Here is a 72,089-nt window from a genome sequence, read left to right as displayed (position 1 = left end):
ATGGCAATAATGGCCCGATGAGCAACGTGGACGTCTTCTGCACGTCTTCTGCACTGCACAAAAATAAGTTTTTAATAAAGCTGTTTATATAAGACGAGCTTTTGCCCGCGGCTTCGCTCGCGTTAAGAAGTATTATTATATACAAACTTTCATCCCCTTATTTGAACCTTTTGGGGTTGGAATTTATCAAAATTATTTCTTAGCGGATGCCTACGTCATAACATCTACCTGCATACCAAATTTCAGCCCAATCCATCCAGTGGTTTGGGCTGTGCGTTGATAGATCACTATGTCAATCAGTCAGTCACCTTTGAGTTTTATATACAGGGTGTAACAAAAATAAGTGATAATACTTTAGGGTGTGTACGTGTTCCTTGTAGAGAGTTCACTGTGAAAGTAGCAGCGCTGAAAGACCAAAAATTTTTTTCACTTTTGTATGGGCAAGGGCCCGAGCGTCACGAGTTTCCCCATACAAAAATGAAAAAAATGTTTGGTCTTTCAGCGCTGCTACTTTCACAGTGAACTCTCTACAAGGAACACGTACACACCCTAAAGTATTATCACTTATTTTTGTTACACCCTGTATATATATTTTATTAAAGAAAACCCCCAATCAATAAACTTCCAATATAATATTATATTATGTGACAGTGTACCTGTCGGTCTGTCTGTCCGTCTGTCTGTCTGTTTGTCTGGGATCTCGACGCTCAAACCGCTGAACCGATTTTGCTGAAATTTGGTAACTTTTAGTCCCGGGAAAGGACATAGGATACCTTTTATCCTGAAAAAATGTCATTAAGTAACTTTCTATATCAATTATTCCATACAAAAATAAAAATAAAAGTTACTTTCAGCGCTGCTACTTTCACAGTGAACTCTTTATACACACCCTAAAGTATTATCACTTGGTTTTGTTACACCCTGCACAGATAATATTAGTAATATTAGTACTGACATCTGAAATCTCAATACGAATAATTCGTACTATATCGAAAAATATTTTCGATGTACGTTTCCAACATTAGGTCTTGACATTTATTAAAGTAATAAATAGTCTATTTCGACAAAACAACAGCCTCAGGGATAGCTGTTTGGCGCGATATAGGTTTGAGCTCCGACCTACATTCATGAAATCTCTTCGTACGTCCAAACAATACCAAATACAATCAACCGTGTTTTCATTTGTTTTTGACTATAATAGCACGCAATGTTCATGCCGAAATTCGTTTTAATTCTTGATGGATTACACACATACACCCTATTTAAAAAATAGCTTTACTTTCCTTTTCCGGGGCTGTAAGATACGTTGAACCTCATCAGTGTACAGGTAACAGATACAGCGTGACTGGTGAGACACGTTCAATACTCGAGGACGTGATATTTGGCTATCATATTAGATGAAAATAATAATAATAATATCATTTGATCACTGAGTAAATGTAGCTTAAAGTTAAAGTACCTGGATGACCGAGCTTTGCTCGGTATAGCAAACACTCATTGACTTCGTGTTACTTAACAACGCCATCTGCTGGAATAGCTTTAGCTGTAGCTGTGTCGTTAAAGCAATTAGTTGCTCACAAAATGGTATTATTATTCGCCAATAGATGTCAGGAAGAGTCATATTTTTCAGTTTATCGATTATCGATAAAACACGAATAAAAAGACATTTTCTAAAAATGATTCCTAGCTATATCTATATATATATATATATATATATATATATATATATATATATATATATATATATATATATATATATATATATATATATATATATATATATATATATATATATATATATATATATATATATATATATATATAAGATAATTATTTACCCAACGCATGGACACCGCGCGCGGGAAGGGTATTAGCGGCGCGGTGTTTATTTGATAGCGCGTTATTATACGAGACTTAGTGAAAGTCTTTTTAAAAAAAAACACTTTTATTAACTAAATTAAAAAGTACAATTAAAAGGTACAATTAATTATAAGGAAATTGAAAATAGAAATCGGTTAACAAAATAGTGCGACCGACTGATTCAGAGATTGAACTGAGACTGACTTGCGTCCGGCGCTTGAGCAGCGTCTCTATTATTTTCTGCTGACTAAAGAAAAATGGAAAAATGAGTGTTAGCATAATTATTAACATTGTAGGGTTATAACAACCCCCCGCGGAAGACGGAAATTTGGGGTTGTTAAACCGAATTTCAGCGAAAACATTTTAAGTCTGGTTCTTTTGTAAGGTTATCCGAATCCTTTTTAGATTCTATATCAATATCGTCTAGTTTAATCTCGTTGTCGGTTGAGGTTTTCTTTGTTCTAAATTTCTTAAAACTAGGAATACTAAAAACGACATTATAAATTTTAAAGAAAATGATTACAATTACAATAATAATAATGACAATGAAAATACCGTTGAATATGAGATAATGTTTCTCGTATTTAACCAATACAGGTTCCTTGTTGATAATTTTATCAAGTTCTGAAATAATCTTATTACTTCCTTTATCAAATTTTAGTTCGTCGAGGTTACTAATGTTTACTTCTTCGGATGAAGTATAATTCTCTGATTTATTTATCTTACAACAAGGATTATTAATAATACTAAAATCTAACTTAGGAATTAGCACCGTAATGTTCGATATAATGTCTGAGGTTATTAGCTTCGCACTTTTTGTATACACGATACACTTTTCAGGAATATTTAGTATTCCTATTCCGAACACTTTTAGTTCACTGGTTCCTGTAGTACTGCAGTCCAAATGTATTTTGCTGGGAACACTTTGCACGTATAGCCACCGATTGTTCTTGAGTGGTTGCCATATGTTTACGTCACCTTTAATTGTCTTTGTTTTGCATTGTTCAGGAATATCACTAGTTGTTTTAGTTAATAGTTCACTTTCACACGTGGGATTGTTGTTTGTCAACATTATCATTGAAATCTTGCAAAGGAATAACTCAGAATTAACCGTCTTACATAATTCTAGACTATCTAGTATACAATAGTTAATTTTGTCATATGATACAGCGATATACTTGTTTTGAGGTTGAATCATACTGAATACATTAGGCTTGTCTGAGCCATGGGGCGTTGGTAACGCCAAACTATGATACAGGCTGAAATCGTCGTTTAAAACAAGTGGAATTTGTAAAACGAATACAAGCTTATTTCTAAAATAGTAACATGCAACATCAGATATACTTAAGATTAAATGAATTCTATCTATACTCATGACAGTCGGGATTCTCGAATTTTTAGGTAAATATCTATCGTTACTAATTAATTCATTGAAAAGCTGCATTGGCGTAATAACCGTAGGATGTAGAATATTTTGTTTTGTCAGAATGACGGCATCAGTTAAGTCTTCTAATTGGAAGGATAGAGTCATGAGAGCGCTCTCTAGGTAAGTTAATATAGAAAGGACTTTTGAATATAATTTAAGTGATTCAGTGGTGCTGTGAATACGATTCGTTATATTCAGCAAATCTTTAATTTTATCATTTAGGCGCTTTTCGTTTTCATTTAATTTGGCTATCGAATACTTAAATTTCTCTAATGAAGAATTTGTAACTAAAATATTTTCTTTTACTAACTGTGCAATAGTTTTTTCATCGTTTTGTAGTTCATTAATTGCGGAATCGTATTTTATTGCATCATCTTCATCTAGAGCGCCAAAAATATGTTTAAATATTGTTCCTACTGCACCGAACCATGCGGATCTCTTATTACGTTTAGATATGAGATGAGATATAGATTCATATTCTTTAACAAGTTCTTCATATCGAACCACTAAAGGAGACAGTGTTTCTAGACATTGTTGGAGTAATGATTGCTTACAAGTGAAGGTGATTGTATTCATAATTTCTTTTACATTTACAAGGTGAGATTGCATATAGGAGATATCTATATAGTTTACGACATTCAATTGTCCGTTTACAACTTTTAATTTCCCCAGTCCATCAAAGAAGATGCCGGTGGATTGATTGAATGGCTGTACAACATCTGGCCGTACACCGATTGGTATGCTGAAATAAGGTAAGTGAACATCAATTACTATCCTACTTATATTTTAATGTACTTAATCTAACATTATTTACATACTTAATTTTACATTTTCTTTTCAGGTTATTGTGTTTCAGCTGGTTTAAGCTGGTCGAAATGGTGAGTAACATGCCTTCTATTAATCAACAGGGTAGCAGTGTGATTATTATTAACTCTTATGATTTTGTAAGGTCCCTTCCAGATCGGGGATAGTGCTTTCCTGAGTCTCAAATGATTTTTGAGGTAAACGTAATCACCAGTTTTATATTTCGGTGGAGCCTTTGCTCGAGTATCGTAATAAGTTTTAGACGTTTCTTTGGATCTGATAATGTTTTCTAATGCTTTTTCCTTTGTGTACTTAAGTTTATGCTGTAATTTCCTAATATAGTCGGTGTATGTTGTACCGAGGTCGCAATCGTATAGTGAATTTGGAATATAGGGCTTGTTGCCAAAGACTAACTCGTAAGGAGTGAATTTCGTCGTTGTATGTATTGTTGTGTTATACGTTAGTATGCCTGTATAGACGTATTTTGCCCAGTTGTCTTGATTGTCGTTGACAAATGATTTTAGGTATTCCTTAAGGGTAGAGTGACTTCGCTCTAATGCGCCCTGGGTTTGTGGATGATACGGTGAGGACCATATTTGTTTGATTTTTAGGAATTGGCACGTAGTTTTGAAAAGGTCAGAGGTGAAATTGGTGCCTTGATCGGTCAGGATGGATTTAGGAATGCCAAAGAGGGATATGAAATGAATGAGACAATCACTAGTTTCTTCTGCGGTCGTACTTCTTAAAGGATATGCTACTGAGAATTTAGTAAGGTCGTCCTGTAGAGTTAGGATATATTTCAGGTTAGCTGGTCCCGATTCTGGTAAAGGTCCTACTATATCTAACGCTATGCGTTGAAAGGGAGCTGTCGACGTTGTGGTAATTTCCATGGGTGCTCTATTAACTTTTCTTAACGCCTTATTTTCTTGACAGAGTCTACATTTCTTTACAAAGTCTTCTATGTCACTCCTCATTCCTTTCCAGTAATATTGTTCTTGGATTCTGTTATACATTCGTGATGACCCTAAGTGACCGGCAATTGGAATGTCGTGATTTTCGCGCATAATTTTGATTCTTTCGCTTAACGTTGGATAATTTATTTTATTGAAGTAAATGTGTACTGTGATTTTAGAATCACGGAAGATGTAAGTTAACATATTATATATTTTCGTATAAGCGTATTGTTCGAATGGATTTCTAAAGTCGGATATAGCAATGTCTGTTATGTTTAGTTTCGTTATTTCTTCTTTGATATTCTGAAGGCATTTGTATATAGACGGATACGGTGATTCATCAAAGTAATGTACCTTGGTAAACATAAAATATATAGTTTTATTTAGGTAAGTAGCTTTTAAAAATGAATATAGCTCCTTTTCTTCATTGATTATTTCTTCTCTATTTTCAAGGTTTGACAGGATTTCGGAAACGTAAGGGTTAGATTCGTCTAGGTCTATAGATGTAGGAACGATTATTGTATTATATTTTGTTTTTAGTAAAGTTTCATTGTGTTCATTCATTGTGGTATTGAAATTTCTGTCTTTGTTGGAACTTTCTTTTAAGAATTTAGAATAGGAGTTGTCACTAGGTGTAGGATTTACAATCGGTTTTTCGGATATGGGACTAGGCAAAGGTATATTGTCGAAGTCTAAATCGATGTCTGTACTTTTAGGGCTTATGTTAAGGTCGTTTAAATCAATGAGATCGAAGTCAGGAGTTGCAGGGTTCTGGTCCCGGGGTGGTGCGAGATCTTGCCTCCTCTCGGGATTCATTATAATGTTGGGATTTAGAAAATCTTCTGCATCAAAGGAAAATGGTATGTAAGATGGTAGCTCTAACAAGGGATCTTCTAAAGGATTTGTACTATTATCATCATTGAGTATGGGATTTAGTAATGGATTTTGGATGGGGTTTACAGGAAACCGGGACAAGGCGTCGGCATTCGTATTGGTTTTTCCCTTTTTATGGACAATTGTATACTCAAATTCTTCTAATTTGAGTCGCCATCTGACTAGGCGAGAACCAGGGTCTTTACAATTAAAAAGCCATTGCAATGGTTTGTGATCTGTTACAATGGTAAAATGGCGCCCGTATAAATATGGGCGGAAGGCCTTAGTGCCAAAGACAATTGCTAAACATTCTTTTTCTGTTACGCTGTAGTTACATTCTGCCTTATTGAGCGTTCTGGATGAATATGCTATAGGTCGATCTTTCCCTATCTGACCTTGGGAAAGTATTGCAGATACTGCATAATTAGAGGCGTCGCAAGTAAGTATGAAAGGTTTAGAAAAATCTGGGTATGCTAAAACTGGAGCTGTAGTTAATTTATTCTTTAATATTTCGAAAGCGAGCTGTTGTTCATTACACCAGGAAAAGGGCATGTCCTTTTTTAGGAGCGAGGTTAATGGTTTAGCGAGTTTGGAGAAGTCTGGAATGAATCTTCTGTAGTATGAAACGAGACCGAGGAAACTTTTAACGTCTTTAGGTGATCCAGGGATCGGAAATTTGGCAACTGCTTTTACCTTTTCAGGATTGGGTTTGACCCCATCATTGTTTATGAGGTGGCCTAGATATGCTACTTCTTTGCACATGAACTCACACTTGTCTGGTTGGAGTTTTAGATTGAATGATCTGAGTCTATCGAATATTGCAATGAGATTTTGTACATGAGACGCGAGATCGGGTGAGTAGGAGACTATATCATCTAAGTATACAAAGCATCTGGATCCTTGAAGGCCGGAGAGACATGTATTCATTACTTTCTGAAAAGTGACAGGGGCGTTTTTTAGCCCAAATGGCATTCTCTCAAATTCAAAGTGGCCCTGTGGTACCGTAAAAGCTGTTTTGGGGCCGTCTTCTGGTGAAATTTTAATTTGATGGAATCCTGAGGCAAGGTCTAATGTTGTAAAGTATTGGCTCTTGCCTAATTGATCTAGAATTTCTGTAATTTGCGGAATTGGGTAGGTTTCCCCTATGGTGACGTCATTTAATTTTCTGTAGTCTATCACTATCCTCCATTTGCGCTGGCCTGAGGAATCTAGTTTTTTTGGTACTACCCAAATTGGTGAGGACCAAGGTGAATTTGAGGGTTTGATAATTTTCTGATCTAGCATTTTTATGATTTGGTTTTCCACTTCCTTTTTGTGGCATTCTGGGAACCGGTAGGATTTAGTATGTATGGGTATGTCGGTATTTGTCCTAATTCTATGTTCGACGGCTGTAGTAAAAGAAAGGGAGTCGTTTGGGAGATGGAAAATGTCGGAGTAGTCAGCGCAAATATTAAGCAGGGCTTCCTTTTCTTCTTCGTTTAAATGATCTGTTCTGAGTGAGTTTAGTACTTGTTGGGTTCTGTCTGAAACGCTTGTTTGCGAAGGAGAATATTGGACATGATTTTGCTGTTCGAAAGGTTCAACATTAAGATTTAGGTTAGAGTTGATGGTAAAGGGTTTCTCAGTTGTATTGACTACTGTTATATTAATACGACCATTTTCTTTGACTTTGACTATGCTGTTTGCTATTAGTATTTTACCGGAGATGTGTTGGTCTAGTATTATACCTTCGGATATGTCGGGATTTTTGACTGTGCATTCTATTACAGATTCTGTGCGAGGAGGTATAGTGTAGATTGGGGCAGAGAAGATAAGGTTTATTGATTCGTCTCCAATGTGCAAGACGTTTTTGTTGTAATCGATTTGACATTTTAGGTTTTCTAATAGATCGTTACCAATGATTCCGTCATGAGCGAGGCTAATATCCTTTACGACATGGAATTCGTGAACGTAAGGTTCATTGTTTCTCCTGAAAATTGACATATAGAAGCTACCTAGTGTGGGTGTGATTCCTTCACCGGCGTCGATTCCTTTAAGTGATATAACGTTGTTACTCAGAGGTGGAATTTTTGAAATAGATTTAAGTTTAATTAGTGATATTGAAGATCCAGTGTCAATGAGGAGAGATAGTGGTTTTGGAGCAACAGAAGTTTGGATTCTAACATGAGGTAAGTACCTTTCTCTAATATTGTTATTAATTTTATAGATTTTAGTTTCTTCAGACTGTGTCGCGCGAGTACTAGTAGGTATGGCAGGTATAGTAGTGATTACGGGATTAGTAGACTTAGTAGATTTAGTGGGTATGGAGGAAATAGTAGATTTAAAAGACATAGAAAATTCGGTAGATATGGGAGGTGTAGAAGATTTGGGAGATGCAGAAGATGTAGGAGATTTAGGGGGTATAGAAGATTTAGTAGATATAGCAGATGTAATAGATTTAGTAGATATAGGAGATGTAGAAGATGTAGGAGATTTAGGAGATATAGGAGGTATAGAAGATTTAGTACATATAGGAGATGTAGGAGATTTAGTAGATGTAAAAGATATAGGAGATTTAGTAGGAATAGGAGGTATAGGAGGTATAGGAGGTATAGGAGATTTAGTCGGTATAGGAGATGTATGAAATTTAGTAGATGTAGAAGGTATAGGAGATTTAGTAGATACAGGAGGTATAGAAGATTTAGTAGATATAGCAGATGTAGTAGATTTAGTAGATATAGGAGATGTAGAAGATGTAGGAGATTTAGGAGATATAGGAGGTATAGAAGATTTAGTACATATAGGAGATGTAGGAGATTTAGTAGATGTAAAAGATATAGGAGATTTAGTAGGAATAGGAGGTATAAGAGGTATAGGAGATTTAGTCGGTATAGGAGATGTATGAAATTTAGTAGATGTAGAAGGTATAGGAGATTTAGTAGATACAGGAGGTATAGAAGATTTAGTAGATATAGCAGATTTAGTAGATATAGGAGATATAGGAGATTTGGTAGATGTAGAAGATGTAGAAGATTTAGGAGATATAGGATGCGGGTAATCCGTTTTGACTGAGGCATGTGAACCTGGGTTTGGATATAATGAGTAATTTGTTACAGTGGGTCCATTGGACGATACAGTGGAACTAGAAGGTAAACTTGATGCATTATACGATACAGTGGAACTAGTAAATTGATGCGGTCTATTATACGATACAGTGGAACTAGGATCTTGATACGGTTCATTATATGACACAGTGGAACTAGTAAGTTGACGCGGCCCTATATACGATACAGCGGAACTAGGAGCTAGGCGTGATTTTTTATACGATACAATGGAATTAGAATTTAGGCACGGTTCATTATACGATTCAGTGGAACTAGTAAATTGACGCGGCCTAATATACGATACAGTGGAACTAGGAGTTAGGCGCGATTTATTATACGATACAGTGGAATTAGTAGATTGACGCGGCCTGTCATACGATACAGTGGAATTAGCAACCAGGCACGGCATATCAAATAAAACAGTGGAAATAGTAGATCGGCGCGGCCTATTATATGATGCAGTGGAATTAGAAGTTAGGCACGGCTTATTAGGTACATTAAACGAAACAGTGGAAGTAGTATGGCGACGAGGCCTATTATTATAATACGATACAGTGGAATTAGTAGGTGATTCAGTGAATTTAGTATCGTTTCTTAACTTAATTGGGCAATTTCCCGACCGATACTTATCGGGAAATTTTACTCGTTTAAATATTCAGACTCATCGTCTGCTACGGGTTCCTCTCTGTGGACTCTGTTGGCAGTGAAGACTGCTCGAGAGGGTCCCGGGGTTGGTCTCGAATTTGTTTGTGGGTCCCTAGGATTTTGTTTAAATCTATTAGCATTGTTTGAGTTGTTGAACATGTTGTTGTTATATTGGCGCTTCCTACATGCTTCAATAGAGTGCCCGATATTTTTACAGTATCGGCAGATCAACTCGTTTGTATTAACTGGTCTCCTGAACTGGTTAGGTCGAGACCCTTGGGTTGATTGAAATCGAGGGGTTTGTACATTGAACTCGCGACGGGGTTGGACCCTCGGTCTCTCAGTGACCTGTGGAAATCTTTTTGTCATGCTTGACATTATTTTTTCTTCGGCGATGGCAAAATTTAACGCTGAGTTCAGCGATTCAGGGTTACGACACCTAACCATTTGGGAAATTCGTGGGTGCAGTCCCATGATAAACGTATGTGTAGCTATATCTTGTATTGTAGCAATTCGTCCGGACAAGTCAGTTTTCCTCTTTGTAGGATTAGATATATTTATTTCTGTTATTAGTTTAGAAAGAAGTGTCTCTATATTTAAAGCGAACTGGCTGACGGATTCTGATGAGCTTTGTTTACACTCTTGTAATTCGGAGAGAAGGTGTGAATAATGCTTCTTTTCGCCGAATTGATTCTTAATGAATTGTGTAAATTGGTCGAATGATTCGAATTCTCTTATGTCGCACGTGGATTGTGCTTTACCTTCGAGTTGGCTAAGAATGTATCTAAAAATAATCGGTTTTTGTGAAATATCTGCTAAATTATATGCACTTTGGCAATTTGATATGAAAGAGTTTAGTTTTTCGCGACTGCCATCGAAAGGCTTAATAAATTTTAGAAGCACACTTAGCTCGATTCTTTCTGGGATCTTAATTTCGAGAGTCTCTGATTCATCTTTTGTCGATAATCTGGAAGCACTTGAACTTCTCGTTTTGCTAGTCATTTTGATTTATTTACCGTGTTGATTAATATTAGGATATAGAATAATATGCTATTAAGTACAAGTAAGTGTTAAAATAATTAAATGAACACAGTGTACGCCTTGCCTTATTGAACGGCCAAAGAATTCCTTATATAAACAATCTTATCCGGTCACAGCGCGGTCTTATCCTATGCATACAATGTAAACGTAACTAACTAATATAATGAATTATTTTCTACTGACGGTTCTGAGTTATTTAGCAAGATTTAGTAAAATTCACTCACAGGAATATCAGGATCAGGGAAGTCGTTGCTGGAACCATCGTTGAGCTTCTAGGACTCCTGGTAGCGGGATGTAGCTGTTGCCGTTGCGGGTGTTGCCGATGAAGGGCGCTGCTGGTGCGAGTTGCCGATGACTGGTACTGCCGAAGACGGGTGCTGCCGATGGTGGATGCTGCTGGCGACGGGTGCTGCTAATAAGCTCGATAGCACTCGTTATAGTCCCGCGGAATTCACTTGTTTTCACGATAGTTCACACTTTGGGTTATAGTTATTCCGGGGCGTATTCGGGTTTATTAATTCCGGGATTCTCGTATCCCACCGCTGCCACCATTTATTATACGAGACTTAGTGAAAGTCTTTTTAAAAAAAAACACTTTTATTAACTAAATTAAAAAGTACAATTAAAAGGTACAATTAATTATAAGGAAATTGAAAATAGAAATCGGTTAACAAAATAGTGCGACCGACTGATTCAGAGATTGAACTGAGACTGACTTGCGTCCGGCGCTTGAGCAGCGTCTCTATTATTTTCTGCTGACTAAAGAAAAATGGAAAAATGAGTGTTAGCATAATTATTAACATTGTAGGGTTATAACAGCGTAATAAAAGACAAATACAAAAGTGTGTCTGTCTGTCTGTGTGTAGTATATCCCACAACCTGAAGATTTTGTGGTACACCGTATACTTAACGGAAAAACTATTACAACTATTGATTTGTGCTTTAGCATAGTAATTTTTATTTATATGTAGATGTGCTATCATCAGTCAGTCAAGGTGTGACGACGCGAGCTCTCACATTTCACAAAGCTCGGCTTTTAGCTAGTGATATAATATAAGTAAGGAAGGCTAGGTTTCAATATAAAATCAGTAATAAAAGCGCTCAGGAGATTCGGTATCAATAGAAAAACCTTTAGAATATTAGGGTCGGGAAGGGATTTCCTTTTCACTAAGAAATAGCTGATATTTTCCTTATATGCTTACGCAGGCATTTCGTGACGTAAACAGTTAAACACTATTTTCCGGACAATTTGACTTTATCAGAATTTCTGAATTTCAGAAAATTATTTATCAGGGCGAGCGAAGCGAGTCCTAGTATATCCAACAACCTGAACATTTTGTGGTACACTTTACTGAAAAACTATCACGCCTATTGATTTTGTGCTTTAACATAATATTTTTTATTTATATGTACATGTGTTATCATCAGTCAGTCAAGGTGTGACGACACGAGTCCGGCTTTTAGCTAGTGTATTACAGAAAACATTTTCTGTAGTATAAAAGCATAATTTTGAATTGCTATCTTAAAAATAGCCTCGTCGTGCTACTAATTTCAAAATACTATACAAAATATAATTTTATAAAACCTGAAAGTTTTCCTGTAAATTACTCCTGGTAAGAACGACCAGAAACTATAGTGTTTTGGTAGGGGTTGCTTTACGAGGTATCCAGTTCCAAAGGTGTACCTGACCTTCGATAAAGTATAAAGCTTAAGCAAGCTAATGACTTTGAGGTGTTTGGCAGTAAGGAGCAACTCTCAGTATTATCCGGCAGCATAAGTGGGCCCCTAGATGATCAATTTTATTGTGCAATATCATTGAACAATGTTATTGAACAATTTATTTGATAATGAGATTGAAAGGCGGGCGCGTTCAATATCGATCCTAGACGGTCAATAATATTGCTCAATACCATTGCACAGCAAAATTATTGTTCGTCTAGAGACCCGCTAAGTCGAGATTCTCACAGTCATCCCGAAGAAAATTGAGCTTTATTTATCGAAAGTATAGAAATAAGTCTGGCCGTCGCTGGCTCTCGGATTAATAGAACTTTTAGGGGATTTGCAATCCGTAAAATATATAAATAGTACTAGATAATGTCTGCAACTTCATATGCACGTTAATTGGCCTTTAGCGCGTGAACCGTACATTTGTCCGTGATAAAACCTATGTCCTTTCCTGGGACTCAGAGTATCTCTCCACCAAATTTCATCAAAATCGATTCAACAGTTAAAGCGTGAACCCCGCCGTGGTCCAGTGGTTTAAAGCATGGCTCTTGACTCGGAGGTCGTGGGTTCGATTCCCACGTTGGAAACATGTTATTTCCAAGTTTGGTTAGGACAATGCAGGCTGATCACCTGATTGTCTGACAAGTAAGATGATCCATGCGTCGGATGGGCATGTAAAAAGATAATCTCTCGCCAGTCGTGTCGGTCGTCCGTCCCACTGGGTTATGAGTAAAAGGAATAGAGAGTGCTCTTGTGTACTGCGCACACACTTGGGCACTATAAGATTACTCCTGCGTATCGGGCCTGGTTTCAATGAAGCCGGCCACCGTCACCGAAACCGGTGTGGGAGCTATTAAAGCGTCAACATGTAACAAACAGCCACACCCGCTTCTAAGAACGGATTATGACATTGACATTTATACTTTTTAATAAATAACACTGACTTTTATTACACGGATGTTTTGCTTGTGAAGTTAGCCATGAATACTCTCATTAATTCTCGACCTTACTACCTTGTAATAAGTATCAAAAGTTTAACAGTACATAATTAGACAAGTAATGCTTAGTACGTGTGTCACGCTCGCACTTGACCTTCGTCACGTGCGCGTGACGTGATTTGGAGGCGGCTGTCACGCATTTTAATAAATGATGGAACTATTCTTTATCTGGAATTCTTCCTACTCCTATTTTCTTCTGATTAATTTCGTTGCGGGTCCCATGACAGCTTTAGCATGTCCCTCGGGCTCCCTGAGATCATATCAAAGGGTTTTCGTGGTTGGATACCGCTGTCGATCCTGGTGACACAGGAGACACAGTGGTGGGAATGTGTGGTGGGCCAAAGCCCGTTTAAAAAAAAATCCTTTAAGTAATATAATCCTGCTAGATATTTAAATCTTACATCTCGTTACGGTCGCGGTACAAAAACTATATTTTCAGTGTCAAGCAAGACAATCACAGATCAAGATAGATACCGCATGTGTATGTACATCGCGTGCCATATCGCGTTCCCAAACGACGAGCAATGCTCGTCTTTTGAAAGTATGTTCTTTAGCCCCAATTTCACCAACGACTGTTAAAGTTAACGCTCGAATTAGTATCACGTTACCTCTTTCGTTTTTCTTATGAATGAAAGAGAAGACATGACATTTTAACAAGCTGTTAACACTAACAGACGTTGGTGAAATTGGGGCTTAGTCTGCTATCAGAATCGGACGTCAATCGAAATTTTTAAAATGTCTAAATGTCTAAAAGTACGGTATTGACAGAGTAGACAGAATGATATTGAGCTATAGAAATTCAAATAGAAACGTTGGCCAAGATAATGGACACGATTCTTATCATCGGTACGTCACAGTAGGTAGGAAAAAAGTGACACGCTCGTTTTCATACAAATGGATCGACATGCAGTATCTTAAAAGGCCGGCAACGCACCTGCAGCTCTTCTGATGTTGCGAGTGTCCATGGGCGACGGTAGTTGCTTTCCATCATGTGACCCTTTTACTCATTTCCCCCCTTATTTCATAAAAAAAGTAGAATACTTTATCAATATTTCAACTGTAACTATCGACAGGTTAGGGTGAGTACACACTGAATAAATGAGAGACGCAACAATGATTTCACGGCGGGGCGGCATGGCACACTGCAAATTAATGCATTTAAAGATGAGCAAAGCCCTACTATTATATCCCACAATTGAGTAATTTTGTGGTACACTTTACGGAAAAACTATCACGCCTATTGATTTGTGCTTTAACATAGTAATTTAATTATGTACTTAGATGTGTTATCATCGGTCAGTCAAGGTTTAGTTACTATTAAAATATAAAAAAACCGACTTAAAGTATGCATATTTTTGCACTTTGAAAGCATAAAATTAAATGCGATTACGACACTCGTAGAGCATAATTATTATGCTCTACGAGTGACGTAGCACCTCTACGCGTTTCGTAGAGGTGCTACGCGAAAATAAATATTTTGTGTAGAAGGCACGCTATAAATTAATTTATTTTTGGGTTACAATAGTAGGTAATACTGAGTGTAAGTTAACATTGGTTTAAGTTTTCATTTAAATGTGGAACACACAGGCACAGCGGCAAGTTTTGTTAATGTGTATCTTCCTATATAGTAAATAAAGTTCAGTTTTAAATAGCCAATTTAAAAATGCATCGCATCGCTGCGTCACAACTCACATAATGCACTGACCATTATGTATGAAATACCACAATGCTGCACGTTAATATCCACAAAGTAATTTCAAAGTTGATTTTAATATCACTGAAAACCAAATAATCCGTCCGTTTTGTTTGATTCCCGAGCATAATAATTTTAAGGTTTCATTCGAGCTTTTATTAAAAACATAATATGCATAAGCCTTTAAACTGTTTCACAAAGTTTATAATATCGTTTTATATATTATATTTATCATTAACAGTAAGGGTGTTTCACGTCGTATGCACAGATAAGGACAAGGGATGAATTTATCCCTTATTATAGAAATAAATCGGCTTAACAATGCCCTATCTAGAAAATTTTATGAAAACTCTAAAACTCGCAATGTAGGTATTATATTTTACTAGCTATTTGACCGAGCTTTGCTCGGTATTCGATGAAAATGACATTTTCTAAAAATGATTCCTACCTTCCTATATATATCTATATACAAGAATTGCTCGTTTAAATATATAAGATTACATTATTCCGCGGTCCGCCATAGTATGAAATTTCACTGAGGAATAAAATGACTTAAAAAATCTTATATATAACATAAGATATCTTGTAGGCTTTTTTTATGAAATAAGGGTGCAAACTCTCTTGCCTCAGCCCATGGACACTCGCAGCATCAGAAGAGGAGCGGTTCCGGCCTTTTAAGAGGGAATAGGGTAATAGGGGAGAGTAATGAAGGGAATAGGGGAGGGTAGGGAAGGGAAAAGGGTAAGGGATTGGCCCTCCGCTTAACTCAGTCACTCGGCGAAACACAGCGCAAGTGCTGTTTCACGCCGATTTTCTGTGAGCTCGTGGTATTTCTCCGGTCGAGCCAGCCCATTCGTGCCTAAGCATGGCTAACCCACGTCAAGACTGGCGTGGTAGGGGTAGATGGCAGGCCCTTTGGTTTCTGGTCGCAGTCCTTTATACATCAGAATAACACAAAGGCTACAATTTTAACCGACTGTCAAAATGGGGGAGGTGTTATGTTCGTTTTTTTATGTTCAACGATAACTCCACCGTTTGTTAACCGATTTTCAATATTTTTCTTTTGGTATTTAGGGTATCATCCCAATTTGGTATTATATTCACAAAAGTGGTGATCTGATGAAGGATCCATAAGTAATCGAGGGAACTCCTCAAAATTTATAGGGAAACATCTGGTGACTTCGGTTTCGTGAGAAGTATTCTAAGCATATGCTACCAACAAGTAAGATTTTGCACCGAGGTATACCTGATATACCGTGGTTCGGAAGTTGCTGAGAGATCTCCTGATTCTTTCTAGATACAAGTTTGGGAGTTTCAACGTTGTTTTAAGAACGGAAAGCATATGCTACTATGCAAATTACATTCATCATCATCATCATCATCACTACCATATTATACCATGCACCGTCCCATGATTATGAGCCTTTTCATAGTCTTTTAGATCGAGACTCGAGTTTGTCAAGCGATAATTAAAAAAATCTATACTTAATATTATAAACCTGAAGAGTATATTTGCTTGAACGCGCTAATCTCAGGAACTACAGGTCCGATTTAAAAACTTATTTCAGTGTTAGATAGCTCATTTATCGAGTAAGACTATAGACTACGAGCTTTTGCCCGCGGCTTCGCTCGCGTTAAGAAGTATTATCCCCTATTTGAACCCCTTGGGGTTGGAATTTATCAAAATCCTTTCTTAGCGGATGCCTACGTCATAACATCTACCTGCATGCCAAATTTTAGCTCGATCCGTCCAGTGGTTTGGGCTGTGCGTTGATAGATCACTATGTCAACCAGTCAGTCACCTTTGAGTTTTATATATATATATATATATATATATATATATATATATATATATATATATATATATATATATATATATATATATATATATATATATATATATATATATATATATATATATATATATATATATATATATATATATATATATATATATATATATATATATATATATATAGATATTATTTTATCACGCTAAGACTAATACGACCGAAGAAACTCAGGAAAATGTGGGAAAAACGGGGAAAATATTAGAAAGGGTTTATCTCACGAACTACTGGAGCAATTTTTATGGCAATATTTGGCACGTACCATAGTACGTAGAGTAGACCATGTGAAAGGAGTACTTATAGCTATTTTTTATGGGAAAATGTACGGTTTCTGTAAAACTCCTAATTTACGCGGGCGAAGCCGCGCGGGACATCTAGTGGGTATATAAAGCGGGTTTCCCCCTTAATAATAAAACTATTTAAATAAGTTTATAAACTACAGTGTCTGTCTTTGACTGTTACTGAAAAAAGTCCTCGATAAACAAAGACAAATGCTTAAGCATGATAGACAGAAACAAAGTAAGTAGATTATTCGAACCGATAGATATAACACTACAAAATCTTATATCTGAGTGGCAGGATCGGTGGGATAACTCAATCAAAGGTCGGCACTAGTACAATTTCTTTCCTTCGGCACGCAAACGACTCGCTATGCATTGGATAGGAATCGATCACTGCGTTGCACAATGCCTAACCGGTCACGGCAATTTCAAAGCTAAACTTTATGGATTCAAGTTAGTTCCGTCTCCTCTTTGCGAGTGCTCGACTGAAGGTAGCCCGCAAGAACAAACTGCTCATCACATACTCTGGGAGCGCGATCTCTGGCATGAGGAAAGAACCGATTTGTTAAACAGCCTCCAATGTGTTTCTAGAGTCGTATATTACGATGATCTGATTGATTGGAAACAATCCAACACAAGCTTGTCAGTTTAAGCAAAGGTCATTTTTATTAAGTAGGCTTAATACAATTTAATTATTTTTCCGTGGTGCTTCCCTTTGTTCGGACATTAATGTCACGAAAATTTGGCTGTCTCCCGCTTTGCTTGGGGAGGGAAACTGGATTTCTTCTACTCCTCTTACCTTTCTTCTGATTAATTTCGTTGCAGGTCCCAAGACTAATTTAGCTTGTCCCTCGGGCATCCCTGAGATCATATCAAAGGGTTTTCGTGGTTGGTTACCACTGTTGATCCTGGCGACATAGGAGTTGCAGTGGTGGGAATGTGTGGGGGGGCCATTTGCCCGTTTAAAAAAAGCAACAAAACATCGGTACGTAAGCATTGTGTTAATATTTTTTTGGAAAAGGAGAAAGAAGATAAAATAATACAACTTTTAGCTACACACACAAAAACTTTTACAGTTTTGTTATTATGATAAGAAAATTTCTCTAACGATATTTACAAAATGTATTATTCTCATGAATAATGAATTTCAAGTAATGTAAATATAAATTGAATAAGAGCAAAAGGTCATCTTATTGTTTTTTTGGGTCATAATGTTGTGGAACCTCTGATTTTATTATAGTAACTAAGTAACCCGGCAAACATTGTTTTGCCATTTACGTTACTAACGTAATTGTATAAGGTGTAGATAATACTTATTGGGGAGAAAAATTTTAAATTGCATATCATTATTTAATGCTGGATGCTAAAATATTGTTTAAGAAAAATACACGCTGGCCGATTCAAAGACTTATTCGATAAACACGATGCATACGCGATGCATACGTGGGAGAGCCATGCTTCGGCACAAATGGGCCGGCTCGACCGGATAAATACCACGTTCTCACAGAAAACCGGCGTGAAACAGCGCTTGCGCTGTGTTTCGCCGAGTGAGTGAGTTTACCGGAGGCCCAATCCCCTAACCCCTACCCTATTCCCTTCCCTACCCTCAACTATTCCCTTCCCTTCCCTACCCTCCCCTATTACCCTATTCCCTCTTAAAAGGCCGGCAACGCACTTGCAGCTCTTCTGATGCTGCTAGTGTCCATGGGCGACGGAAGTTGCTTTCCATCAGGTGACCCGTTTGCTCGTTTATCCCCTTTATTTCATAAAAAAGAAAAAAAATATACACTAAAATTTCATCATAACCGGTGAAGCCGTTTCCGAGGATATAGGCAACAAATACCATAACAAGACAATTTTATATAGAGGAGCTGATGTTTACCCGAAATCCGAATTTGCGAATGTCCGAATTTGCGAAAATCCGTGTTGCGAATGTCTTTGGGCGGCAATCTATCGCATTCATCAGGTGAATTGTTTGGTCGTTTTTAGGGTTCCATACCTAAAGGGTAAAAACGGGACCTATTACTAAGACTTCGTTGGCTGTCCGTCCGTCCGTCTGTGTATTTTCTAAGCTAGACTTCTGAAATTTTCACACATTATGTATATCTGTTGTCGCTATAACATTATTATTATTATTATTATTATTATATTATTATATCTAACGGGGCTCCCATACAATAAACGTATTTTTTTTTGGCTTTTTTTGTTCGTTATCAATAATGCAAACAGGTAGGCACTTAAAATTTTCAAAAATGCCTTAATTATATGGGAACTTTAATCTTATATATAAAAATGGATTTTCAAATGTGTTAGTCGCGCTAAAACTAGAAAACTGCTGAACGGATTGGGCTGATTTTAGTTTTAAAATATTGGTAGAAGTCCAGGGAAGGTTTTAAAGTGACACGAAGTTCACCGGGACAGCTAGTAATTAATAATAATATTAAAATAAAATAAAAAGTTAAGGGGGGGCTCCCATAAAAAAAACAATTTTGGCCTATTCTTGCTCTATAACGGTGCGCGAGTCCAACTCGCACTTGGCTGATTATTTGTATCATTATTTTCATAGTAATAATGCTTTAATCGTATACGCTCCGAAAATACTGGACAAATTTTGACAAAGATATACAGCAAACACCGGTGTAAAATATGTTACTCTTCATCGCGGGACAAAATACGGTTTCCACGGGAAGTCCTCCTCAAGAATCATCTATAACATCTATATTTAATTAAAATAATGTGGACCTATATCCAGCAGTGGACGACTATAGGCTGATATGATAATGATGAATGTGGATCGAAATCTCATGAACTGATTTCAACCTACTTATAACCTATTTATGATTGACGGTAAACAAACCAAGCGCCAAGTAAAATATAGCGTTTAGGGAACTCGTTAGAGTGTGGCTCGGCGAAGTTTCGCCTTTGTGCTCCGTTTAAACTTTTTAAGCTGCTTGAAGTAAGATGAACTTTCATTAAATGGACGAAGTTACGTATATCTACGTAAGTTATTCTTAATTTTTGCACGATTTTGTGCATAAACAATGATTATTAAGCTTGTTTAATATTACAAAATACAAATTGAGTAACTTTATTTTAAAAAATCAAAAACTCACCGTTTGTCTATGGTCCCGTTCGAAAAAATCAAAATCGCACATCCATCACCAATTTCGAAATTGGAACACAAACTTTTCTTTTCACAAAACTAGCCAGCGGTTTGAATGTTTTCGAACGTCACTAAATACGCGGGAAAAATGGGCGGGAAGGGAAAAGCGACAGGCGCGGGTTAAGTCAGCCGCGCTACTGAGGGCACTGAGGGCTTAGGAGACGACGTTTTCGCAGGCGCGAAATATTTGATGGGAAATTGAATGTCGACATTAAAATTAATTACACTCAACTCAATTACTTTTATAGATGGTCAGTGTGTGGTTGTGAGTATAAAAACTAATGTTTCTAACCGCTTTTTTTAACTTCATGAATTGTGTGATCAGTCATCAATCCGTGGGTTAGTGTCTAAACACACTATGCCGAAGTTCCGCGGCGGTAATTCCGCATGGTTACGTCAGCAATGTCAAACGCATACAATATAACGCGACGGAATTTCGGCATAGTGTACTCGGTAATTTAAAATACATTGCAGGCGGAATCAAGCCGATCTTCCGCCACGGAAATTCGGCATAGTGTGTTTAGACACAGACGATCAGTTTTCCGTCAATCTTTACCAGATTGATGGATTAGATTGACGAGAAACTGATCGTGTAACCTTATAGGCTTCTTTTTATCGCAAAATGTAGAAATTGTAGTGTTCTACCTAGGAATTAACTTTGTTATTTAAGTATAGGTATAGTTAGGTATAGTACGCGCAGAAACGCTATTTGTGGCTTTTTTTTCGAAACCTCTTGAAGTCCCATCTAAATAGTAACAGGACAATTGCTTAGACTTCAGAGGTATTACAGACAAACACATTATTACACACATACATTTCACATTCATTTTATTGTTGAGTATAAATTATACTTGATTAGCTGAACAATTTTTAACCACACCTTAAGGGGGCAATCAACCCAAAAAATGAAACATCGTCCTTCTCTCTTCACACTCACGCCCGTCTTTCATATGCCAGGTGAAAAAGGACGACGCGGAATCATCGCCAAGTTAACGGGCAGTTATAGGTATCCTTTTTTTTAAAGGATATCTATTAAGTTATTAAAAAAATATGTAACATAATCCCTGCCTTATCTATAATGTTTCAAACTATTTTAATGTATTACTCGAATACTAGCAGTTTAACGTGTTAATTATAGGTGATTTTAAGCAACTTCGCAATGTTTTTCTATCGAGAAAATTGTATGCTATCGTGTTTTTGAGTAACATAGTCACTAGTGTTAGTCCTAAAGTTTGCTGCATCTTTATTTAACATTCAGTTTTTCATTAATATTGATATTACAGACGATCATGTAAAGCAATTTGATCTAATATGCTAATTCATTCTCTCTAAAAGGAGCTTTTACTGAGAGGAAGCAATATTTATCGCACAGTGAATTATTCGAAAGTCTACAAGTCGATTTAAAAAGTGGGCCATCAGAAAATGTAAAAGTCTTTCCGGAGAAAATAGCGAAAAACGTCCGTAGGAAATTGTTTCAGCTCTCTCGGTAGAGCCCTGAACTTGCGTGGCAACTAGCCTTATTTTCTTTAATTAAAGTTAAGTTTTTTAAATTTTTATTGCTTTATAGTGTATTACTTACAATACAAAGTAAAATTTAATCAGCTTAAAATCTTCACAAATATAAATGTGTCTGTTAGATGAAATTTGGTATGGAGGTACTTTAAGGCACGAAAAAGGACATAGGATACATCCTATGTCCTTTCTCGTGCGTATTTAATATATTTAATAATCTAAGCAAGATCAAGCAACAATAAGAACTAACTTTCTTATTGTTCCTTGATCTTGCTTAGATGTAACTATTAAGGTTGGGTTTCACCGACTATAACTGTAACATTAACTACAATGCAAAATGTCAAATCTTTGGATAAAGTAAAAAATGGACGCCATCAAGTCGCCATATTTAACCATAACCCTATGGTTATGGCTCTATAGCTCGGCAAGGTTTTAAATGCACGTGGCGAAAAAAGGAACTAACGCTGTCATCATACAAAAACGCCATTTTTGACAGTTCTCCTTTACCAGCAGCGCCCCCGCCCACGTTCATATTTTATAACCTTGTTGGACCAGCTGTCATCTGTCAATTTCTCCGGTCAAAGTTAAGGTTAAAGTTAAAGTTAAATTTAGCCATAACATAACTGTAACCTTAACTTTAACCACGCCTCTGGTGCAACCCAACCTAAATGTACGGTTACCGCGCGACAAACTAATTTTTGCGCAACGGAATTGCGGGCAATATACCTAATAGAAGTACAATAACAGAATCAAATAGCGCCATTTACCCCTGGAATTTGTTTTATTTTACAAAGGAGCAAAAGTCGAGGTAACAGAAGCGGAAGCGGGAGCGACAACGAAAGCGAAAGCGGAAGCAGAGGCGGAAGCGAAGGCGAGAGCGGTAGCGAGAACGTCTCTTAGAATAGCAGCAGATTTCGCGTTTTTTTTAATATGGTTATTCTATTGTATCTCTTGAATGAAAACTGTCGAATGCACTTTGACTTAGTACCAAGGAAATGTATTGCAAAGTGTTCGTACAGGCCATACGAAATAAATAAAGATCGCCTGATCGTTACATCCTAACAAGGTTCTAGATAATCTGCGATTGTTGTCAGTTTAGGAACGTAAGTAATTATTTAATACAGTAGGTAATTCTAATGCGCACGCGTTTGAAAGATAATGTTTACATGTGACTTCGCTAGCATCTCAATTCCTAGCTCAAATTAATATTTTAATGTGCGCAAGTATGTGCGCAATACACAAGGACTAGGCGATCAGGTAATTCTAATGCGCACGCGTTTGAAAGATAATGTTTACATGTGACTTCGCTAGCATCTCAATTCCTAGCTCAAATTAATATTTTAATGTGCGCAAGTATGTGCGCAATACACAAGGACTAGGCGATCAGCTTATCTCAACTCTCACCCTAACATGGAAAAAATTTTTTTTACAACGCGGTAATCGAACCCACGATTTCCGACACGAGCCGCAAAGAGTCCTAACTCCTACTGTTTGATTTTCACATCTGACGCGCTCCCGGAGTGCAACCCGTTGTTTTTTTTTTTGCATACATCTATACTTATCTTATCTTTAAACGAGCAATTCTTGTATATAATATATAATTGGAATCTCGGAATCGGCTCCAACGATTTTCATGAAATCTATATCTATATATCTATATATATTATATATTATTATATAAAACTCAAAGGTGACTGAATGATTGACATAGTGATCTATCAACGCACAGCCCAAACCACTGGACGGATCGGGCTGAAATTTGGCATGCAGGTAGATATTATGACGTAGGCATCCGCTAAGGAAGGATTTTGATAAATTCCAACCCCAAGGGGTTCAAATAGGGGATGAAAGTTTGTATATATAATAATACTTCTTAACTCGAGCGAAGCCGCGGACAAAAGCTCGTTTAATATATAGGGGGTTTCGGGGGCGATAAATCGATCTAGCTAGGAATCATTTTTATAAAATGTCATTTTATTCGTGTTTTATCGAATACCGAGCAAAGCTCGGTCTAATAGCTTGTATGTACCTATTAGAGATGCGAAAGTCTGTCTGTCTGTTACCTCTTCACGCCCAAACCGCTGAAGCGATTTTGCTAAAATTTGGTATGTAGATACTTTGAATCCCGGGAAAGGACAAAGGATATCTTTTATAACTGAAAAATATATGGTTCCCACGTGATAAGACAAATGGTCAATGGCGCAACGGGGCTGCGGGCGTCATCTAATTTTTCTAAAACAAAATGAAACGAGACAGAGTATACATAGATTTCAAACACATTGTTTCTTAAGTTATCATATATCTTTAAACGAGCAATTCTTGTATAATATGTATATAATTGGAATCTCGGAATCGGCTCCAACGATTTTCATGAAATTAAGTGTATAGGGGGTTTCGGTGGCGATAAATCGATCTAGCTAGGAATCATTTTTAGAAAATGTCATTTTATTCGTGTTTTATCGAATACCGAGCAAAGCTCGGTAGCTAGTTACTTATATATTATATTTGCATTGTCGACGAGTACGTAGCGCAACACAACAAATATGCGATTTGTTAGCACCGTACGCGCCCAAAGCACCACATTATACGAGTAGTTCACGAAATGCGGCGCGTACAGTGTGGAGTTGTGGACGAATGTGCGAGGCTTCACAAGCTTTCATGCAACGAATTCTAAATGCGGCGCGTTTAGCGCGTGCGTGCTGATCCATGTGCGATCACCTTTAATCACAGATCAGATATTATGCGGGGTCCACACTCGCGGGCTTTCGCGCCGCGAGTATGGACCCCGCATAATATCTGATAAGGCCGCGAGCCGCGAGTGTGGAGGGTTTCGCGGCATCGAGTTCGCGCTTCGCGGATTTCCCCGTCCGGTGTTGGTTTTTTGCCCGCGACATTTTCATAAGCACACTATGTCAGAGCAGCAGCAACAATGACTTCAACGTTCATTTTACTCAAATGCGCGAATGTAAATGCGGAGATTGCGAGTGTAGAGGGCCGTATTTATCCGCGTCGTGTTCATGGCGCGTAGCGCCCGTGAATAGCGGCCGCAATTCGTGCCGCGAGTGTGGAGCCCGCTTTAGCCTTTAATCGTTGATTGAGGAAGTAATTTGGCACAATTGACCGACTAGCCGAGTGGCACTGGCACAATGCGTCGTTTACAGAAAACTATCAAACGTCGCTTCGTTTGCCAACGACAATTGATGGCTTTCATGTTGTTTAATTACCGTGCAGTTTATTGATATTAGCTGCTAGTATATCGTTTAAATCCGTCTGTTACCTCTTCACCCTTTGATCGCTTAGTCAGTCAAGAAAGAGTAGACGCACTACAAAGTTTTCTGAACGTAATCACGCTCAAAGGGTGGTTTTTCTCTTTATATTTCCACAGAAAACGCTTAGATATAATTTATATACTTACTTTAATCTGCGCTTTAAATACTATCACCTTGCACATTTTGATCTCGATTTATTAAGGTTTTCATAATTATGTTTTTATGTGTGTACAGCGTAGAAGACTACTCTTTTTTGACAAGCTACAACTTAAGTCTATTAAGCAGTATTTAGGTATGCTGTAAGTACCCATGATATACCGTGGATTGATAACTTTTCTCTATCGGTAATTATCATACTTTCCAAAGAAAATCTAAGGTTTTCACGCGATAAACGAATTAATTTTATCCTTTCACGTGAAGCTACACGTGAAGATACCAAAATATTATGCAATATAAGTAGTTAAATGAAATTTATATGTAATTCAAACTTCAAATTTCGAATTCCTTTTCCAGTAGGAGATTCGAAATTTAAATTTTCTATTTTTTTTAACCAATAATTTATGCAGCTATAGAATCTCAAGTTCTCAACACGATTTTGTAGTAAACGATAATGGATTTGTAATGCAACAAGAAAATTCCATCGCACAAAGTGCTTCTGGACGTGATCAACATTTTGTATAATTTTCTATTAATAATTATTCCCGTGACAGATTTATTAAATATGAATTGAAATTGCCGTTCGTATAAATTCGTATAAAATATGCTTTTATACTTATTAACATCCTAGTAACGAATAATTTGCCGTTTCATTATTTTTACACTATCATACCATTAATATTATTATAAAGGCGAAGTTTATGAGTTTGTGTATTTTTTACTTGTTTACGTCTAAACGGCTGGAGCTCTTTTAATAAAATTTATTATGAAGTTAGTTGGGAGGTTGGTACCCTGGATTAATACAGGCTACATTTTACTGCAGGAAAATATCACAATAATATAATATTTTCCTAATAAACCGCGGGTAACACCGTGGGGCACAGCTAGTACTAAATAATACTAAATGTACTGTTCTGATTGTTAGAATTTTGGTACTTATAACCATATTATTATCGTACTATGATAAGAAGGCTTCCACGGCAATTTGACATAAATTTCATTGCTTAAAAAATTTGCTCATTAAAAAAAAAGAATGTCAAAGTTTGACAGTCTTGACAGTTGACAGATCCTCGGAAAAGTGACATTTCACAAAAAATAAACAACACGAGCGCATTGATCGGTAGCGGTTCTTTGTGTTTTTTATAATTAAAAGCCGATAACGCCTACAAAAATGCCCAACAAGAGAAATAAACACGAAGAAGACAGTGAGGAGGAAATAGAATCCGGCAGCGAAAGGGATTCGGATGTGGATTCCGATGGAAACTTTGTCGGCGAAGAGGTAATTATAACCTAAAGACACATGGCGTTTTTGTAACAACGGATTTACTTGTAGAACGACTTCATAATAGTGATATTCTCGGTTTGTTTTAAAACGTATTCGTACGTTCTATAATTCGATTGCTCCGCTTGATACCGTCAATTTTATCAGTAGGAACTAGTAAGTTGTTCATATTTCACAATACAATGAAACTATATAATGTAAGCAAGCTATCTGGTTTCTTGTATATAAAACTGATTTGTTACGTTTCATTTCTATTGTTCTTTCTGTATGGTTTGCTTACTATATTTATAATTCCAAGAAGATAAGTCTAAGTGTCTAAAGACACTAGGCCGAAAATACGCGGCCGAAGTTCGGCATGATTACGTCAGCAATGCGCTACACATACAAATTACAATATTATAATACATTGCAGGCGAAATCAATGTAATATGTTTTTCTCTATGGGCGTAATCTTGCCGAACTTCGGTCGCGTATCTTCAGCATGGTTTGTTAAGACACTTATTGTTGATCCTACTGAACTAGATAGAAATGTTTAATTTTTTCTTGTTATTTTTAGCAAGTCCAGGCCGATTTCGAAGGACGCAATCCTGAAGAATGTGACTTCCATGGCATCAAGCAGTTGCTGAGACAGCTGTTTTTAAAATCCAACGTCGACCTGAGCGCTCTGGCTCAAATTATCATCTGTAGGTATTTCATGTAAACTTAACCTACCAAGCCCCATAAGATCACCGGTGATCGCGACAACAATAGATTTCCAATAATCCACGATCGAAGGATTAATACTTGACCAAGAAGTAGCTTTTATACTCACCATAAAATAATTACTTTTTTTAGCCCAGAACTATGTTGGCAGCGTGGTGAAGCAGTGTCTTGATGAGGTGGAGGAAGATGATGATGAAGAGGATGGCAGTGATGGAGTTTTTGGAATCACGACAGTCATTAACTTAACTAAGAGAAAAGTGAGTGTAGTCTTTTTAACACACTTATAAGCTTGGGCTGTATGTATATAACGGAATCTTTGAACATGATTTTTACTTATCTCCAGTAGTTAATTTGTAAATTTTTTTTTGAAAAAATAGTAATTTGAATGACTAATAAAAGATGAAAATAATTATATAAAGTGTGTTGTTTTAAACTATTAATATATAAATTTGATTTTTAATTCGGGAAGACGGCACTTATTTCTTTATTGTCGCTTGTTATTTGCTCACTTTGATTTATCTTCAAATTTTTTAAGATTAAGTAATTTAAATATTTAAAAAAAATTGCAAATTTTTTCTAATTTTGAATTGTTTCAGGATGAGAAATGTATTCAAGAAATTAGACAACTGCTAACCACACTTGCCAATGAAAATGCAGATGAAAAGACAAAATCCCTAGTAAATAAAATATTAGCGGAAAGTTCAAACCACGTCGGATTAGTTATTAATGAAAGGTAATGGAGTTTATCTATATCTTAATATATATATTTCTTGTGTGCGTGTGTATGTGACTGAACTCCTCCTAAACGACTGGACCAATTTTGATGAAATTTTTTGTGTGTGTTTGTGGAGATTCGAGAATGGTTTAGATTTACAGTTTGGTCTACTGGAAAATGTTTTTTCAATTAATTTCTTATTTATAAGGAGTTGTTGATTTTGGAATGTTTTACATTAGATCCGGCGGACGGCGCTATCATCGCATTCAATATTATTCTATTTCAATTTTAGTTTGTCCTGACAGATGGTGCTACGATTAATTTGAAAAAAAAATTGTTATTCAATTCATGTGCTGATTAAAATATTAAATAAATAACACATAGGCTACAATTTTAACCGACTTTCAAAATGGGGGAGATGTTATGTTCGTTTTCATATATTCAACGATTACTCCGCCGTTTGTTAACCGATTTTCAAAATTTTTCTTTTGGTATATAGGCTATCATCCCAATTTGGTATTATATTCAGAAAAGTGGTGATCTGATGAAGGATCCATAAGTAATCGAGGGAACTCCTCAAAACTTATAGGGAAACATATGGTGGTATGGTTTCGTGAGAAGTATTCTAAGCATATGCTACCAACAAGTAAGATTTTGCACCGAGATATACCTGGTATACCGTGGTTCGGAAGGTGCTGAGAGAATTCCTGATTCTTTATAGATACAAGTTTGGGAGTTTCGGCGTTGTTTTAAGAACAGAAAGCATATGCTACTATGCAAATTACATTCTTCATCATCATCATCACTACCATATTATACCATTTCATAGTCTTTTAGATCGAGACTCGAGTTTGTCATGCGATAATTTAAAAAAATCTATACTTATCTACCTAATATTATAAACCTGAAGAGTATGTTTGCTTGAACGCGTCAATCTCAGAAACTACAGGTCCGATTTAAAAACTTATCTCAGTGTTAGATAGATCATTTATCGAGTAAGACTCATCATTTATCGAGAAGGTTATATTATATTATTACTCTAAGACTAATACGACAGAAGAAACTCAGGAAAATGTGGGAAAAACGGGGGAAATATTTTTTATGGGAAAATGTAGCTACGGATTCTGTAAAATTTCTAATTTACGCGGGCGAAGCCGCGCGGGACATCTAGTACATATATAAAAATGGATTTCCAATTGTGTTAGTAACGCTAAAACTCGAATACGGCTGAACGGATTGGGCTAATTTTAGTCTTAAAATATTCATAGAAGTCCAGGGAAGGTTTTAAAGTGACACGAAGTTCACCGGGACACACAGCTAGTTATTAATATAAATGTTGGCTGCTTCAAAACTTATATTTTGTATCAAGAAGGCTTCACAAAGGTTTCAATTGAATTTTGTCAAAGTGTTGTTGGTTATTGTGCTGATGACTCAGTTTAAACTTAACATTACACTTTTTAACAATTAACAACCACAATTATTAGCGTCACATTCCTGAATCGCACTATCGAAGGTTTATATAAGACAGCTGAAATCAATCAAGTGAGCTTTGACCTGACCGAGCATAAAACTTCGCTTGGTCGGAAGATCTTCCTTTGCGGCCTTCTTACATATTCCCACAACACTAGTATTTCATATTATGTGAATTGTATTCAATAAATTTTCTTTTTTTGTTTTCAGAATTCTAAACATTCCAGCTGCTATAAGTGTTCCATTGTTTTCGTCTTTACAAAACGAGTTACAGAAGGCAATACAGAAGAATATGCCATACACTTTCCAATACCTCGTGTGGATATGCAAGACATACAAAATTGCAGGTATTTAATAATTAAAATTATTAATAATGATAAGATGGTCAAAATTCCCTCATAATCATATTTTATACAAAGTGTAACAAAACTAAGTGATAATACTTTAGGGTGTGTAATGTGTATGTGCCCCTTATATGTACAGTGTGTTTGTGTAAACACCATTATCCTTGAAACCATCAAATGAGCCCGTCAAAATGAACAACTTTTTCTATGAGAACAATGCTGGGAACTCAAAATTTGTAATTTTTTTGAGTTCCCAGCATTGTCCTCTTAGAAAAAGTTCTTCATTTTGACTCATTTGATTTTGGCTCACTTGATGGTGTCAAGGATAACGGCGTTTACACTAACACACACACTGTATAGAGTTCACTCTGAAAATAGCAGCGCTGAAAGTGTTGTACATGCCCATACAAATCACAAAAATATTTTTGTGATTTGTATGGGCAAGCACCCCAGCGTCATGAATTTTCCCGTACAAAAGTAAAGAATAGTTACTCTTTCAAAGATACTATTTTCAGTGAGAACTCTATACATACAGGGGACCCATATACACCCTAAAGTATTATCACTTAGTTTTGTTACTGTATAATTTATATTTTGAAATTATGTTGTTTTGGTTCTTATGAATTCCGTCATTTTACACTACCCACATAAGTTGATTTATAAGTTTTTTATTCTTTGAGTGGCAAATATGTAATAAGGACTTTTGTGTTTCACAGATGACGACTCAGAAGTGTTGTTTGCTAACCAAGAAGAGAAGCCACTTACGGAGGAAGCGCTGGCCAGCTTTGATGTTGATGTGACGGAGCAAGCAGATCTCTCCCAGTGGGATTACGACGGAGGTGCCATGACGCCGTGTAGAAAAGTAAGTTATATATTATGAATAAAATATGTCAGTAATGGTAGCTACAGGTACCTACGTTGAAAAGCTTAGGGCGATTTTTGTGATACAATCGCGATACCGTCTCGCGTTGGCATCGATACAATAACGATGTAGTCGCTATGTGCCCTATCACGCAGGGCGCTTGTTCAGTCGCGATACAAACGCGATTAGCTATGTCCACACTGTGCACTTTCATCTTAAATTTTCGTCATCTTGTTTCATTGAACTTTCGTTTTGGCGTATTCAATAATCGAATGCGTCAAGCGTACGCAACACCAACATTGTCATTTTTGTCAAAAAAAGAACAAAGCGAAAGTTTTGGATACGGTCAGAACTCAGAGCGCATGCGTCGCTGGCATGCCTCATGTGCGCTGTTGACTGCGCTATAACGCGGCCTGCGTTGCCTTGATGAACAAAAAAAGGCACAATGTGGACATAGCTATTTAGCAGCACAAAATACCTGAGAAAAATCCCCCCGTTTGGCGTTTTCTCCTCGCTGTCGCCTAAGGCTGCGTTTCAACTGAAGCGGAGCGGAGCTTAGCGGTGCCGAATTGACCAATAACCATGCTCGAAATCTTCGCTGTCATTCCGCTGGAATAGCACGATTGGTCGATTCGGGCACCGCTAAGCTCCGCTCCGCTTCAGTGGAAACGCAGCCTAACAGTCGCGCGTTTGCATCGCTACAGTTGCGCGCTGCAAAAACGACGAACTAAGCGTTAGTAGAGACGCCGTCGCGCCTTACAAAGTATCATTTATGGATGACCCTTTATTGATCTTTAATGTTCTATTATAATTTACTCCTAAACTAGTTTATATACTCAATTTGATTATTCATATTATTTGTTTTATAGACAATTTTTAGCAACTTACCATAGTCCAAAAATTCATTGATTTATATTTTGATGGATTGATTGCAATCCGTTTGTATGAAAGGTTATATTGTAGATACTAAAAGAGATGCTTTGTTATTTCAGGTGCTCATTTTTGATGGCAAAAAATTCGATACATTGGTGAGATTGCTGAAAGAAGAGGTAGAAAGCATCTAATTTCTCAGTGCAAGCTATTTTATACTGTATTCGCCATACACTTGTATATTAATATATTCGTAATTAAAATATTGTAAGCTTTTAAATTAGTTTTTTTTTCTTCAAGTTGCTCAAAATAAATCCAAAACAGTTTTCACCATGTTTTTCCCTACCAAGGTCAAGTTCCTATCAAGTTGACACTTTCAAAGCTATGTCAATCCATAAAGTTAATATACCTAGCGGAATAGAGAAACAAAGGCCTTAGCAAGTGAGATGTCACTATCAGTGCGTGGTAAAAAAAGACGTGTGATACATGACAGCAGCACTCTTTTTGACGTCCAGTCGGCACGTGCCGCACGTTGACAATTTAATCTCATAGAAATCATGGTCAATCATGCTTGTGTAAGTGTATACGTACACATATTTTTACACACAGATGAAAACGATTTTGGTTTCGTTTGACAGCTCGAGATTGTTGCTCTATTCCGCTAGGTATATTAACTTTATGTGTCAATAATAATATATCCTGAAATAATGCAATAACTTTATGTGGCAGAAGGGTAAGAGAAAAAAATGGCCAAATATATCAAAAAAGTGTATTCTTACCTATAACCTTTTGTTTTTGCGATAAACATGTAAAAAAAAACTAATTATAACTCTTGTATATAGCATATGCATCCCTCATCATATAGTCACGGAGGGCACATAGGCCTTTCAGTATCTTTGTGTTTTGGTCCATTTTCTGGATGTCCATCTCCGTTAGGTTCTTGTCCTGATGGAGGTAGCCGGTTATGGCCTCCTCGGTCATCCAGTGAGCAGGCAGCTTGTGGAGATTGAAGTTGGTTGGGTCAGGGTTGATGGGCATCGGAGTGAGTGTCTTCTCCCACGGAGTAATGTATTTTTGCTCCGAGTGCAGGCCCTCAATGTACCTGTATGAAAAATAGTAATTAGAGAAATCTTTAATAATATTATAAAAGGGGAAGGGGCTGTGTGTCTATTAACTCTTTATGGTTGAATTGATTTTGAGTTATCAAATTCAATTTGTTATTTCTCACAATTGACATAAAATATATGTCTCTAATGTCTTATTTGAGCTATTCCTATCTCTAGTAGGGCAAAACCAGAGATAGATCAAATATTGGGAACGGCCGTTAATATATTTATAGGTTTATGCCTATCCTCCAGGTTGACGATGACATTGACAGACGTCATAATAAACGTAACAAACTTACATTGACAGATTTTTTCTTTTGTTAAAGTGTAATGGAATTAACCGTTCAGACGTAAGTATGACGTCACTTGGCGCTTACGTCTCTTAAGAATACGAAGGATTAAAATCTATTTTTTTGGTATCATAAAAACATTATTTTGAAAAAGCAAGAAACACGTGTCGCCTTATTTTAGGTCTACTTTCATATAAAATAATAAAAAAGCCATGTTAAAATTTTGAAATGTTGTCAATTAGGATAGTTCTTGTATCTGAAAAACTTACAGTGGCCGCGCTATAAACTAACGTCGTAACGAACTAAAACATATGTAGTTATTTATTATCATCATAATATCTCTACGTTTAACAATTTTATATTAAAACCAAACCCAACCGTAACGAACTTATATATATTTATTACAATATATATATATATATACTTATATTATAAAAAATATTTTTTATACATATACGCACACCATACGAATCGTTTAGAACTTATTTAACTTTTGACAGGACTCTTAGACTGGGTTGCACCAGAGGCGTGGGTAAAGTTAAAGTTAAATTTATGGTTATAGTTAAGGTAAATTTAACTTTAACTTTATCCTTAACTTTGCCCGGAGAAATTGACAGATAACAGCTGATCCAACAAGGTTATAAATGCGCGTGGGCGGGGGCGTTGGTGGTAAAGGAGAACTGTCAAAAATGGCGGTTTTTGTATGATGACAGCGTTAGTTCCTTTTTTCGCCACATGCATTTAAAACCTTGTCGAGCTCTATGGTTATAGTTAAATATGGCGTCTTGATGGCGTTCATTTTTAACTTTACCCAAAGATTTGACATTTTGCACTGTAGTCAAAGTTAAAGTTACAGTTAAAGTTAGTTGGTGCAACCCAGTCTTACACAGACTACATAAATATTATTCCTACAAAACATTCGGGATTTTTTTTAATTTAAGAGTAGACATGAATTATTTAGTCATCCAACTCACCTGATATAAGCCTCTGAGTGCGTAAGTCGCTGAGCGCGCGGCGGTGCGGGCACGAACAGCGGGTCGGGGGCGGGACGCGCGGGCGCGAGCGCCGCGTCGCCAGGCGACGGCGAGTTGCGGACTGACCCGCCCAACGCGGCCGCTGCTGACGCTGCAATTGAGTATAGAGATTAAGGCTGCGTTTCCACCAGAGATTTGTTGCGAGGAATGTGTTTTTGAGAATCAATAGAATCGCTTCATTGACGTGAGCTTGCCATGACATCGCTCAGCGCGGCGATGCTATTGGATCTTAAAAAAACATTCCTGGCAACACGTCTCTGGTGGAAACGCAGCCTAAGACTGGCCATAGACGGACCGCAAGTTGTAGTCAGGGCTTGTACCACGAAACCGTTTTGAGACTCCAAACAATCGTACGAGAATGCCGCTTCCTAGTCTTACAAACGGGAAATGACGTTGTTAGAGCAGGACGCGGTATTCTCAAAACGGTTTCGTATTAGGCCTACAGGATCGTCTGCTCTAGAGCGGTCGCGTTGAAATTTGTACCACTCAAGCACTGTTCAAGCGGTCCGTATATAGCGGATATGAATTTAGTATGAAAACTGCAGATCGCCGTGCAGTGTCTATGGCCGGCCTTAGTTTCTTTTATTGAAATAAATATTGCTTGGTATTTATTTATTTAATTTTATGCCGAATACTTCTGGTTTGCCAGAAATTACAGTAAGAATAGAATTGTAGATAACAAAATGTTAAAGAGTAATAAAAGCATGGATATCACGTAATATGAGTCAATAAATATTTCATCCAATTAGTGAAGAAACGTTTAATCCGGGGTTAACTTTAACCCAGATCTGCGCAAGTGGGCCTTATATAGTTTTGTAATTTAATAAAGTTTACAAACCTCCCGGAGACAAGATGCCAGAGCGGAACGCGGGTGTCAACAACTTGGTCGGCTTCTTGGAAGACGGCATGAAGTTACTGCAGAATAAAAAAATATATGTAATTATTATTATGGCATTGTACACGAGAGATAGGCACGCAAATTTACGAAAAAGTAGACTAATTACACACTCGTCCATATTTCTCTCTATTTCATTCCTGTCATTATTATTGTTCTCACTTCTCTAACTCCTGTTGACGTGTAAGTTGCGTTACGTCTTTCCCTGTCACACACGCACACAGCGTTATCTCTGTCTCACTCACCGCGAGCGTTCGTACAGCCGTTGCCCTTATTGACGTGAACATCTCCGTCTCACTCACCGCGAGCGCTCGTGCAGCGCCATCATGCGGCCGTTGCCCTTGTTGACGTGCAGGTCACGCACGCACTTCATCTATCTCTGTCACACACGCACACCACACTATCTCCGTCTCACTCACCACGAGCGCTCGTGCAGCGCCATCATGCGGCCGTTGCCCTTGTTGACGTGCAGGTCACGCACGCACTACATCTATCTCTGTCACACACGCATACAACACTATATCCGTCTCACCGCGAGCGCTCGTGCAGCGCCATCATGCGGCCGTTGCCCTTGTTGACGTGCAGGTCTCGGACATGGCGCAGCAGGCGCGGCAGGTTGGGGAAGGGCGCCTGGCCCTTGCGTACGCGGGCGCAGCTGCGCCACAAACACGGGTACTCCTTCGTGTCGGCGGCGACAGTGCGGTAGTACTGCTGCACGTGGCCCGTAGATGATGAGCCTGAGGGATAGATCGATTAGCTTTGAACCAATGAGGTTGTATGATATTTTATTTACCACCAGGTACCGCTATGTAGCCTTAGGGTCTATTCTGTCAAACTGCTGTCATATAAATTTATAGCTTCAGCTCCGTATGTCTAGCTCAATTTTCGCTTTCTAATTGTACTTTTAATATTATAATGATATTTTTGTTTGCTGTTTGTTTATTATTATTTAGTTGTATACCTGTGAAAACTTGTAATTGGCCTTATCGTCCTATGTTTGTCTTTTTTTTTTATTCGGAAAACTTACAGCTTGCAGAAAATACAGTAAGAGTACAATTATAATATAAAATCATAAAGCCGATTATAAAGTTTTCGCAAGTAGGTAAGACGTAAAGTATAACATAAGCTATGAGTCAAGTGAATCGACATGAAAAGTATAGGTAAACAAATTAAGAGGATTCCACACCGCCGTTTTTCCATACAAACGCTGTCCCCTGTTTCCTCCCCGGATAATGTCGGTAGAGTTATGATTTTTTTCCTGAATATCTATGGCCACTATTAGCATGTCCCTATGTTTTCTTTTTTTTTCATAATTTAATTATTAAAAAAAGATAAGAACGTCCAAAAACCCAAAAAACATTGCCAGATTTTCCTCTGTGTTCAAACACCCAGAAAACAAAACTGGCTAGAATATACGAAAAAAAATTAAACAAAGGAACACAGCTCAAGCCTTGCTTTAATTCTTAATGAAAAAATTACTCAAATCGGTTAAGTTTTGGAGAAGGAATCAGCGGACAACGAATCGGAGATTTTCTGTTCTTTTATTAGAACTTTTGTCGTGTTGTCTCTATCGCGCTCTGCGGTGGGAGACTTGAGATTGGTGAGACAGCAATACATTTTCAAATACCTATTTTCAATTTATCTCGCCCCTGGTGTATCCTCTTAAGAAACAACGCAAAAATTATGTCCATGTTATCTAGCTGTAAGTTTTCTTCTTAATAAAATATGTCACGATATAGCTGTCACGTGTCACGATATAGCCGTCACGTATCCCGATAATATGCCTATTTGACACGTTAGACCTTAAGGCTACATAGCGGCACCTAGTGGCAAATAGAATATTAAAAACCCTTATTCAAATTTAAAAATAAAGAAAAAGCACATGATGATGATGATTTTAATCGAAACCGATCATGTGTACTGTGTTATGTTAAAAAGTGTTATGATTTAGTAAATATAATGCACATAATGTGTGTATTTATAATGCAAAAAATGTGTCAAGCGTGAGTTTACCCATAGACCCACCCATACACCAAGAACATACGGTAGAAACAATAACATTATATAAAGAAAAATAACAATAAAACTCTCCGCACATACATACAATTTATTTAAATGTGAGTAAAGATTATTTTATTTATTAAGCATAAGATACACAAACATTATATTTAAACCGAATATTATTACACAACATAATAATTCTATAGTCTGGTCACGGAGCACGTAAAAATTAGTTGACTTACACCTACTTGTCACACACAAACATTACTATCGCGTTCGTGCAGTATTTTCGTGCGAAAAAGAGACAAACAATGATTAGTCAATAACGGATTTCTACATGCATCCGGACGGGATCAAAGCTGCTGCCTTACTCCCGACAGAATAAGATTCGAATCAGCTCGATCTCAAATATTTTGCTACTTCCGACATATTATACTAGCGCAAAACCCTGGTGCGGCGCAATTTGGAACTAATTCGATCTCAACGGCTTTCCCCACTCCTGACAGCTATACTAGCGCACGATCGTGCTGCGGGTCAATTTGGAACTAATTCGATCTCAACGGCTTTTCCCGCTTCTGACAGCTATACTAGCGCACGATCGTGCTGCGGCTCAATTTGGAACTAATTCGATCTCAACGGCTTTTCCCGCTTCTGACAGCTATACTAGCGCACGATCGTGCTGCGGCTCAATTCGGAACTAATTCGATCTCAACGACTTTCCCCACTCCTGACAGTTATACTAGCGCGCGATCGTGCTGCGGCTCAATTTGGAACTAATTCGATCTCAACGGCTTTTCCCGCTTCTGACAGCTATACTAGCGCACGATCGTGCTGCGGCTCAATTTGGAACTATTTCGATCTCAACGGCTTTTCCCGCTTCTGACAGCTATACTAGCGCACGATCGTGCTGCGGCTCAATTTGGAACTAATTCGATCTCAACGGCTTTTCCCGCTTCTGACAGCTATACTAGCGCACGATCGTGCTGCGGCTCAATTCGGAACTAATTCGATCTCAACGACTTTCCCCACTCCTGACAGTTATACTAGCGCGCGATCGTGCTGCGGCTCAATTTGGAACTAATTCGATCTTAACGGCTTTTCCCGCTTCTGACAGCTACACTAGCGCACGATCGTGCTGCGGCTCAATTTGGAACTAATTCGATCTCAACGGCTTTTCCCGCTTCTGACAGCTATACTAGCGCACGATCGTGCTGCGGCTCAATTTGGAACTAATCAGACTCGTAATATATCAGTTTCGGGAGTAAGACTGCTGTATTAATATTGGATTAAGCTATAGAGATTAGCAGGTTTGAGGTTAGTACGTAGTTTAAAATACTGACTGTTACCACCGTCCCCGATGCAGTGCTCCATGCAGTCGCCGATGTCCTCGAACTGGAAGTCGCAGTTCTCCCACGCGCACTCGAACGTGTTCTCCATCGCCGTCTGGGACGTCAATGGTATATTAGCTTTGTCGTAATACTGGCTACACACGGAAACTGTATAGAACTCGGCACTTCATTAAAACTATGAAACAAGTATGACGTGCAATGGTCAGACTATGTTACTCAATATTGACTTAAGGCATTCACAGAGTTAAAATAAAAACTGACGTGAAAAGGGAAACTTTCGACGTCAGTTTTAATTTTTGTGTGTCTGATCTACCTACAAAGCGCGTCTCTGTGCGTGCACTCGCCTCGCGCGCTCCTATCGCATTTTGCATATTTCTTTTTTTTCTCTCCTCCCGGCTCTGTTAGTCGCGGGCTGTGTGCGAGCGGGAGGACATCAACTCACGTGCTGCGTCAGCTCCCTCATCTCGTCGGCGAGTCGCGCGGCGGTCTCCTCGTTGCAGCGCGCGGCGCGCTCCTCCCAGCTCTGCTTGGTGGCCGCCGGTAGAGAGCGCCACTCGTTGCCGACGATGCGGGATATTTCACCTGTAATAGTAATAAGTTATTAGGTTTTAGGCGTCCCCCACATTAGGCGTGCGCGTTCCTCGGGCGTGTGAGCGAGCGCGCTGCATAAGGGCCGCTGCAAAAATCTATGGCCGCCCGAATGACGATTTTTCAAGCGATACTATGTATTACAATAATGAAGTTAAAGTTTAAAATCATATGACACTGAAAGTGCTCGCCTCGCCGCTGCCATTCCGGTGTAGGGCGGCCCTAAGCGTCACGTGTTGCGCCGTATGACGTGTGTGCAGAGATCGCGTGGCGCGCACGCGGCGCTCGCACAAAGCAACTATTTCCGTTTATTACTTACCGAAAGTAGCCTCAGGGTTGTTAGCCACGATCGCTTTGCGTATCTCGCTGGAGTACAGTATGTAGCCCGTCACTATCTTCTGTTTGGACTCCTTCTTCTTTTTAGCTGCGGGCGTGGACACTCGGTCCTGGCTCGTCGACGCGTTCATTGACGGGTTGTATGGGTTGCTGTTGCCGCCTGGAGGGAAAAGTTTATAATTACAAAAAAAAAAAACAAGGTGGCGTGGACCCAAATATTATTATTATTATATTCAATCAGGAATGCATTTGATACTGACGTGCCTTTATCAGATGGATCTTTGTGCACTTTATCAGTGACTTTTCAAGCTTCTGTTAAGTCTGTTCATAGGTAAACATTACTTTTGGCGCATTGCCATCAAGACTAATACATGCTTGTAAAGTATCACTCGATTTCTTTCCCATCAACGTCGTTAAAGAGCCAAACGTTTATTTTTATTTATTGCTTTCATTCGCTTTAGTCGATAGTTTTTTCAAATAGTTACAAATAGTCCGTCCTACTTTTATAGGAAACCCAATTGCCTGTCACAAAATAAGTTTATTCTATTATTAACTTAACGAAGGTCCCCATAAGTTCAGATAGTGTCTGAACTTATGGGAGTGCCTGTCAAGAAAGTGAAGTAATTAAAAAGTAGCAACATCGTAGTGTCATCCCTTTCAAATCAATCTAAGAAAAAAGGGATGACACTACGATGTTGCCACTTTTTAATTTCCTCACTTTCTTGACAGACTATACCATCGAATAAATTGATCCATAATTTCATATGCAGTTGACGATCCAACGCCATGTGGCCGGATTATTTCAATTCAATATTGGTTATGATCTGTCGGCTGGGTTTGTCATAACGCGACCAAATTACGTAGGCCCGCCATCTGCCTATGAATCAACTTCTCTGATAGTAAAACTATAGTTTACCTATAGATAGCGGCGTGGCGGGTGAGGCGAGCGAGGAGTCGTCGAGAGAATTCTCTAAAATCATCTCCACGTCCTGACTGCCGATTGTCGTGTTGATGAGATTCGTGAACTGCGGCTTGCTGTCCTGTTAGTTAATGGAACATAACGTTTGCTAGTGTTAACAGCTTGTAAAATGTCATGTCTTCTCTTTCATATGAATGAAATTACAAATTACCTGTTTCGTTTTTCATCTCTAATTCGAGCATTAACTTTAACAGTCGTTGGTGAAATTGGGTCTAAAGTGAGACCGCACTAAGCGACACTATGCTGCAGCGGACAGCAGACCTCAAATTGCTTAAGGGTTGCTATTACTAATAAAAATATGCAGCGTTTAACTAATCTGCTGTCTTTGTTCAGATAGCAGAATAACGACGATATTTTATTTATCACAGTCAACGTCATTTCAATTACAATGTTATACGTGGGAGAGCCGTGCTTCGGCACGAATGGGCCGGCTTGACCGGAGAAATACCACGTTCTCACAGAAAACTGGCGTGAAACAGCTCTTGCGCTGTGTTTCGCCAAGTGAGTGAGTTTACCGGAGGCCCAATTCCCTACCCTACCTTCCCCTATTCCCTTCCCATCCCTACCTTCCCCTATTACCCTATTCCCTCTTAAAAGGTCGGCAACGCACCTGCAGCTCTCCTGATATTGCGAGTGTCCATGGGCGACGGAAGTTGCTTCCCATCAGGTGACCCGTTTGCCCTCTTATTTCATTAAAAAAAAATGTTCCTTACCATAGAATCAGCGTTGACCGTGGGGTTGAACGCTTGCTTCTGGTTGAATACTGTCGCTGTGTGCACGTCCGCCGCCGACGCCAGCGCGGGCGGACCCAGCGGCTTCGGGAAGTAGTAGATCTGTCAATGAAGGAAGTCAAGTAAATGCTACATATTGACGTGTCAAGTTATAGACGCAGTGTTGAGTAGTAAGGGCGTTCGCTGCGTTGAGCGTGTGCCCGGCGCGGCTGCCCGTCGCGGGCGCCCGCGCCGTGCGCTCGCCATAGTAATCGTGCGACGGCTGACCCGCCTCAACGCAGCGCTGCTCTATGGGATGACTTGAAACAAGCACGCCTCGCGGGTGGCTGCGCCGGGCGCACGCTTAACGCAGCGAACGCCCCCAGATATGCAGTAGGCCGTAAAATGTTAACATATTTTATAAATTATAATATAATATGAAACTTTTTTAGTTTCGGCAAATTTAAGCCAATTGCGGAATATAAATTTGTCTATTATTCTTTTGTATTTTTAAAAACTCTGTCACATGTCAACTTTATTAAACACACAAAGGACAGAACACAACCATGTTTTGGCCTTGTGTGTTTAATAAATATTTTTTATTACATGTTGCATACACATTTACGTACGCACTAGCGTACCTGGTCCACGGTGACGTCCTTGGTGTGCTCGAACTTGCGTAGGCGGGCCTTAAGTTTTCGTCGTACACAGCCACACACGCGTACACGTTATATTCCCCGTTTGAAAACATGTTGCGTATACTTTACACTTTGCGTACACGTTTGTGTGTACATTAACGTACACACACACGCACTAGCATACCTCGTCTACGGTGACGTCCTTAGTATGCTCGAACTTCCGGAGGCCAGCCTTCAGTTTGCGCGCCACGCGGTTCGACTCATCGTAGACCGCTTCGCAGACGTACACGTCACCTTCCGCTATCTCAGTAGGACGGCCTTGTAAAGATAGGAATTATAAATTAAGGAACGTATTTATAATTGTTACTATCCTTTTAATAGGATTAAATTAAAACTCCTTTTTAATTTAATCCGTTTATACGCATAGCAAAGGCTACGGATGTAGTGGACCAATTTTTACCTAATTTGGCACAGCTATATAGCAGGAAGGGCCAAGGATACTTTTTATAGCGGCAAAATTTACTGTGTAATGTATTTACATTAGCTCTTATAGTGTTTTCTGCATAAACAGCGCACGTTACTATGCTTTAAACTACGCAAGAGAAAAAAGCTTGTTATCTTGCATAGCATAAAATACTTACATTTCAAATAGTCATCGTAGTCGAGTACGGCGCATTTGCCCACGATGCCCACCAGTGGGCTCGTGTCGTGCATTGTCGTCAGCAATACTTCCTGCTTGTAGAACGGCTGTAGAAGAAATAATGTTACTTTAATCGTTGTAAATCAGGAATAATATAATGAAAAGGACACGAGAATATTATCCTCTATATTATGATACAAAAATTACTAAAATAATATTTTTACAATAGATGAACAAAATTTGGTTCTTACTGTTCAAACTACTTTTCTTATTAGAAAAGGACAAGGATCCTAATAGATAAATGTATAGTCTGTCAAAAAAGCGAAGAAATTAAAAAGTGGCAACATCGTAGTGTCATCCATTTTTTTCTTAGATTGATTTGAAAGGGATGACACTACGATGTTGCCACTTATTAATTTCTTCACTTTATTGACAGACTAGCGACCCGCCCCGGCTTCGCACGGGTATAAAATAAATTATGGCCTAAGTCACTGAAAAAATGCTTAAAATCGATTCAGTAGTTTGATTATAAATAATTTATATTCATTACTACCCGTGGCCCGCATTGGTCGGTACTGCCGCAAAAGCTACTTACGTCCCGTAATTTTTAAATCTGTAATATCTTCGAAAATATTCATTTAAAATTAAAATCGTAATAATTATGCTGTAAAGGGCCATAATCAATAATAATGTATTTAAAGTATTTAATTGAATAAGCATTATTGCCGTATTGGTTAAAATCGCTTCAAAAATTAGCCATTATTTGAAGTTAAAAGTAAATGACAAAAAAATATGTTATTGTGGGATATATCCATAAGAGATATACTTATACGTGGGAGAGCCATGCTTCGGCACGAATGGGCCGGCTCGACCGGAGAAATACCACATTCTCACAGAAAACCGGCGTAAAACAGCGCTTACGCTGTGTTTCGCCGAGTGAGTTTACCGGAGGCCCAATCCCCTACCCTATTCCCTTCCCTACCCTCCCCTATTCCCTTCCCTTCCCTTCCCATCCCTGCCCTCCCCTATTACCCTATTCCCTCTTAAAAGGCCGGTAACGCACCTGCAGCTCTTCTGATGCTGCGAGTGTCCATGGGCGACGGAAGTTGCTTTCCATCAGGTGACCCGTTTGCTCGTTTGCCCCCTTATTTCATAAAAAAAAAATACCATCGCGGAGTTTTCTGTAGACCTTTTCAATGTGTACAATGCGCACCCCTGCATTGGTACTTGTACTATTATCTATTCTGTGGCATTGGTAGCGCCCACTTCAAAACGGGCGTAAATCGCAATATTTTAATTTCGCCATAACTTCTAAACCAAACGTCCAATTTTAATCATTCAAAGACCAAATATAATCTACATAAACTGTACTTAGTGATGAAATTATTTATTTTGATAAGGATTATTAGCATGAGTAAAATAAGTGCGTTTAAATGTAGTCAAAAAAAAAACAAAATTTTTAAATAAAAAAATGGTTTTTGTGCCTTGTAAAAATGTATAAAGTTACCTTGCTAATAACGTTCGATACTTCAGATGGGAAGATCAAAAAGGGCCCCTTGAAGTAACACTTGTTGCTGAAATAAATGAATAAGAGCATTACAGACAAGTTGGTCGTAACTAAAATTAGCGTTATTTCAACTGAGTTATTATTTCGACCCTATATGCCTAGAGCAGCCCGTGTTGTACTGTTGTATGTTGTAACAGTGCTACAAGCATGATGCAGGTGTACGGATCCTCGTGCAGCTGTATACTAACTCGCCCGTCTCCCAGATGGTGTCGACCTGCGCGATGACCTGGTTGCCGCCGCGCGTCACCACGTACACGTAGTCGCCGGTCTTGATAACGCCGGAGCAGCCCGTGTTGTACTGCTCGTAGTACGTGTTCTCGTCGTCAGTGCCGAGAGGGTTGTACATAACCACATCCTGTCCATTTAACAAGTAATAAGTTAAAAAACTATAACCTGACTAGTGACTCAAAAAAAAAAAACCTCTGTCATCTGCAGCATTATCACTAATCTATTAACATCACATCTGTTAAATCGTGACAATGGTTTCACACAAGAGTGCGAATGCGACGACTGTTCTGTTTTAAATTGAAGTGGGCAGAATGTTAGTAGTTTAAATCGTGACAATGGTTTCACACAAGAGTGCGATTGCGACGTCTGTTCTGTTTTACATTGAAGTGGGCAGAATGTTAGTAGTCTCGTGCTGCCACTCGTCATGCCGCTGCCACTGCCCGACGCGACAAGTGAGTTTCGAAGGCTGAGTGTAAACACTCACACGCGTTGTTACTGCCGCAGAAGTATTCAGGGAAATATTTCCGGCAGCGACAGGGCAGCGGCAGTAACTGAGTGTAAGCCGCCCATTACTCACCGGTCGCTCCTTCTCCTGTACATTTTCCAGCACTTCTAGTTCGGCCAACTCGTCCTTGTGTTTCTCGACTCGTTCGCGGAACACCGACACGGTGCGGTTGGGCTCTAGCGGCACCTGATGAATTAAAATACACATTTTAAAAGGGCATGGTGGGCAAATTCCTGAAAGAAGAGTTGCGACATTGATTTTTATAGTAATTTAAACTGTATCATTAGATTTTGTATAAATTATTGTCTAGGCCTCTAGGGACAGTAAATTGTCAAAAAACCGCACCAGCTGATGTTAAATAAAAATACACACCGCTCGATAGCATTGCTGATAAGGAACGGCGTAGAAATTCGTATATACTTATTGGTCCTTTCAATCACTCAATGTTCCCGAGTGTATAACGCAGGCATTAATAGGTCAATGTACGAATTTGTCATGTTCCTCCACCGGACTATACCTCTCTGGGCACAAGCGTGGCCTCCTTCTCGGCTCCCTCCCACACTTTGATCTTCTTGAACCAGCGGTGCTTGGTGTTGTATCGGCTCTCGCACACGTATACGTCCTTGTCAGCATAACCTGACAATAACAAAGAGATCATAATATTATAACTTGGACAATTTATTACGGTTGATTTTCACAAGACCAACAGCCTCGATATGTGCGCAGTGCGAGATCGTATTTTGCATGTTCAAAATCAAAATATTTTTATTCTGAGTAATTTTTTTACAAAAATATTTCTGAACGTTGCTACTAAGGTGCCTACCACCGGTTCGGGAACTAACCCGGCGAGAAGAACCGGCGTAAGAAAGTACTGAGAGTACGGTAAGGTGGCTTAATCCATTTTGACTAAAGTGGATGCATAAACAACAGTAAAAAAAACTCAAAAAATGGGCATTCGAATAGGGAACATTACGCAAAGGTCAGAGCAGAAGGCGCTGCTAGAACATACACTAAATAATCCGACCAAAATCCGACATGTTGTATACTTTATATCACAACTAGCTGTCCCGGCAAACGTTGTTTTGCCATATAAAGTATTTCACCCATATTATTTTATTTAAGTGCCTAAAAAAGTAGATGTTGTTCGATTCTCCACCCTAGCCGATATGCTCGCTAAGATTCACGAAAATCGGTCGAGCCGTTTCAGAGGAGTTCAACCACGCACACCGACCGTGACACGAAAATTTTACATATTAGACTAGCTGTCCCGGCAAACGTTGTTTTGCAGTATAAAGTATTTAGATTTTCGCCCATATTATTTTATTGAAATGACTAAATAAGTATGTCTCCATGGCAACGTCCATCGCTATCCCATCACACAAACAATGGTCGCCGTCAGTCTCGAGTTGTAAAAATTTACTATTATTTATTCAACAAATGCACTTATCAATATAAAAAGTACCCAGCAGCCGATTCTCAGACCCACTGAATATGCATATAAAATTTTGTTAAAATCAGTAAAGCCGTTTCGGAGGAGTACGCGGACTAACATTGTGACACGAGAATTTTATATATTAGAATTTATAAGATTAGATATTGACAGAAACATTTTCCAACGCCGAACATAGTTTTTTGTTTACTGTCTGTATTGGTGCTGCCGTCTAGCGTGAAAACATGGCAGCAATGTATCCAATAAAAAAAATTTGCTATCTTCAAGTCTAAACTTGAAGTACTCTTTAACGTTCATGACGTAGCATCGTCCGATGATGGCGTTGAGCGGCACGTTGCGGTGCGTCTCCGTCTTGAATATCTCATTCGCGACCCACAGGTTGAAAATCACTGCCTATTAAATATTTAAGAAAATTTCCACCTACCCTCAGGTCTAAACTTGAAGTACTCTTTGACGTTCATGACGTAGCATCGTCCGACGATGGCGTCGAGCGGCACGTTGCGGTGCGTCTCCGTCTTGAATATCTCCTGCTGGAGGAACTTGCGCGTGCGCACGTGGAAAGTCTCTTGCGGCCTGAAAGAGATGAAACGTGTGAGTGAGAGAGATAAAAGAAAGTGTTGTTTACAAATTATGTTTAATCAACACACATTTTGCACCAAAATTCTACATAAATATAATTGTACCATCGAGGAAATTGATTCCTAGGCAGTTGACAGACCAACAATCATTTGGTCGGATCGTGTCAATTTAATGTTAATTGTAATCTGTCGGCTGGGTTTGTCAAAAAGGCGACCAAAATAAGTAGTTCCGCCATCAGCCTATGAAGCAACTTCTCTGATAGTACATAATGGAATTTGAAACGTGGGAGAGCCATGCTTCGGCACGAATGGGCCGGCTCGAACCGAGAAATACCACCGTCTCACAGAAAACCGGCGTGAAACAGCGCTTGCACTGTGTTTCGCCGAGTGAGTGAGATTACCGGAGGCCTAATCCCCTACCCTATTCCCTTCACTTCCCTCCCCTATTCCCTTCCCTTCCCATCCCTACCCTCCCCTATTCCCTTCCCTTCCCTACCCTCCCCTATTCCCTTCCCTTCCCTACCCTCTTCTATTCCCTCTTAAAAGGCCGGCAACGCACCTGCAGCTCTTCTGATGCTGCGAGTGTCCATGGGCGACGGAAGTTGCTTTCCATCAGGTGACCCGTTTGCTCGTTTGCCTCCTTATTTCATTAAAAAATTATATCGCAGCTAGATGACATGTGTTTGTGCTTTTCGTTTTATGGATTTAGTTGATGGTGCATATTATTTCTTTACCACATTTATGACTATTATGACGTGTAGTTAAAGTAAAACAGCGACTTATGTGCGATCGTACATGTGCACGAAAGTACGTAAGAGCGTCCGCGATTGCGTGCGTGCGTGCGTGGGTTACCTGTAGTAGACGTTGACGTAGACCATGTGAGCGCCGTCCGCGTTGGTCCACACTCGCTCAACTTGCACCACCTGTAAAAAAACCAGAACAAAGGACTAAAATTTAAATCTATAGTGTAACTGTAGACACTAAACTGTAGAGTATTATAATTTATAAATGCTATTTTTACCACGAGAATGCACTTTTTCCGCGGTAACTTTATTTACATGGATGGAGTCAGATGTGAAACGTCTGTTTAAAAGCGTGGCGCAATATCATAACAGAACGAACCTGCGGCTCCTTATGTCCGCGATCTGGGGCGACGTACACGAAGTCGCCCTTGCCGTATTGCGACTGCGCCGGAGCCCCGCCTCCTTGCATCGACTCTTCCGTGCTCGACCTGTGGATTTTTGTGGTGATGTCGGGGTAAATTCAGGCCGCAACGCGACGCGTAGAAGCATTTCTAAATTTGTATGGCTTTGACAGACTTGCATGACGTCTCACGCAATATCAGTTTACGTTTAATAACTGTTCACATCTTTCGCCTTAATTCTGACGCTGGCAACTCCTAAATACGCCAAAAGATGAAGAAGAAGGGTGAAGCCAAACGAGCGTAACTTGTGAGTTGTGAGTCGCAGAATTTCTGCCGCGTAAATATCCTTTCATACAAATCATGACTCACAAAATTACGCTCGTGTGAATCAAACAGGACTTTTGTATGAAACTGAATGCAACAGGATTCTGCCGAACCAAAATTCTGCGACTCACAACTCACAAATTACGCTCGTTTGGCTTCGCCTTTAATGATGTCTGTCAATTCAATACAAATTTAGAAATGCAACCGCGTCGCATTGTTTACATTCTACCAACTTTGACTATTGATGTGATGAAAACCGGCGTGAAACAGCGCTTGCGCTGTGTTTCGCCGAGTGAGTGAGTTTACCGGAGGCCCAATCCCCTACCTTTTTTCCTTCCCTACCCTCCTATATTTCCTTCCCTACCCTCCCCTATTCCCTTCCCTACCCTCCCTACCATACCTGGTCTCCTCCTCATCATCATTCTCCTGCAGCAGCTTGCACTGCTTCACCAGCTCCACGCTGGTGGTGATGTGATCGGTGGTGAAGGACAGAGCCGGTGATGAGAGAGTGTTACGGCATAACAAGTCGCGTTGCTGAGTATAGTATGTCTGCAGCTCGACTGAATCCTCGAAGATTTGACTGTCCGTGCGCGAGAGACGACGGGCCCTGAAAAATTTTGAACCGTGTTAAAAAAGGTTAGTAGTGTAGGGCTGCTGTAAGAAATTCCTTTATAAATAAGCAATAATTCCTTTGCTTCCTTTTTGTCTTTCACATTGGACATACCATTGTGATGGATTAATTTTGTGTAAAAAAACTTAAATGAGTAAAATAATAAAAACTGGTTATCAGTCTTTATAGTAAGTATTTGATATTAGATGGTTTACAGTCAGTGGATTGTTAAAATATTAAGATAGTGAAAAGAAACATCCAGCACTTGAATCCAGTAATATACATGGTATGGACTTCCGATTTAAAAATTTGTGACATGTGATGCATGCTAGCCTATTATCAGCTTCTAGCGGCTATGTCTCTCTCACTCATATCGTCCTCGTCGCCTATATCTGTCTCTGTTGCGCTACGTGCGTCTCACTCACCGCTCGAACACGGCGAACATGTCCTGCTGGAAGTGGTCGAGGCGGCGGTACAGGCCACGGTCCAGGCGCCGCTTGATCAGGTCGAGGGATATCGCCCGCACGCGCGCGCCGCCCGCCCCCTCGTCGTGCTCCGCCAGCTCGGCCATACTGTCACTGTAGCATCTGCGGTAATCAATAAATAATATTAGTTGAACGATTAACTGTCGAAACCATGCGGAACCAATTTCATCGGTATAGATTTACGAACCATTTCTGGCGCGAGACGCGAAATCCCAATATCGTTTTAGGTGTGGTCAAAATAAGAACTAAAACTTTAAAAGTTGCTCGATGCACCAAAACAACCATCCCAGTCTATAAAAGTTGAAGTGTTGTTTTCTTTAACACTAGATAAAAAATACTTGTTACATTACACGGCAATATCATTAACTACAAAGTGCCTCATAGCTGATTCCAAGAGGTAAATTATAAGTATTGTTTGAGCAAGGAATTATTGAACTTTTTAGCTACTAACCTGCCCTCCTCATCTTGGTGATTGTAGACGGTGGTGAACAGATTCAACAGAAGATCTTGCACCGCCGCCGGCACATCCGGGACTTCGTCGTCGTTCTCTCTGTAAATAAAGACAGTATTTTACAGTGCGGTTGTGTCGTACATTAAACCGTCTTTTGTCTCTTTCACTCCAGCGTGTACGTTTACATATTCAATGAGAGCGAGATAGCGATATTTTGAATTTCAATGTGCTTCGTGATTTAACTTTATTACAATTTAGTAAAATAAATACCACTTTATTTACACAAATCACTGACCTCCATTATACAAGTACGCTGGACTTATGATACCCACCTGCTTTTTGTGTCTATTTGAAGCGGATTCAGCGCCCCCAATGCGGGGGAAGAGAACAAAATATGACGTCACTTGGAAATGGCCGCTTAATCGTTATTGGTTGTCATTACTAGTATTATAGCGCCTATATGGCGACTTTCAAACGTCAATTTTACGTCAGATTTAGTTCCCCCGCATTGGGGGCGCTAATTCCGCTTTAATTAAATAGGCACTAAAATAGTTGTCACTTCAAAGGGTATCATAAGTCCAGAGCGTACTTGTAAAATGGAGGTCAGTGACACAAAATATCGGATATTATCAAACATATCATTGTGACGTATCATTAAAAGATAAGTTTTTGTAAACTATAATAAACAAAAATGTTACAAATAAGGATTTTAAAGTTAATTTCTGTTTCCAATTAGAGCAAAAAGAAAATTATTTTTTAACGACTGGGTTTCATTTAAAATTTCACCAACTTAAAAGAAATGCACAGTTCCTATTCCTTCTATTATTTACTTGATTAAAAGATAAAAATTAAAAGATACTTAATAATAAGCAGCAATATACCTCAATCCCTGTTTAGTCTGTAAGCAAACTCTCTGCAGTATCAATGCATCTTTATATATCTGTGAGTCGGGCTCGTTATATTTACAAGCGTTGTCAAACATCAGTATGAAGTCCGAAGCGAGCTCGTTCACACTATTGTACGAGCCACTCTTCAACTTGTGGGCTATTTTCTCCATGTCGATGGGGTTTTTGATCAGTTCATAGTAGTCGGGGTATTCAGTCTTGCTCGGTAGCTTCATGAAGATGAGTGCTAGCTGACGATGTGCTGTAATCAGAAAATATAAATTAGGGAGAGGATCGACTTGTAAAGCGCAATTCAGACATCAACGCGACGCGTAGATGTATTTCTGTGTGGATTTCACAGTCTTGCATGATGTCTCACGCTGCACGCAATTGAAGTCTGACAATTCAGTACAAAAGAAATGCATCTACACGTCGCGTTGCGGTCTGAAGTTACCCTAAGAATGAAGTATTGAACTGGCCTGGACTATCCTAAATTACCTAGAGCCTATGGTTCTAGTCAATGCTTTATAAAGTTGTATGAGTTATAAAGTGGAAAAGTGTAATAAACTGTATAAAAACTGCATAACAATTTGCCTTTGACTTGGTCTGAATAAAGAAACAACATACCTTTAGGATCCCTATAATCTCTGATAGCGTCGTACAAAGTCCGTAATTTCTGTTCAAACGGTGACATCTGTCTGTTCTTCGCCGCTTTGAACGTCTTCAATGGTGTTTTCTTCTCAACATTATAACCCTGTACCTCTTTGAGTTTCTCATTCAAGACTCTCTCTAGGAGATTAGCGTCGTCGTATATCATAGAGCCCTCTTCATTAAATTGGCGACAGTTTGAGAACATCAGCTTGAAATCTGCTACCATCTCTTCCAAGCTGCTGTAGCGGTCGTTCTAAATAAATATTAATTTGTTTAATACTTCAGTAATTAGTACAGTGCTCCCAAAGTGATGATGCGCATAGAAATTTTCGTAATTTTTCGGCAATGGTCGTATTTCCCGAGCGTCGGAAGGCGTCGCTGGAAGCGCTGTTTAAAACTTAACTTTAAGAAAAAACAGCGCTTTGCGGCGACGTAGAGGCGCCTGATGTTGCTTGGACGTTACCATGGTAACGCCGCGATGGCTTCCCGGTGAGTTATAGCACTTATTAACGGACCGGCGACAGCGGACAGCCACCAAAATGCAAGTGCATTGTTTTGGGCTCTTATGTTTCATAGACTCAGTTGTTTTCGTGATTACGACAATTAGCAAAGATTTCTATGCGCATTATTAATTTGGGAGTACTGTAATTAATTTAGTAATTTTCGACTAACAAAAATCCATATCTACACAATACAACTTTGCGTATACATACGCACTTATTTGCGTACAATGTGCGTGCACGTCATGTTTAATCAATTTGTCGAAATCAAAACTTAAAAAAAATTGTACCTGTAACACAAGTCCTTCAGGTACTTACCACGGAGCCAGACTGACGTGATGTGAAGCGTCCATAGATATTATTATATTATTATTGCGAAGGGCTTACCTTAATATTATTCTCAATAGCGATCATGTCGATCGGTCTGTCAATGACATTGTAGTATCCCGGATAGAGTTTCTTGCTGGGCTTCTCCATGAACAACAGCATGGGTTGTCTGCCATCGGAGCAGGTGAACTCTAGCAGCTGCTTGGCCACATGATGCAGCTTCTTCTTGAGTGGCAGGTTCACTTTGATAGTTGGAGTGGGAGTCGCTGAGGCTGGTAGCGGGTTCACTCTTGGTCTACCTGATGAAACAAATTAAGATTTTTCTACCACAATGGCTTGCTTATTGTTTGTCAAAATAAAGTGTCTTCACTTTTTAAGCGAAAAAGTACTTTAATAAGTGTAGGCGACACGCGTCAGCGACAGCTCGGCGACTAGACGCGACGACAGGCTACGGCCGACAATTTTCATATACATATTTTGTTCGAAGCTCCGCACACTTGGCGTCAGAGTCGCGGAGTCGCGACGACAAGCTAGGGAAGTCGCGTGCACTCGCTACTAGTCGCTGCGTCTGGTAGCGCTGTGCACGCGCACACACGACGACAGTCGCGCGATAGCGCATCGTCAGTCTCGCTGTGAGGGCTAGGAAGGTGCACGTCTTTGTTAGTGCAGGCGCACACTAGGCGACACGCGTCAGCGACAGCTCGGCGACTAGACGCGACGACAAGACGCCAGATGCAAACGACAGCGCCGCGGCGACTAGACGCGACGACAAGACGCCAGATGCAAACGACAGCGCCGCGGCGACTAGACGCGACGACAAGTCGCCCTGTTTGCGATGGCTCTTAGTTTGTTGAAGGATGAGGATATTGTTTAGTTTCAATACTGCAAATTGCTTGTTTGTGGTTTTTCAAAATATGGTTTTTTATCTTCTTGACACAAATAGTGAAAGAAATAACATGATATTTAATCAATTGTTTACTTTAACAAGCATTGGTGAACTTTGATATCACATCGTCGAGGTGGTTTTGTTGAATGTTTTAGGGAAGAACTAATTTTTTTTTTCTTTCTTCAAGCTTCTACAAAGCTGATGAGTAGATTCGTAGATATTCATATTCCATTACGCAATAACTAAAATAAAGATATGGCTTTCCAATGCCGAATATTTGACATGTGTGGATCAAAATAACAGTTATTTATCTCCTGAAGAAATAAATATTAATCCAACTATCATACCTCTTGGCCTGGGAGTATTTTGTGCTGCACTCTTCACAGATGAAAGGCTCTCATCATCACTAGAGGAACTCTGAACAATGTCTAGTAGCTCTTGAACTCTCTGCTGCATAAGTCTGCAAGAAACAAGTATATTTATTTCTTATCTTTTTTTTCTGAGGCTAAGGCTGTTTTCCATCCATTCCAATAGTGCTGAAGCGTGGGACCAGTAGCTCTACCATAGTTTAAAGATATAGTATTTCTCGATACTCGATACCGACTACCGTAAATTTTTAGTATGGGAAATTTTACAGCGCCTCTAGCGGTCACTTGCGGTACTAAAATCGCCATACTAAATATTTACGTAGTCGGTATCGAGTATCGATAAAATATACTATATAGTTCGACAAGGCTTTATTTGAACGTGGGTGACATTGACGGGAGCGCTGCTGGTAAAGGAGAACTGTCAAACACATGTCAGAAATGAAGTTCTTCTATGATAGAAGCGTTTAGTTCCTTTTCTCACCACATTCAAATAAAGCTTTGTCGAACGGTAGCTTTAAACTCATGGTAGAGCTACAGAACAATAAAAATACTTACATTTGAAAACTACAATAAATTGATAGACAAAAGTTACAATACGAATACTACAAAAGATGCAGAGGTTTGTAACCTTTTCAACTTTACGGTTTACGGGCGTGAAGTTTTCACGTTAGTGTCTGGCATTATCGGATGGTTTTGTTGCGGAAAAACGTACGGTTCGCGATAAACGAATTCATTTAGTTTGAAATTGTTGCAAAACCTACCTCTGCAACTTCACAGCGTCCTTGTACAGGCGTGAAGTATGCACGTTATAGCGTTTAGCGTTCTCAAACATAATGTTCATGTCCCCCGCCACTTCCGACAACGTTCCGTAGTTGCCCCGGCGTATTTTGTTCTTGATCTGGTTCAGTGACATGGGATTCTTGATTTCTTTGTAGTAGTCGGGGTACTCGCGACGCGATGGAAGCTTCCAGAACGGTTTGGCCATGGGATTACCTGTAAAAAATAATTTTGTTAGTTCTGATTATATAAAAATTGATTCATAATTTATCACTTAAAACAAGATCATTCTTACTATACATGTAATCGGTTTCTTATCAACAACAGCTATAACAGATAGAAGCTGCCATAAAATTTATAGAACGGAGTAAAAAAATAGACTAGCTGAGTTTCATCTTTAGGAAACCGCACATTTCGACTTATTTATGCTTTTTTTTTTTTATCTATGGACGCCTCACACCACGTCAGTCTGGCCCCGTGCTAAGTACCTGAAGGACTTGTGTTACGGGTACCAGACAACGGAAATATATTTAATACTTTTATACTATACATATATTTAAGATTTTTATTATATGATACACATATTTAATACACATCCATGACCCAGGAACTTTGAAAACTTTTTGTTCCTTCGGCGGGATTCGAACCCGCGACCCCCGGCTTGAGCTACCAACAGCCCACCAACTGAGCCACAGAGGTCGTCAGAATAAGAATAAAAATGTAAATAAAATCTTACCATTTGGTGCCAAATGATTTCTGACGGCCTCAAACAGCTTCCACTGCGGGGAATCTTCATTGATCTTCTCTTCATCGCTCTCGCTGTCTTCCGAGTGCTAAAATGACAATAGACAATTTGTATAGGTCTACCGGAATCTGATGGCTGATGGCAGATTTTCAAAAAATATCCTTGACCATTGGATAAATTTTCATATTTGCATGTTTCACACACAGAATTAGCAGCTATAAGGAAAAATAAGGATCAAAATGTTTTATTCCAATTACCCCGGTATTGCTAGAGTCAATTTCTTTTCTCACTTTTTGTCATCAGATCCTGGTAGACCTATAAACGCTAAAATACAGTACGCCAATCTCTTTCTTTCTCCATAATAGCTCCCACACCGGGGTCGGTGTGCCGGTTTCATTGAAAACAGGCCAGCTACGCAGGAGTAATTTTATAGTGCCCAAGTGTGTGCGCAGTACACAAGAGCATTCTCTATTCCTTTACTCTCATAACCCAGTGGGACGGAAGACCGACACGACCGGCGAGAGATCAGCGCAGGACCGACTTTTTACATGCCCATCCGCCGCATGGATCATCTTACTTGTCAGACAATCAGGTGATCAGCCTGCATTGTCCTAACCAAACTTGGAAATAACATGTTTCTAACGCGGAAATCGAACCCACGACCTCCGAGTCAAGAGCCGCGCTCTATACCACTAGACCACGGAGGCGTTCTCCATAATATAAGTAATGAATGAAAAGAGAAATTAGCCATTTAATTTTCGTTTTAACAGATCGCGGCCACCGACGCGACGCCACGCTCCAGTGTATACGCACGCACACACAGCAGCTGTAGTATTAATCACTTGAGCTCGGATGTATAGCGCACACACGGCGGCAGTACCTTCAGCTCGAGCTGCCTATATAGCGCACACACAGCACCTTGAGCTCGATCTCCAGTGTATAGCGCACACACGGCGGCAGTACCTTGGGATCGGGGTCGGAGGGCGAGGGCTCAATGATGGCCAGCACGCGGCTGGTGGGCGCCGGTGTATTGCGCACACACAGGCAGTACCTTGAGCTCGGGCTCGGTGTCGGAGGGCGGGGGCTCCATGATGGCGAGCACGCGGCTAGTGGGCGCCGGCACCGCCGCCCTAGGGCGCCGACTCCGGATCCGCTCTGACGCCTTCCCGCGCCCGTGCTGCTCCAGCTCCACGCGACGATTCATTATCACCTGTCGACAGATTTATAAATCAGTTAAAAATTAAATAAATCCTTTTTTCCCGAGGCTTAATGTCATATTCTTGACCTTATATTACTGAGTGCAAAAATATTAATGCTGCTCAGGGCCCAGGGGTTTTTCCAGATTTGGCCCAAGCCCCCAAATTATCATACACCAAAAGTCAAGTGGGACAGTGTAAGACAAGTTAAACTACATAACTTTAAAATGACCATTAAAGCTGATCGTATATTTATCAGCAAGCACGCGCCGCATTTTAGAATTTGTTGTATGAAATGTTGTGAAACTTTGCACATTCGTCCGCAGGCCGCATCGTACTTTTACGTACAGCATACATTTCGTAAACTATGCGGCGCGTTCGGCGCGTATGGCGTTTAAAGTGCTGACAAATGTGTGATCAGCTTAAAACTGTGATTTAAATAAAAGTTAACCAGAGGCTATGGATTGCCCCAGCTGTAGGACGGCATAGGAAAAAACAGAATATGTATAAACACATAAAGAGCTTTACCTTCTTCAACACCTTTGCATCTTTATAAATCTGACTGCCAGGCACATTAAAATGACAAGCATTTCTGACCATAAGCAATAAATCCTTCTCCAACTCATTAAGACTGGTATACTCTCCCCCTTGAATCTTCTGAGCTATGATCTTCAAGTCTATCGGAGATTCTATGAGATCATAATACTCTGGGTAGCGACGTCTCGAAGGTAGGAATTGGAATGCTGTATAAATTGATCTACCGTCTACATTTGCAGTCATAACCTAAAACAAACAATAAAAAAGTGTTACCTATTCAAGTTTTCTTTACAATTATAGTAAAAAAAAAATATAATTGAGCAAAATGAAAGCCACTTTAAAACACAAGAATTAAAATCACCAAACTATTAACATTGTTAACAATAAATCTTAGAGAAATTTAATGCAATTTTTTTATTATAATTTAGTATGTAACAAAACTCACAGCGTTGAACAGCTCCTCGTATACACTCTCCTCCTCATTGTTGGTTGAGTCGGACATGTCCTCTGCAATATCAGACCTCCGACTGGATGAGCCTGTACGAGTTATCTTTGGAGTCTTCACTTCCTCACCTGAAAGAAGAGTATTATGTTTGTGTATGCAACAAATGTAAATGTATAATATAATATGTTAGTCAGTTTCTTTGTTGCCAAAAGATGCCGTATTTCACTATATGTCTTTTTGGTGAAACTGCGTAAGTAAATAAATATAGTCAAACAAAAAATTTACCATTCTCCAATGTCTGCCTATTTTTAGTGTACAGCTTCCACAGCTCAATAGCATCCTTGTACTCTTCTGATTCTGGTTTATAAAATGCTTTAGCATTGTTCACTAGCAGCTCAATATCAGCGGAAAGTTCTTCTATGTCTTCATAAGTATCAGTTTTCAGTTTTTGTTGTACCTGTTAAATAAATAAATAAAAATAGTTTTAACATAACTTTAAATATAACCTATCATGTAGCAGCAAAAACAATCAAGGCTAGGCTGTGCAACATTAAAATTGCTTGGCTGAACTCAAGGCATGATAAATAATATGTACATCATGTATACTGGTCTTAAGTGTAAGTCCGTATTAATAATATTTTACCAAACTGCTGGACCGATTTTGATGAAATTTGGTATGGAGATACTTAAAATCCTGAAAAAGGACATATAATACTTTTTATCCCAGAAAATGTATGATTCCCATGCGATAAACGAATTTTGGCGCAACGGAGTTGCAGGCGACATGTAGTGCATAATAATAATTGCTAATCTATAGTGTAATAATAATAGAATTAGAAAACAAAATAAAATTAAACTTTGTGAATAAGTCACTTACTCTCAGCAAGTCTATAGGTTGAGAGACAACTTCATAATACTGAGGTTCCTGTCGTCTCTTTGGAGCCCTAATGAACGAGTCACACAGTAGAGTTCCATCGTCCTTCTTGTATGACCGTATTATGTCATATAACTGCTGACATATTTCACTCTGAAAATCAGAAAATTGTTTTATGTGAGTTCTGAATACCTCGATCGTGGGAATCACAGACACAACAGATTTTAAATTGTTTAGGTTAGGTTAGGGACTTTAGGAACAAACTAAGTTAATTAATAAAAGTGAAATTATTCTAATCTAAATATAGAGATTCCGAGTACCCCCCCATCTCCTGGAAATGTTGCCTAATCGCGTGGTTAGTGTTGAGTTTTAGTTCTCCTTTTTTAGGAACAAACTTAGTTATTAATTTAAAAAAAGAAGGGGTCCCGCTTCAGAGATGTCCCGTTCTGACAAAAAAAAAAGTCACGTTAAAATGTATAACCACAATAAAAAATATGCATATTATTACATGGATGTTCATTCTTGGCGCTGCAGTGTCCGATGCCGCCTCCGGTTACCTTCTTTTGCCCTGTTAGGTTGTAAACACTTAAGTAGAATATATAAAAGTACGTTGTGTAAAGATTTTACCGGCTCCAGCTTCTTTTTCTTTCTGGATGGTGGAGGTCCAGGGTTCTGTTCCATCCCATCATCACTATCGTCGGCATCCGCGCCGCGGCTAGCCACCGACGACGCGCGACGGCGTTTACTACTCATATTTCACAATTCTCAACTATATATCTTGAATATATATATTATTTACGATATCATGTTCTAATATTAATCATAATTAACCACTTTTTAACAAGGAAATGCAAAATAAACTAAGAATTAAAAATATTTGGATTTTGTTTTGATTTTGACAACTTGTAAAAATGCATCATGACAGCAGCGTCAGTACTTCTTCTTCTACATCGATGAAAAAATGAGCTTAGTAAAAGGCCAGTCGGTTTTTTTTAATTTAGAATAGATAACTGCAAGAAGCTTACACCCAGGGCCATAGACTTAATATATTTTTTTTACGTCCGTGATTAAGTGTAAGCTTCTTGGATAACTGATTAAGAAATTATGTCTAATGAGTATTATGATTAATGTATTTTAAATGATCTAGATCTAAATTCTTTAATCACAAATTCGCCTTGTGTCCCGATTTCCATGTCTTAAATAGGGTGTTTTAAAAGCGGCAATGGCACCAAGCTTTCCCCACTGATTTTGGTCAGTAAAAATCTGCTAGGCTAAAATATTTTGTAATAAATTAAAATAGTATCCTGTCAATCTACAAAAGCTTTGTGATCTCTATGCTTATTCTGATCACCTCACTGACCTCCATTATACAAGGATCACCTCCATTAGCACCACTTTCTAGAACTTTAAAAATTTAAACTTTATTAAAAAGATTTTGTCACAGATTTGCTGAGACTTGATTGGAATAAAATAACTTAATTTTAAAAACCATTTATTTACAAAAATATGCATCAAACCAATCTGGAAAATGAGTCAATAACATTATAATGTCTGTTTCAGACTCTGCATGAATATTTTTCAAACTCTGTAAAGTAGAATTGATTAAAGATTCTTGTAAAGGACTAGGTAATTGATTAATTTCTATATCTAACAAAGGCACATAAGTAGTTAGATGATTTGGATATAGAAGAGCAAAACTATCTGTGCAGCTAAATTTTACATTATCAACATACTCTTTAACAAGGTTTTCTATTTGCATATTAAAATGTGATCTTATAAAAATATAATTTAAAATACTACAAACTGTTTGAAAACAATTACTAGACTTAAAACTTATTTTGCAAATTACATTGAATTCATTATTAGAACTAAAGATGTCATTTAAATTACAATAAGAATTATTCAGTAGTTCCGTACAAATATTTAACATAACATTTTCAATGTGCGGTTTCATTTTCAAAGACAAGTCATTTAAAATATTTAAATCCAGACCTTCATGGTTATTCCAAAGATTATTCAGAATGATTGAACTCTCTTCTCTTGTGTCCCAATTTAATACATCTTTAAAAATATTTGACAGATTATTTCTCTGATTGTTTATGTTTATTAAACTTTGTACAATCTCTGGATTCAAACTTATTTTTACAGAGGAGTTTAGGTCTAAATCTTTGTGTGTTACAAGTAGAAAGTCATTCAGCTTCTTCTCTATGATATCAGTGGTTTTATTCGCCTCCTGTATGTTATCTTCGTAGAATTTACACAGAAGTTCCAAAAAAGTTTCATCAAGTTGCACATGATTTTGAGGTTGTATCACACACAGTTTTCTGATGTGCTCTAGTATTGAGGTTCTAATATTATTATTCACGTTGGAGTTTTCTTTACAAGTTGTTAGAATTTTAACAAAACTTCGTGCTAACGCTTTGGTGACCTTTCTGTCTAAAAGTGGATATGAAAACGTTACTTCTGGATACGTCTCGTTGTTTGTCTTTATTAACTTCTTGATGAGTAAATTATTCATTGTGTTATTGTTACATAAAAAAATCCAACTTTTGTTTCTTTTGTTTTGCAATAGGTAGGTATTTGACAATTGATATCGAGAGTATCAGTTGAAATTGACATACGTCACATTGCTGACATGTAAGGTTTTCTGCCATCTAGTGAGGGATACCAGTACTGTCTGAAATATTTTTAATGACATCTAGCGATGAATACCTTAAAACAAAATTTGTAACATTTTGATTTGGCATTTCGTCAATAGATGACGTCGCACGTTTCAAAATATTAGTGGAACGCACTATGATTGCAGCTAAGTTTTCGTCACGCTGTACTATTTTTGTCTTTTGTATTCAGCGTCGCATGATTAATGCACGCTAATAACTGGCAGTTATTAAAATATGAACCAAGTGTACTGTGTAACAAAGAACACCAAGTTTAACGTTTTGTCAGTTTGTCGCTAAAATCTGTTAGCGTTAAGTACATTAATATTCTTTGTCTAATATGTCGCATTTCCACCGTGGTCATGCTACCTAAGCATGCATGTAACATGTGTAATCTACAAAATAAGTAACGGATTTACCTATTAGATAATAATCTACTACATTATGGGTGGGTTGCACCCATTAGCTCCGTGATTGCACCAGAGGCGTGGTTAAAGTTAAAGTTAAGGTTAAAGTTATGGTTATAGTTAAGGCAAAATTCAGCTTTAACTGACCGGAGAAATTGACAGATGTCTGTTGCGTTTATATTTTTATTCAAGATACATCCTACAGACCGTAACGGGATTGAGAGTATAAAAATTTCATTACCCGCAAAAATCGACAGAAAAAATATTTCTTAAATCAAAAGTAAATTTTCACGAAAAAATGTCGATTTAAGCAGGTATGAGCGGTTATGGTTAAAGTTAAATATAGCGTTCTTAACCAGAGATTTGACATTTCGCACTGTAGTTATAGTTAAAGTTAGTTGGTGCAGCCCACCCTATAAGAGTTTTTTGCAGGCAGATCAATCTTAGAGGGGTAAGAGTTAAGACTAAGAATAATTATCTACGTAGGTATATACTTATATCTATTATCTACTGCAACGTATACAGTATACTGCCAATATTATCTTCACAGCAGTATTAGGCAAGTAATGAAAGTATGAAGCTATTAAAAGAAATATAGAATAGAAGTACCAATCAATAATGACTTAATACAACTAATAATCGACTTGGAAGAAATAATTTCAAATCGTGCCATAACATGTTCAAATTGTACATTAATGCTCGTCTTGATAGCATAATTAGTTTGCCGTAGACCGAAGTAAGTGGCGAAAAAAATTACTCAATTCGAAGCCTTTCGTAATTCAAGACATGAGTGGACGAAGTGGGTAACTGTCGTTTTACTTAAAATGAAGGCTTAACAGGACCGGTAGAATTGTTTGAAATTAAAACAAGACGTGCGACACTTGGGGACCTTCGGCTTTTGCATTGCTTTTTTTATCAACTTATCACAGTTTATGCAATTATAATTCTGATAGGTACGCATAGTCGCACGCAGACAAACACCGTGCCGAAGTCTGGTAACGCCGCACCGACCTGCGACCGGCACAGACTGATCAAAGCCCGCGACGAAAGCTATGCAATAGCTTAATACGACGCCTTGATAATTTGTCTGTAGCGATATCGATATTTCTCAGCAATGACTGTGTGTCTTCGTCTTTGGATTACCCATAGCATAACACGATTGGTTAACTTTTATTACACAGAATGATCAATCAAAAATACCTCTGTAAGAAAAGGGATTCTAATTTTGCCAACAGAGGAGAGTGATTGAAGCTTCCAAAAGTACATAGATTGGTTCAAGCATACACTTTAATTTGCCCATAGCATAAATGGAATATATTTATGGTTTTTAAAAACCAATTTGTCGCTTACGCCCTTTCCATTTCTTGCTGTTCCATTTCTTGTTTTCTTTGAGAGTCTGGCCCAGCCTCTCATAGAAAACAAGCAATCTAAAACATATCCAACACGGGTTTTTACTTTAACGCGGCGTCACCTTAAAAGTGGATTATATGTACTTGTAGCTAGAAAGTAGAAATATAAGTAAGCTAGCTGATGGTGAAGTAGGTAAGTTACAAGGTTTGTTAAAATTATAATTTATAAGGGATAAAATGAGTAATTGCTCATATGTTGTAAAATATTAGTTACCCCACTTCATCCAATTATATCTTCAATTCTTCTGTGGGGTCCGTTAAATGAATTGCTTTGGACCTCACATAGAGACCACGTGGGCTAGCTCCGCCCGAGAAAGAGATGGATATAGTCTATCTCTGTCATTGGGAAATCTAATAGGAATTTTAGGAAGTCCATTGAATTTTGAGATGATACCAGCTTTTAGAATTTAGATGATTATAACAATTGACAAGACAAGAAAACCGTTGTGTGAGAAACCTCGCGTTTGTAATTTGCTTTCTAGGCTGGTTGCATCGGATTTTTTAGATGAGATAGATGAGTATAGACTATAGGCATTAGGCCATTAGGCCACTTTAGTTTTGCCGCTCCAATGTACGAGCTCTTCCGCCATCCTAGGAGGCTGCCGCCCATAGGCCATGGCCTGCAGTACTGCTTATACTTAAATCCAGAGCTGTAGGCTACTGGTGGTACACCCAGCATAGAGAAAGCTAATATATATTTTTATTGTTGTTAAAAACAGACTTCAAAACAGCAGCCACAATTAAAAAAACCGGCCAAGTGCGAGTTGGACTCGCCCATGAAGGGTTCCGCAGCAGCAATAAGGTTTATTTTTATGAAATTAAGAGGTTTTTGATTTATTTTAATATTTCAGTTGATTTAATGAAAGTTATTTTTTTTTTTTATGAAATAAGGGGGCAAGCGAGCAAACGGGTCACCTGATGGAAAGCAACAAAATTTAATTAAGGTTAAATTAAATTAAGGTTTACCATTTGTGACGTATAAAAAAAAACTACTGGCTAGATCTCGTTCGAACTAATTTTACTTACCCCTACTTTAGAAGTTAGAGGGGGGCAGGGGCGGATCTTGAATTTGTGGGGCCCTGGGCTAATACTGCTTAGGGGCCCTACCTAATTACTCAACTAATTGCCATTTTGACAAGAAACTGTTTTCTGTAGTATTAAGTATAGAATATAGATGTAGGTATATCTATATTCTATACTTAATATTATAAAGCGGAAGAGTGTGTTAGTTTGTTTGCTTGTTTGTTTGAACGCGCTAAACTCAGGAACTACTGGTCCGATTTGAAAAATTCTTTCAGTCTTAGATAGCTCATTTATCGAGGTAGGCTATAGGCTATATTTTATCACGCTAAAACTAATAGGAGCGAAGAAATAGAGGAAAATGTAGAAAAAATGGGGATAAATTATTTGACAGGGCTTATTTGAACACGCTAATCTCAGGAACTAATGGTCCGATTTAAAAAATTCTTTAACGCATAGATTAGATGAAAAAATTTTTTTTGTTTCAGTTGTATCTATGGTGACCCCAAACATTTTTAATATTTTTTTCATTTTTGTAGCAAAATCTTAAAGCGGTTCACAGACATCTACTTACCGAGTTTCAATAGTATAGCTCTTATAGTTTCGGAGAAAAGTGTCTGTGACATGCGGACGGACGGACAGACAGACAGAGAGACATGGCGAATCTATAAATAAGGGTTCCGTTTTTTGCCATTTGGCTACGGAATCCTAAAAATACCGTCAAAAAGGTCTGCGTAGACCCCGCCTGTGACGTTAAGAGGATTCCACACCGCCGTTTTTCAATACAAACACTGTCCCCTGTTTCCTCCCTGGATAATGCCGGTAGAGTTATGATTTTTTCCTGAATATCTATGGCCACTTAATAGTGGCCATAGCCATAAACATAGCGACATGCTAATGCATGTCCCTATGTTTTCTTTTTTTTCATAATTTTATTATTAAAAAAGATAAGAACGTCCAAAAACCCAAAAAAATGGCAAGATTTTCCTCTGTGTTCAAACACCCAGAAAACAAAACGGGCTAAAATATACAAAAAAAAATAAAACATAGGAACACAGCTCAAGCCTTGTTTTAATTCTTAATGAAAAAAGTACTTAAATCGGTTAAGTTTTAGAGAAGGAATCAGCGGACAACGAATCGAAGATTTTCTGTTCTTTAATCTTTTATTAGAACTTTTGTCGTGTTGTCTCTATCGCGCTCTGCGGTGGGAGACTTGAGATTGGTGAGACAGCAATACATTTTCAAATACCTATTTTCAATTTCTCTCGCCCCTGGTGTATCCTCTTAAAGGTTAAATTATTGTTCCCAATCTTTTTCAGCCTGCGGCGCAGTTACACGTCGCAATATTTTGTGACGGCGCGGCGCTCGGCCTACTCTACCTAGCTATTAGAAAAAGGTACATAAATAAACACCTTTAATGATTATAGTTGGGTTAAGCAGGTAAATGATAATTAATATTATAAATGCGAAAGTGTGTCTGTCCGTCTGACTATCTTGTCCTCTTCACGCCTAAACCGCTGAACCGATTTTGCTGACATTTGGTAGGTACTTTGAGTCCTGGGAAAGGACATAGGATAATTTTTATCCCGGAAAATTGTACGGTTCACGAGTGACAAACTAATTTTGGCGCAACGGAATTGCGCGCGATTTGTAGTGGTCATAATATAAGTGCGAGATCAATAAAAAGTTTATATTATATAAGTATTAAATGCGACTTTGTGTTGCGTCCCTCGTAATGTGCTCGTACCCTAAATGTGAGGACTATAACATGGTCGTGGAAAGTTCTCGATCGTCCGCCATGATTGATTGACCGTTTTCCCGCCAACTGCCCGCTCAACTAAACGACATCACATCAGCACTTGATGCCATACACTAGATACAACAACAACGAGTAATTGCATTTATATCGCAGTCATCCGGTTTAATCTGCGATTCGATTGAATGACACCATTTAATTGAATGTCTAAAGTACACCATTTACTACATAATAATATATCTTTAAATGTAGTACCTAAATCTTGAGCGCAGCTAGCCCATAAAGTTTATATACCTAGTGGAATAGAGAAACGAAGGCCTGAGCAAGAGAGATGTCACTATCAGTGACATTATTCCCTCTTAAAAGGCCGGTAACGCACCTGCAGCTCTTTTGATGCTGCGAGTGTCCATGGGTGACGGATGTTGCTTTCCATCAGGTGACCCGTTTGCTCGTTTGCCCCCTTATTTCATAAAAAAAAAAGTTTCACACGTCTCTTTTTACCACGCAGTGTTACTGATAGTGACATCTCGCTTGCTCAGGCCTTTGTTTCCCTATTCCGCTAGGCATATTAACTTTATGGTGTAGAGTCAGTCAAATGGATGGCTCTACAATGTAGAGGCCATTTGCATCTAGATTTTAGCTAACACATTACATCGCTGTCTGACCCGAATGATGGGAGTCGGGTTAAGCCGAGTTAATCGTGCGAACGCGCCAACGTGGGACTTGTCACACAAGTTAGTTCCAAAATATGGCCCAGTGTAGTGGCCAATGCCCATGATGTCTAGAATCGACGTCATACTGATGTCTGTTCCAAAATATACGCCAGTGTATTGAGGTACATTTTGTTCTGATGCCATTACTCATAATAATACGTCACACTTGTCTTAATAGACACAACATTTCAGTACAATATGACATCATGTAACATGTAACAACAGTTACATGTATCATGCTGGGTTTTATTTCGGAACCTAGGCACAGTGTTAACTTGCACCGGGGTCCGGGACACGATTCAGCATGTAGTCATTAGCTTTGTCCACACTGTGCCTTTCTCTGTTTGCCAAGGGCATCCGCTATAGTGCAGTCAACAGCGAACGTGAGGCATGCCCGCGACGCATGCCCTCTGACCGTCTCCAAAAAACTAAAATGACAAGCTACAATATAATTGAATGCGCCAAAACGCATGAAGATGACGAAAATTGAAAAGGAAAGCGCATAGTGTGGACATAGCTACTAGTCAATTATAGGAATCCATATTAATGATCTGAAAGTGTGTGTATCTGTCTGTCTTTTACCTCTTCACGTCAAAACCTACCGAAGAAATTGGTTCTCGATTTTGCTGATATTTGGTATGGAGATACTTTGAATAATGAGTTCCGGGGAAGGACAAGGGATACTTTTTATATCAAAAAATGTACGGTTCTTACTCGATAAACAGACTTTGGCGCAACAACTTTGGCTTTGGAGTTGCGTGCGTCATTTAGTGGTGTTATATGAACCCCACGCTACTGCTATTTGCTTCGGAGAAATGACTTAGTAGTACATACCGATGGGAGGGAAATCACATACCAACAGGCAATTAGTCTGCTCATTCTTTACAAGTACTCGCCGAGTACCTAATTAGTACGTAATAAGTATATAATAAGAGAAGACCAATCACAGCTCGGTGATACTTCACCGTTCGATTTATGAAATTCGAAATTCGAATCATAAATTACTGTGGACCACCGTGCGTGTGCGAGCGAGCAAGCTTGCTCTCTGGGTGGGCTACAACAATGATCTATTATTTTATACACCTCCGAGATTGGATAGTCTTGGATTTAATTGCGATTCGATGATTTGAATCAAGAATCAAGTAGCACGTCCTGTCAGTTTCCACGTAAAATGATGGCATAATAAGAGTGATTAAATGTATGGCTTGATGGCATAATTGTGATTTTATTAAATTTCTTTAAATTATAGACAGATTAATAACTTTGGAAAGATGTCTCATCAGTCATCACTCAGTATTTTTTCGTGTATTTTGCTATTTTTTTTTAATTTCACCATAGTCTAATAATTATTATACCTAGTACTTTGCCACTAACCTCAAATTAAAAAAAACAAGGCTGTATGTCAATAACGCCATGCTCGTTATTTTTTTAATCTGCCAATCGCGCGCGACGTTTAAATTTGGAATTAATGGCTCCGTGTGAGGTCATTAGCTGTTGATCGACACTCAGAGTGCCTTTAAAAGTAACTAACAACGTATAATTCACTAACCTTTACAATAAATCGCTAATATATGGGGCTTTATTCAATACGGTAAAACTTGTTTTCGTAACTTTGAGTGATGTAGAGTTTTTGAAGATGTCAGAAGAAAGCGTAGCGCGTAGGAGGCGTAAGTAAGTTTTTTGGGAAAATTATCATGAATTCATATATAAAAACCTAGTAAAACTATACTTAAATATCTATCCTTAATCTTTATTAACTTATTTACTCATTGTGTTTTTCAGTCATTTCTTACTAGACCCTTAGGTCTAGTTAGTGTATAGCACTTTTTAACACATGGAATCAGGCATGAGGCAAGGAAAGATGAAATACTTAAACGTCAATTTTCCTGGTTAGTGGAAATAAACGTGTTACCTCTTAAGTATAATTTTTCTCTCCAATATTCTAATATGCAATTCATACATGATATTCATCAATTCTCCTCCAGATTGTCTTCCAACCTAACCATTTGACCTCAAATCGATCTGACGATCCAACTCCCCGTGAGGTCCGTTTACAGATGCTATAAAACCTCTTTTTGACATATCCGTGGCAAAATCCCTAACCGATACCACCCTTTACTCCTTTAAGGTGTTAAGAAAAGCCGCAATATGCGTGCGAAAATGAACCTTAAGTGGTAGAGTCAAGGTTGGTTTTAGTATGGCGTGGGAACCTCATTTATTAAATCTCAAAGGTGCCGCGCGGCGCGGCGGTCTCTTTGAAGGCGCCGACGGTAATTACATAAGGCAGGGCTAGGGCTAGCTCACTCCAAATTGAAAATTACATCTCATTAGCCCAAGATATTGCAGGGCTGTTTGTCTGTCATTTTTTGGCTTTGGCGCTGTTAAAAAACTGTAATTAGTAATCAGTAATCACTAATCAGTGATTAGTGCTAATCAGTAATCACGTAAAGCTGGTAAGTTATAAGGTATCTATTTAATATAGGATACATTATACGAAGAAAAATAATAATTATTCTATGTTATGGTTTATGTATAAAATTGAGGTTTTAATTTTCAAAGATAGCATGGTTTCTTTGCTCTCAATTTTTAAAAAATTAAAAATGCTAATTATTATGCAACTTAGATAGTTATTGCCCAGAAGCCATTGGCTATATTTTTTGCTGTTTTGGGATGATTTTGTGATTTGAAGTTTGAAATCACGTCAAACATTATAGTCATAGCTCATAGCCTGTGCTAAGTTTCAAGAATCGTTGCATAAAAAAAGAGTTTAATTTTTTTACGGAGTTAAGAGTTGAGACCTAAGCCAGTCAACCCTAATATTTACATACTCTATTTCCTGAGGTTTCCATTACAAGCAGTGAGCTGGTGGATTATTCCCGAGATATGACCATAATGTTCAACTTTCAAGCGCTCATCATCATCGTTATCGTTAAATTGGCCGAATGGTAGAGTTCAAAATTCAAATTTTAAATTTTGCTTCCTTATGAAGTTCTGATTGATCATTATGCATAGCAAAGCTGCGTACCTAGGTACATTAATTTTTAGGGTTCCGTACCCAAAGGGTAAAAACGGGACCCTATTACTAAGTCTGTCCGTCTGTCTGTCTCCAGGCTGTATCTCAAGAACCGCTGTAGCTAGATTTCTGAAATTTTCACAGATTGTGTATATATCAGTTGCCGCTATAACAACAAATACTAAAAATAAAATAAATGAAATATTTAAAGGCTCCCATTCAACAAATGTAATTTTTTTGCTATGTTTTTGTTCGGTATCAATAATGGCAATTATAGGTATAGGCACTTGAAATGTTCACAGAATACTCAGTTTTATTTATACTTGAATAATAAATAATAAAATTATAATATACTCAATAAATAATTAAGGGGAGGGGCATACAAAAAAACACATTTTTACCTATTTTTGCTCTATAATGGTGGGTACGGAACCCTTCATGCACGAGTCCAACTCGCACTTGGCCGATTTTTATCTATTAGTCTATGATATGTATTAGTTAGTTATTTTAGTTAAAGTCGAAAAAAAAACTCTTTAAGAAATTGTAGAGTTTGAAATTTAATTTTCAAATTTTGCTTCCTTATCGAGTTCTAACTTATCATAGCTTATTTGGTAGAACTTAAACGGAATAATAATAAAAATTTAATAGCCAGAAAATGTAAGATATCATTTGAATATGTTCAAATGATATCTTACATTTTCTAGATTTCACATTTTTTCCGCAAACCGTAAATATAACGGTAAAGCAATCAGTAGCCAAGTACGGCAATCAGTTATAATAACTACGTTCTATTTCTCAATATTTTTAACGGTTGGTTAAGTACAGAAGCGTAAAGATCGGTTACATAAAAAACTAGTCAAATTACCAACAAAATTCTCACGCTTTAATACATTTCGATCATTGCTCGGTCATCGCTCACCGTTCAATTACATCGAACATCGAACAAAAAACTAAAGAGTTCTTATTAGATAAAAAAACTTATTTCAAAATTCGAAAATGGAACAAAAAAATTTCAAGAAAAAAAATCTTATTAGAAAGCGTCGCTGAAATGTTTCTATATTTCCGATTGTAATTAAAAATCATTGTCATTATTGTGTGACGAAGTGAGTGACGAATTAAGAGGGGCGGGCGAGGCGGGGCGTGGTCTAGATCAAAGAAACCGCCGGCTGCAGGGGCAACTGGTGCGAGCGAGAGGGAAAAACGAGATGGTGTTTGCCGGTAGATTCGGTGTACCGCATTTTCAATTGTATTACTCAAGTGATAAAGTTGATAATGGCTTTCTCCGAGTGTGATCGTGCGAGTGAGAGGCACGAATGTTTGTGTAGTAGTGAGTAGACGGGTTGATTCAAGATTACTGGAATGGCGCTTAGTGTTGGGTTTTATCGATACTGCTAATTAGATATTTGTTTACCGTCTTGTGAGTTATTTGCGAAGGTCAAACAGAGCTAGGTAAATAATATTCTATTATCTAGTTTGATTACTGCTTACTAAGTTACGCAGTGTTAAATTATTAAAATTCAAAAATGTGAGTGAAGGATAACAATAATATTATAATTATTATACAGAAAAAATAATATTATAGAAGTGGCAGGGTGACTTTAAACTTATTATAAATAATAAAGCATGTTATAATACTCGTAGATAATTTTAAGTAAGGAGAAAATTATAAAGCTTTTCTGAAAAAGAAAACAAAATATGAACCTATATCACTACATGAGTTTAACGTTAATTTTGGACTACAATATTTTCTAGAATATGCAAAATATACAATGAGTGTTAAAATTTTTCTTCACTTCTTTTAATTTTTTTTAGTATAAATCAATATTATTATATCAAAGTGTTCCCAAAAAACCCTAGAGTGAGGCCTTTTAGTTGACCACGACTTTGCTTCAACGTTAGTGACATTTATGCATAAGAAATAAAATAAAATTATCGAAGTTAAATCGATAAAAAGTTAATCGATAAAGTCCCATCACTAGTCATAAATATGAGCCGCTAAAGAAGCTTACGTCATTGACGCATTGTTTATAAACCGAACAGCCTTTTGGGGCCCTAAGCCGATTTATAAGTATTAGGCCCTTTACTTACAGAGTTAAGTATTCGTTAACTGTCATCATCATCATTCATCAGATATTAGGCACCTAAGTAATAATTAATGTTTAAAAAATATAATGACATTAGTTGGCGAACGCAACTTCGATGCGCCAAAATCCGATTACCGCGCGGGAATCGTATGTTTTTCCGGGATAAACTGTCCTTAAATCTTAAATGTCCTTTCCCAGGACTCAAAGGATCTCCATACCAATTAATTTCAGCAAATTCAGTTCAGCGGTTCAGTCAGGTACACTTTTGCATTTATAATATTAGTATGGTTAGATATGTACGTACTTGTTGAACCCAACAACTTTGACGTATTTTCAGGTACATAATCATTGAAGATGATCTAAAAACTTTGGATGGTTATAAAGATGCTATACCTACCTTTAAAATACATTTATATTTTGTTTCATAATAAAACTTTATACCCGACGTTGGTAAACAAAGTAACAACAACATTAAAAAATAAGTGTCATCATTGGTACTCAATGAACGGAAATTCAAAGACACATTCCAAATTTGAAATTTGAAAATTCTAATTACAACACAGGTGAAGAAATCTAATCAAAGCGGGAAATCTAAACTGCTTGGTCATTAGGAAGGACCTAAAATTACGGTGCGTCGGCATGAAAGGGTTGCGCAGACAATTTCCATATAATTTCTTTTATCCTCACACAATTGGTGCAAGCATCGCTGGAGGTGCTATAATGGTGGCCTACGGGATACTTATTTTAAGGTTCATGAGCACAATTAATTGATAAAGTTGAATATATACTTTTTTGTTTTGATCCTTCGAGCCGGATAGCTTACCTACTAGATAAAAGTCGTCTAGACATATCAAATTCAAGCAAATTAAAAATTTGAAAATTGGAATAGGTGAGTAGGAACTTTAAAAAAGCATTTGTGGCCAGGACACTGTCTCTCTTTCTATTCTCTGTTTATCTCTATCAAAATGACTCTTACCATACTGAGCATGGCCGCCATGGATAGAAATGCATACTTTTTCCGGTAGAATAGAATAGACAAAGTGACAGATTAAAAACGGTCAAAGAATTCCTTATTTCTAGTAGCACAAGATAAGGAAATAGATACGTCAATGCTCTTATTTTATAATTTCAGCTTTGCTCATAATATTTAAAAATATGGTGTACCTTCACAACAAACGAAAGATTGTAATTTTTGTGAAAAAAAAAATCTTTATATCACATTCCAAAGTCTAATAGGTATCAAATACTCAAAAAATATCGGTAGGTAGTGAATTGTTACTAATTATGTCGAAATAGGCGTTAATAGAACACCTAATGCTCAATTTTATGACCCCAAAAGCGCCGACAGAGAGCCT

General features: G+C 38.2%; 2 protein-coding genes across 3 annotated transcripts; one reads left to right on the top strand and one right to left on the bottom strand.

Annotated features, from left to right (window-relative positions):
- The first annotated feature begins 26,422 nt into the window (after positions 1 to 26,422).
- Positions 26,423 to 31,857, top strand: LOC121737594 (protein BCCIP homolog). Its single transcript, XM_042129251.1, has 7 exons — positions 26,423 to 26,611; positions 27,171 to 27,297; positions 27,449 to 27,573; positions 27,913 to 28,049; positions 29,712 to 29,848; positions 30,562 to 30,707; positions 31,700 to 31,857. Exons 1-7 carry the CDS (start codon positions 26,504 to 26,506, stop codon positions 31,769 to 31,771), a joined length of 852 nt encoding a protein of 283 aa, XP_041985185.1. The 5' UTR covers positions 26,423 to 26,503; the 3' UTR covers positions 31,772 to 31,857.
- A 475-nt stretch (positions 31,858 to 32,332) lies between these two features.
- LOC121737597 (protein polybromo-1) lies at positions 32,333 to 58,561 on the bottom strand. Of its 2 annotated transcripts, none has more exons than XM_042129255.1 (33): positions 58,303 to 58,561; positions 57,679 to 57,828; positions 57,087 to 57,258; positions 56,802 to 56,929; positions 56,348 to 56,602; positions 55,675 to 55,833; positions 54,615 to 54,711; positions 53,863 to 54,094; positions 53,081 to 53,193; positions 51,908 to 52,146; positions 50,997 to 51,273; positions 50,367 to 50,631; positions 49,486 to 49,584; positions 48,975 to 49,136; positions 48,340 to 48,546; positions 47,594 to 47,702; positions 47,324 to 47,394; positions 46,318 to 46,466; positions 44,961 to 45,079; positions 44,516 to 44,629; positions 43,899 to 44,065; positions 43,651 to 43,717; positions 42,145 to 42,250; positions 41,688 to 41,821; positions 40,869 to 40,988; positions 40,093 to 40,216; positions 39,160 to 39,336; positions 38,695 to 38,834; positions 38,244 to 38,346; positions 35,435 to 35,639; positions 34,846 to 34,922; positions 33,948 to 34,098; positions 32,333 to 32,679 (listed from the first exon to the last, which is right to left on the bottom strand). In XM_042129255.1, the coding sequence occupies exons 1-33, from the start codon at positions 58,426 to 58,428 to the stop codon at positions 32,397 to 32,399; spliced, it is 5,097 nt and encodes a 1,698-aa protein (XP_041985189.1). In that variant the 5' UTR covers positions 58,429 to 58,561; the 3' UTR covers positions 32,333 to 32,396. The 2 variants fall into 2 exon arrangements, with proteins under 2 accessions (XP_041985189.1, XP_041985190.1); XM_042129256.1 differs by having other exon boundaries at positions 38,250 to 38,346.
- Positions 58,562 to 72,089: the final 13,528 nt, after the last annotated feature.

The sequence above is a fragment of the Aricia agestis genome, chromosome 21 (assembly GCF_905147365.1).
Source record: "Aricia agestis chromosome 21, ilAriAges1.1, whole genome shotgun sequence".
NCBI lineage: Eukaryota > Metazoa > Arthropoda > Insecta > Lepidoptera > Lycaenidae > Aricia > Aricia agestis.
The sequence above is the reverse complement of the archived record's forward strand: the minus strand, read 5'-3'. Positions and strand labels throughout refer to the sequence as shown.

Coding starts and splice junctions, on each gene's coding strand:
- LOC121737594 (XM_042129251.1), top strand. CDS start 26,504: ATGCCCAACAAGAGAAATAAACACGAAGAAGACAGTGAGGAGGAAATA. Junction 26,612..27,170: donor GAAACTTTGTCGGCGAAGAG/GTAATTATAACC, acceptor TGTTATTTTTAG/CAAGTCCAGGCCGATTTCGA. Junction 27,298..27,448: donor TCTGGCTCAAATTATCATCT/GTAGGTATTTCA, acceptor TACTTTTTTTAG/CCCAGAACTATGTTGGCAGC.
- LOC121737597 (XM_042129255.1), bottom strand. CDS start 58,428: ATGAGTAGTAAACGCCGTCGCGCGTCGTCGGTGGCTAGCCGCGGCGCG. Junction 49,137..49,485: donor CACCAAGATGAGGAGGGCAG/GTTAGTAGCTAA, acceptor TGATTACCGCAG/ATGCTACAGTGACAGTATGG. Junction 44,066..44,515: donor TACAGGAGAAGGAGCGACCG/GTGAGTAATGGG, acceptor TTAAATGGACAG/GATGTGGTTATGTACAACCC.